General features: G+C 31.6%; 1 protein-coding gene across 1 annotated transcript; it reads right to left on the bottom strand.

The window, feature by feature from the left end:
- Window positions 1-19,723: 19,723 nt before the first annotated feature.
- On the bottom strand, window positions 19,724-49,815 carry LOC132934717 (cathepsin B-like cysteine proteinase 5). The gene is made up of 6 exons (XM_061001055.1): window positions 49,696-49,815; window positions 20,734-20,958; window positions 20,427-20,630; window positions 20,244-20,364; window positions 20,032-20,142; window positions 19,724-19,935 (listed from the first exon to the last, which is right to left on the bottom strand). Exons 1-6 carry the CDS (start codon window positions 49,813-49,815, stop codon window positions 19,724-19,726), a joined length of 993 nt encoding a protein of 330 aa, XP_060857038.1.
- Between the last annotated feature and the right edge of the window lie 11,133 nt (window positions 49,816-60,948).

Below are 60,948 nucleotides of genomic sequence, written 5' to 3'. Positions count from 1 at the left end.
CACGACACTTCACCCTGTGGCGTCAAACTTTGAACAGTGTCACGTAACTTAGTGTCACGGTGTTAATGACACTTAGTGTCACCGTGTGAACGAGGCTTAAATTGCACTATTTTAGTGTCAGCATTTTTATTTGCTACATGTGACACTTGGCACTAGGGCATCAAATTGTTAACAGTGTCGTGCAACTTAATGCCATGATATTAATGTCACCGTGTGAACGAGGCTTTAAGCTTGTAGTCAATTTGAACAGTAAAATGAAATGGTGTTTTATTATAACAATATATAATTGTACAATAGTTGTCACACATTTTCGCAATAAAAAATAAATATAATAATAAAATATGTGCTAATCTCGATAATGTGTACTACGGTTCCAAATGAATTCACTAAATTTCTTAAAACTAATATGTACTTAAAAGGGAAAATGACACAGACATAGAAAATAGTCTATTTGTAGTTCTAGAATTAAGTGATTGACTTTCTGCCTACAAATATGGCGGAAAGGAACTATTTTCATCATCAAAAGTCTCTAGCAATAAATTCATATCGAATATTTTATCAAAATCACAAAAAAATTGTAAATTATGTTGTAGTTTCTAAATATTATAAAATGGTCTATTTTTATAGCTATGGGTTGAATATTAACTAAACCAAGTTTTCTTATAATAGTAATTCATACCGTATCCAATAGTCTAAAAAAATATATAACAGTTTTTTAAAGACGTTTTAATTTCAAATTCAGACAAAATTAGATATTTAAACGATGAATAATAATTTTTTTTTGTAACTGCTTATGTCATCTTTATTTCAACGACCAAATGGTTTTAAAAATACAATACATTATGATGATTTATAGGTAATTCGTAAGTATAATGTATAAATATATAATAATAATTACTTAAATATAATAGGTAGGTAGTGTAAAATAATATGCCATTTATATGGCTTATATTGTAATTCTTAAAAAAGGCATAATATAATATCCAACCTTTGTACTTTACTTTTTTAAGGAAATATCTAGTGGCCAAACTTGGATATTGAATAAGTTGTAGGATATAAAAGACAATAAAATTGTATTATTCAATGTCGGTATATTTGCTATTAAATTAAATTAATTTTTCTGAAACATTTTTATAAATTTTAAAATGTTTTGTACTATAGGTATTTCAAATTTCAATATGTTCGTATACATATAATGATAAATAAATTCGTACAAAAATCATCAACCAACTACCTACAAATTAGTGTTTACATGTACAGTATTTTATAATATTATTCTTATTTATTAATAACTATTTTTGTAACGTATTATGTAATCACAAATATGTAATATTTATTGTCAAAAGGGTCCAGCCTGTACAATTAATTAAAATTAAATAAAAATTACATTATTACTCGTGAGTCGTGAGCCATGACGGGGTATAATTACAATTTATAAAAAATTATATGCCACGAAATGACGTTATTACATTTTGTAATGCTGTTATAACATTTCGTATTTACGGCACATGTCTTTAGAATTTTAGAAGCAGTGTCGTATACGAATAGTATTAGTAGGTACCTAATCAGTATTTATCACAGGTGTTAATATATTGTAGGTATGTCCAGTGATGTAGTCGTAATTTTTTTACTGAGTATACGTTTTAATGTGCTTGATATGTAAACGTGGGGGGCTTCTCCCCCCCCCCCCCCCACCAATCACTATATATACTACGCTATTACTAATGATATATTTATAATTACATACACTTTACTACTACCTTACCGCAATTGAGTCTCTATAGTTTACAATCATACTCCTAAAATATATGATTATACATTTAAATTGTTTATGATTACCTATGTTAATTTCTTAACCCCCCTATCCCCATTCCCCACTTCTTTTTAAGTCAAAAAACCTAAATATTTATTAATATTTATAGTCTTAAATGTATACTCGGTAGTATATAAATTAGGTATCACAACTTTGAATGATTAAAAATAAATGAAAACATCATTTTTTGTAGATCAATTGTTATATTTATGTAATTATTGTGTGACACAGTATAGGTACATAAAATAATATTTTTTGACAAAATTATTTTCAGTAATGCATGTGACCGTGAATCTCGGCGTCGGCTATCGTTATAGATAAGCTTATAATTTTAGACGTATGATATATACGTTATATCTATATTATAATAAATATAGATCCATGCAATGAAGTTAAAAATAGATGTGTAAAATGTAAAAATAATAATAGTTCCTAATGAACATGATCACAAGGAAATATGTTTGGTATTATTGGTTATTCGTTAATACTATTTATATTATTGATTTATAGCTATGCAGTATACCCGTATACCTGCGTATCACAAATTATATTATAAGTATACGCATCAACCAAAAACTGGAGAAGTCGTTATACGCCGTATACCCGCGTATACGCCCCACTACACCACTGGGTATGTCGTATAAACAAATAATTTAAAATATTACATAATGTTAACTTATCTAATGTATTAGTTTCTATGTTTGTTATATCGATCATGTTAGCGTGTGATAATTTTGCTTGTTCCGTTAAGTAAGAACTTAGAAGCATAATGGAAATCAAAAATAATATAATCTTAGCCGTGGTGTTAATTAATAAACGCAGAAACTATATTCAATAGAACAACAGTAGGTACCTATATAGCAATATAGCAGACTTGGGTAGTGTAGTGCACAGCGCTGTCACTGCTGTGAACAACGTTTCTTTTACGACGGTGCAGCTCCGTTGTTTACGACGTATGTTTGAAAGGAAAAGGTTGTTTTAAATAATATAACACAACATTTTGAATTACGTTAAAGAATGGTATAATGATATTGATTAGTAAAATAATAAAAGTTAAATTAGTTATTTGATTAAAAGCACGGACACGACGACAATAAACAATCCGTATGAGTCAGCGTGTCCGTAGTGAGTACTTACAGTAATAACTTAAGTCTAAATTACAGTGTATAAAACACCCATATTTATATGAACATTCAATGTCAAATATTAGTCTACGTGCTTTTGAATAAGGAAAAATAGTGCTACGCGATGCATGATTAAGGAAAAAGTCGTTACGAATGTAACGAAAGTCCGAACACTTAGAATATCAATGAATACGTGTCACCTTGAGGTTTACTACATTCCTCCCCTTTAAGAAGGGACATCCGTAGATTTTCCTAAAATTCCGTCCTCAGCTTTGGGTATAGTGCAAGATCGTTTTTGTTTGTTGTTTCTCCTATTGGTACGAGCTCTGACGGTTCTATTGTTGGAGCTGTTGCTTCAAGCTGAATAGATTCTTCGCCATTTTGTATCCTTTTTGTATTCCGTTTTGTTATGATCTCATTGATTTTCTTGATCCAAAAAATTGAAATTGTGATAAGTATTATAGTGGTAATTACGTATAATAAATACCCATTATTTTTTTGTACTTGTATATATTTCCTGTGGTTTTCATCCTTTTTTTTTTGTTTTGGAAATACCTTACAGGTTTTGCTACTTCGTTTAGGTTTTATATCTGGTTACTTTTGACGTATTTGTCCTGGAACATGGTTTTATCCATTTGTGTACTTTAATGCTCCTCAAAGTGTAATATTCTGGACGTAGGTATAAAATCTGTGTATTCTTCTAGGTGGTTAATTTCTCCAGGAATGAGTATGTCCCGTTCTGAAAAACCTTTACACGCTTCATTTAGTGAAATTACACCTACCCCGCTTAATTTGTAATTCATGGATTGTTTCTCTTTATTGCACGTATAAATATGTTTTCTCCCTTTGTAACGTATAGCCATTTATTTTTATACGTTAGTTTATGATAGATTGATGTGTCCAATTTAAATTGCATTAGTTCGCAATTAATAGGAACCTCTTGAGGATCTTGTATTAGCAAGATTTCGCAAATTGGTCTACTTAATTTAGGATGAAGTGGATTAATTTCTGGACATAATAGGAATTCATGAGCACGTTTACATTTTAGTGGTTCATGTTCATCATAAGTGGCGTAAAGCTCCTTTGATCTACTTACTGCTAGAAAATTATAGCTAGTTTTTATATATATACAATTATTTAAAATACATACAGGTTTAGGGATTAAATGATAGAGTGTTAGTACGTGTTGATACACTAATGGTATATTAATCTTAAATACTATTTTGTTATCTGAATAATATATGATTACATCCGATAGTCCGAGTAATTCGTATGGAATTCTTTTAACCCTGTGCTTTGCATTTCGTTTATTTTTTTGTTGGAATTTGTGAAACAATTAATGTCACAAATACCAAACAGTATTTGTCCTGCTTTGGCTAATGTTGACAAGATTTTTACTTGCCTCCTACTCCTATGTGGCAACCCTATTGATTCAAAAAGGAGTTTCTCCTTCAATTCTATTTTCCTTGCGAGACCCTTGAGAGTTACATAAAGTTCGTCACAATGGCTTTTTGTTATATTAATCCTATTAAAATTGTCGCAAAAGTGTTGTGCTAGTTCTACATATTTTTTTATATTTTCGTATTGAGTTTTAAAGTACGTGATATCCAAGAATGCGGTTAGCTCCCATCTTGTAGTTACAATTTTTATAGGTCCTTGATTTTCAAAGTAAATTCCCGATTCCTGTGGTAGCTGTTCATCGCTGAACTGTTGTATTTGTCCGGTTACACATACCAGTAGAATTATTGTGAGTAATCTATAATACAATTAATTTATCGTTATTCATTATTTGGTCGTCTCTTTTTTTTTTTTTTTTTTATTATTATTATTATTATTATTTTAAAATTGATCTGTTTCAAAATATCTCTTTACCATATTTTTGTGTATACGGTAATCCTTTCTCCCTTTTTTTATCGTTATATTTTCGTTGTCAGGGGTCATCGTAATCTCATATGGACCTAACCAGTTTTGTCCCAGAGTATTTTTCTTATTTTGATTTTTCATCAAGACTTTATCCCTTACATGTAAATCTTGTTCATTGCTTTTTTTATCGTAGTATTTTTTGTTGTCATTTTTCTTTTTGATTAAATTCTCGCGGGCTATTTTGTGTGCCTCCTGTATAACTCGCTTCAGATCATAAATATAATTCTCATAATTATACTGTGCTTCTGGGTTTTGATGAAAACTAGATGGAATCTGTGGCTTCCTACCGAAAACTAGTTCATATGGTGTGTAATCTGTAGATGTATGGATTGTCGTGTTGTAACAGAACATTGCATAGCATATTAATCGGTCCCAGTTGTTGTTTTTATCTACAAAGTTTCATAGATATTATGTTTTTAAAGTTTTGTGTGATCTTTCTAAAAAACCGTTAGTCTGTGGGTGCCATGGGGTAGTTTTTGATTTATTTATCCCCAAAAGTTTGCACATTTTCTTAAAAACATCTGACAAAAAATTCGTTCCGCAATCCGTTAATACCGATGTCGGGATGACATAATTGCATACAAAACATTCGACAAGCGCCTGAGCTACGGTCTCTGCATCGGTAGTTCTTAAGACTACCGCGATGGCATAACATGTTAATTCGTCCTGCATAGTAAGTATGTACAGGTTGTCTGATGAAGTTTTTGGCAGTGGCCCCACAATATCTAAACAGATACGTTCAAAAGGTTTTGTGACGGTAGTAGTGATTAGCATTGGTTGTCTTGTTCATTCATTGTCTTGTTCGTCTTATTTTTTTGACATAGTTCACAATTTTGTATGTAATTTTTTACATCTTTTTTTAAGTTTTTCCACTGATATTGTGAGTTCAATCTTTTGATTGTACGTGATACTCCCGAATGTCCTCCGATTGGTGTGTCGTGAAATTCATAAATAGTTTTCTTTTTTTCGGTTTCCGAAAATTGTTGTTCCTTAAAAATGTTTACAGTAATTCCTGAATTTTTGAATTTGTATCTAAACATAGCTCGAACCCGCTGGAAACCGCTTAATGTCGTCAGTCCTTCCAATCGAGTCGTTGAAAAATTTTTTATTCCGTCTTCCTCACAGTTTTTTTTTTATGTTGGAAATTGCAGATAATATGTTTTCAGGGGTTAGTTCCCTTAAATGCGTTGGCTTAATTTTGAAAAATATTATGTTTCTTCCATCTTTATTATATTTAATAAATTTATTATTTATGTCGTTTCTTACTGACAAATCTATTTGATTCCTATCAATAATGTCCCTAATGGCTGTTTGGGTAATAATTAAATTCTCTGGTATAGGTAATATTAAGTTATCAGTCGGATCTGCATTTTTAATACTACCCTCAATTTCAAGTATTTGTGAATAAAATATCGGCTTTTCTTTAGCTTTTATGAATAATTCGTAGTCATTGCTACCAGTGTCTGCATCTTTAACAGCGTGTATCTGAGACAGACAGTCTGCTTTGGTGTTTAATGCCCCGGCTCGATATTTTATTTCATAATCATATTCTTCTAACTGGAGTCGCCATCTCATTAATTGAGATGAGCAGTCTTTAAGGTTGAACAAGTAAGTTAAAGGTCAATGGTCCGTTATAATTGTGAACCTTCGCCCATAAAGATAAGGTCTGAAATGTTTAACGGACCATACGATTGCCAACAATTCTTTCTGGATGACACTACAATTATTTTCGGCCCTATTTAAAGTCCTACTTGCGTATGCAATAGGTTTATCTTCGTTCGGTTCTCCTTGGGAGAGTATGGCCCCTATTGCATACTGACTGGCATCTGTGGTTAAATTGAATTGTCCTTGTTCCCATTTCGGATAAATCAATAACGGAGGGCTTGTTAGTACTTTCTTTAGCTCCTCGAATGCATTCTCACATAGGTCATCCCATATAAATGGTGTATCCTTTTTCAATAAGTTTGTTAAAGGTTTGGCTATTTTTGCAAAATTTTTTACGGATCTCCTGTAGTAGTTTAACAATCCTAAAAAAGATTTTATGTTTTTCGCATTTTTCAATTTAGGATAATTTTGGATACATTCTATTTTGTTTGGGTCCGGTGATACTCCGTTTTCATTTATGATATGCCCCAAATATAGTACTTCTTTTCTTAGAAATGCACATTTACTTGGTTGCAACTGTAGTTTGTGCATCCGTAGTCGATCGAAAACTTTTCCTAATTTATTTTGATGGTCGCGTAAACTCGATCCATGTACCACGATGTCGTCCAGGTATGCGGTGCATAATTCTTCCAACCCTGTTAAAACGGATTTCATTGCTCTTGAAAAGGTCACGGGCGCTGAACTCAATCCAAACGGCATTCGTAGAAACTCGTAGTGTCCGGATTTGGTTGAGAACGCTGTCTTATGTGTGTCCCCACTGTTTATACTTATTTGATGATAACCGCTTGCTAAATCCAACGTGGAGAAATATTTAGATGATCCAAGGGATTCTAGTATTTCTACTAAGATAGGTAATCCGTATGCTTCATTTAAGTTACCTCGTTTAACTTACTGAAATCGACGCATACCCGTAATTTTTCTTGTCCGTCGGTACCTGGTTTTTTTTTTAACTACCACTAGTGGGAAATTAAAAGGTGAAATTGAATTTTTTATAATGTTGCTTTTTTTCATATCACTGATCTGTTTCTCGATTTCCTCTTGATACGCCCACGGTAGTCTGTATGGTCGAATGTTAATAGGTTTTACGCAGCGCGGCGTGTTTATATAATGCTTAACCAAGTCTGTTGTGTTTAGACAATCACCTTCTAAAAAAAACACATCCGAATACTTATTGCATAAATCTATAATACTGTCACGTTCCTCGATGTTTAGGTCATCAGTTTTGATAGCTTTATTTAGTAATTGAATACGATTCGTTGTGCCCTTGACATGTATTGTGTCCCGCGTTTGCTCGTCACGGTCGCTATTAATGAAATATACGTGATCGGAGTACGGCTCCCATTGTAAATTTTCGGTGGACAACTCATCGATCACGAACGGTTGTTCCGAGATATTGATTATATTACTTACGATTTTATTTCCGTGCACGGGACTGAGGCTATTGGCAATTATCACGTCTTCATTTATTTCTTGTTTTTGAATTGTAATTACGTCATGACCTACTGCTTCCTCTGCGTTTATTGTTACAATACAGTTGCTCCGTGGTGGTATTATAATACTTTGGTCATTTTTGATCGAGTAAGGAATCCTTAGTAACTTATTTTCAAAATCTATGTGCATTGATCCACGTTCCAAAAATTCATAACCTAGTAAACCGTCGTGGCTTATTGGAAAATCGTCTCATATTATATCGAATCGAATCAAAAATTCTCGTCCTTCGATGCTAATAATCATATCGACAGTTCCTATGGTTTCTACTGGAAGTGAATTTATGCCTTTTAGATCCCCTTTGTTTTGTTCATTTATTATTAACTGTCCTTGTAACTTTGATATCTTTATAAGATTTTTGTTGGCACCCGTATCTATTAGAAAAGTTTGTTGATTATCGGTAAAATGGGTGGAGGCACAGCTAATGGTTGGACCATTTAGTGGACATAACGTTCCCCCCCTCCAATTTCTCTAAGTTATGGTTGCGTCGGGGTGGAACTATTTCCGAATCCCCTGCGATTACGCGAATATTATTGTTACTTTTATATTCGTCTACGGACCGGTTCCCTTGCGCTTCATTAGAATTATTTCCTTGTTTCCTTTTTTGTTCATTGTAAATTCGTTTCCTACATTCGCTTATGTCGTGGTTTGGTTTTTTACAATATTTGCACACCTTAATGTTCCCGGTATTTTGTTGTTTGACCTCAGTTTTAAAATCCCGATCATAAGTTGGGTTACGATAATTTGGTACTTTATGTGCGCTTGTACGGCATTCATTTGCGTAGTGCCCCATTTTTTCACAACGATTGCATTTAATATTTTTTTTCCTCGTATCCCTATAGTTATTTGTTGACGGTGGTTGTTCGGAATAAAAAGATTTTTCCTCTTCGATGGCTATAAAAACCGCCTCCTCAAGGCGAGTTACCTGTCGAGCTTTTAGGATAATTCGGATGGAATATGATACTCCCGAGATAAATACGTTTAATGCGTGTACTTGTATCGTTTTAGCAATAATAGCTGCTTCCTCTGCAGTTTTATTCACAGTTGAGACATGCGTAAGCTCATTGTAAGCTTTTTCGATTCTCCCGGAAAAACTAGTAATAGATTCATTTATATTCTGTCTTATAGAATTTAATTGATTTTGCAGAAATGTGGCTGAATGTGATGCGCCAAAAATAGTTCGAAAATGGTTCTTAAGTTCCTCCCATGAAGTTATTTCCCTATATCTAACGGCGTTAAAAGCTCTCCCTTTTAATTCGGATAAAATTCCTTTTAATATTTTAGGTTTGTTAGCGTCTGTTACGTTTTCTAATAAAAATTCGTATTTTTGTTCGAATGATTTTAGCTCAGATTCACTACCCCCCTCGAAGCTTGGGATAGATTTTACGGCGCTACCTAGACTAATTGTATCTACGGTTGCCATTTTTATTCTTAAATTTTCTGGGTTGTAATCAATTATTTTCCAATCTACACTCGGACTTGACATGATGCAATCAATATAATATAATTCAAGTAACTTACAATTGTTGCGGGTACATTTGTGCTGGCGTGATGGAAGACCTCTGAAAATTCGCCACGATAGATTGATTGGAACAAACTGTTCGTGTGACCAAGTTCACCTGGAATTTGGGTTTGATGTCGGTCGAAAAACTCGGTAGCTGGTCCGTCGGTGGGCCTCAAGTCGTTGGAATTTGACCTGATGGTTGAAACTGTACCCCACACCTGACACCAAATTTGTAGTGCACAGCCCTGTCACTGCTATGAACAACGTTTCTTTTACGACGGTGCAGCTCCGTTGTTTACGACGTATGTTTGAAAGGAAAAGGTTGTTTTAAATAATATAACACAACATTTTGAATTACGTTAAAGAATGGTATAATGATATTGATTAGTAAAATAATAAAAGTTAAATTAGTTATTTGATTAAAAGCACGGACACGACGACAATAAACAATCCGTATGAGTCAGCGTGTCCGTAGTGAGTACTTACAGTAATAACTTAAGTCTAAATTACAGTGTATAAAACACCCATATTTATATGAACATTCAATGTCAAATATTAGTCTACGTGCTTTTGAATAAGGAAAAATAGTGCTACGCGATGCATGATTAAGGAAAAAGTCGTTAAAGAATTAACCAATACTGTTAATACGTGAGCATTTTCGTTAGTAGGTAACAAGGAAACAAAAGTCCGAACACTTAGAATATCAATGAATACGTGTCACCTTGAGGTTTACTACAGTAGTGTCGGATATCTGTAAAAATACTCGATAACGTTATTTGGCCGCCGGACTGTTATCGACAATAATTGTCGTCGGTCATTACGGTCGACTCCACGTCGAGAATATTCGATACCCCCGCCCCGCCTGTGCCACCACGGTCACTGCCTGCCGTCTCACCGCGAACCCGTCGACGTCTAATTAATTAGTGATCCTCTGTCTGTTCGTCGCAACTGTTGCAACGGCACCCCGGCACTTTTGTCACGTCGGCGTGTTGCGCGACAGACTATTTTCACGCGATCGATGGTTGTGAGTGTGCCGTGTCAGGTACTCATCGGCCGTGGCGTTTTGCGTGTTTTTAGTCAATCCGTCCATATTAAGTATCCGTCGATCACCTGTGGTACGTTGTACAAGGTGTACGCGCCGACCGCACGTTGAAGCGAGCCGTTATCTCGTGGTTTACGCGCGCATGTATTCGGTTGTTGGCCGTCGCTATTGTGTCGCGCGGAGTATCGGCGACGTGTAAGTGTTGATATCTTTCTCGACTCCGACACTACCCTTTTACGGTACCTTCCACGGATTACGGCAAAATTATTAGTGTGCGCTACTCGTCAGTGGCCATCGTAGGATTCCCACTATACCAGCATCGAATCGCCGTGTGGACCAATAAGCAGTCGGAAAGGAGAACGAGTGGCAACATTGCGGGTACCAGGGAGACCGGTGATTATACCACTACATTATTATCATCGTCGACATTATTTGTACCTATATTGTTAATTCTATCTATGTATATCAATTAGTGGGCGCCCATCCATTCCATATGAATGTAAGCTTTTTAGTTTTATATATTAATAGTAGGGCGGTGCTTCTGGCTCGCCAATTAAACATACTACTTGTATTTTTTTTTTCATTCCTTTCTATATTTACGTTAAGCATAAGGGGCTCACTCTCATCCGTGCCTTGCGTTGCGGTGCTTAGCGCTGTCAATTTGTGCAGTCAGAGTGTGGGGCAATAAAACTTGGTAAAATATTATTTAAGTGTAGCCGAGTCGGTCGACGCCTCTGGGTCAGGAGTAAGGACTTGTGCGACAGGTAGTATTCCGAATACAGTATTCGAAATACTATTTAGGTATTCCAAATACTATATTCGGAATACTTTAATAGTATAACAATATATTTTTTTTAGGATTTTAATTATACAATTTAAAACGAAAAATAGAAAACGTATAATTTGTGTTGGAAATTTGTAGGTAATTGATAACATCTCTCAATATTTAATATCATACATTCATACAATAATAAAATTATGACCGGTATTGGTTCATATCATGTTTACTGATTAGTGGTTACCGATCAGCGATACCGATTGCAATAACAAGAATGCTATAAATAAATTTGTATATTAAAGACTAATGGGTATTTCCGTATTGGCTTATGGTGCTTATCTTATACATTTTATCCACTGTAACTGAACGTCTGTGTCTCTGACGTCTGTCTCTGTAGTCTGCACATCGTTGTACCCATACTAACTATGGTCTATGTTCTATGACAAGCCAATAAGCCATTTAGAAATGCAGAATAAAGTGCAACAGTCGGACAGTGACACATCACACATTATACTGAGTACTGACATAATATATTATTATTATATACTATTTTACGTATTTTTGTTTACAGCGTGTTAAATCATTAATTTGCGAGTTCACAATTATGGCAGATAAAACTTTAAATAGTGTAAATAGTGACTACCGTCTTCCTTGGATTAAATATGAAAATCTTTAACAAAAAATATTTTAAAAGTATTTGGAATATTTTTATAGTATTCTAAATACTTTATTCAGAATACTATTTTTATGGTGTATTCGAATACACATTCGGAATACTATTTTTCATCAGTATTCGAGTATTTATTCCAAATACTTTTAAAAAGTATTTTACCCAAGACTGCTATATAGACTATAGAAAAAACTCCGTTCCATACCGGATAAATTGTATAGTAACTTGCGGGGGACTTTGTCACCTAACCTAACCTAACCTAACCTATGTGTAGATAATAGATACCTAACATATAAATTATAATTAACAATAAGTCTTACCCAGCAGCTAGCAATCGGCATCTAGGTATATTAAAATATTATTCTACTGTGTATAATAATATCACCAAATGCTGTGTACTTCGTACACGCTGATTGACGAATTCAAAATTTTGGGAAATAGGAGAATCAATTTATATTTCTTCTTTAATTATAATTATTACATAATTAGGTACACATTTCATTACTTATTTGTATGTAAATTGTAGATAAATATATGCATTATGTGTTATTATGATATTTTTTTTTTAAATTATGGTTTATGTGTTTTCTTCTTTTTATACATAACTGTGTTCATATCATTTTATATAATATTTATAGAAACTTGCACATTCGTATTATGTGCACAGTACACATACAACTTGATTATAATTATACATTTATACACATAAATAGTACATAGTTTTTAATAAAAATTGGAATGTGTGCTGATGCGAAAAAAATTAGGGGCATTGTTCAAGTATTGGGGTTCTAAGAACACGCCTATGATAACGGATGGTGTTAAACATTTGAATTCTATATTGATATAGAATAATTGTATACGAGAAACGGTACTGACTGGAGACGTGAATTTATATCTTTAATATTATATGTAAACTGTTATTATAACAATTTATGACGAATATTGTATACAATTGTAAAGTTTTTTGACACACCAACAACGATCGTATCGACATAGTATTGACATTTATAGAAAAACTATATATATATAGAAAAAACTAGAAAAAGTTTAAAATTATAAACAGCTCAAAACAAGTCCAAATATGTATATTTTAACAGGCAAGGTATTTCATTTTTGAATTAAAACAAAAAAGAAAATCGTTCGATAAGAATTCAAATTTGATACATTTTGTCAAAATTTGAACTTTAAATGCTTATAAAAAAAATTGTGCCCATGTATTTTCAATATTTTTCAACTGCTATTTGACGCGGTCCCGCGTAATAGCTGTTTGAATTCAAATAGCCTTTTACGCGGAAAGCCGCGCAACGCTTCTCAAACAAACCGCCAATCGACGACGGACGACGCCGCGCCGGCGCGCGACACCTGCGCCGTGAACCGTCGGCCGGCCGTTGGGTGAACCGGATTGTAATGTCACTAGTTTTGGACGACCGATACGACACGGTCGACTTGCACCCGGCAGTCGCATCACCCATTTTGACTGTTTTTTTTTTTTTAGTACAGTGTGCCTACAATTTGCTCTTTTTGTTGTTCTCAGTATTGTTTTTTTTGTTTTTTTGCGTTTATGCTACAAATAAACACGCAGTCAATCAATCGTCGTGTCGTTTTCTTTTTTTTTGTTCAGTTGGTCAGCAGACCCGTCACCACCCCATCCTCGCGGCTCCCCAAAGGACCGCATCATATTGTAACAATATATCAGGAGCCTTGCATAAAATGTTCACGCTTTTCTACCCAACAAATAAAATTTTATTGATATTTATAGAAAAAAAACTAAAAAAATGGAAACTGAAAATGTCAGTAAAGAGCTCAAAGTAAGTCAAAATATTTTAAAAAATGTTATGGTGTATAGAAAATGCTGATATATACATTCAGTGAAATTTTCAAGTATCTACAGTCATACGTTTTTTAATTACAACAAAATAAGAAAATCCAGTGATTATCAAGTGTTGTAAAAATATGAATTTCAAACGCTCATAAAAATTTAATTTGACTTTCTTGAAGACATTTTTTTATTGATAAAGGTAGACAAGCTTATAGATAATCTTGTATTACATTTTAAAATCTTAGATTGAAAAAGAAAAATTTTTATAAATTCTCAACTCAAAATAATTTGCTAATTTTCGTGATTTTTTCGTAGTTTGTCAATATTTGAACTTTAAATGCTCAAAAATAAAAACTGTGACTAAGGATTTTTAATATTTTTCAAATGTCATTGTAACAATATAGTAGGAGCCTTGTATTAAATTTTCAAGCTTTTTTACCCAACAAATAAAATTTTATTAATATTTGTAGAAAAATTACTAAAAACATGGAAACTGAAAATGTCCGTAAACAGCTCAAAATAAGTCAAAATATTTGGAAAATGTTATGGTGTATAGAAAATTCGTATATAAACATTCAGTCAAAATTGTCGTTTGTTTTAGAGTTGCACCAAAAACCAAAATCGATTTTCTCAAAAACAGATTTTGCGTAAAAATTCCCGTTTTTTTCTTAATTTTTCGTTTGTTTTTCATGTCGTTTTTGAAAACTACTTAATTTTAACTTTTGACCCCCTAAAGTACCAACTACATTCACTTTCCCATCAGAAAAGTTACTATTGAAGAAAATCCAAGCTTTTTGACAGTCCTAAAAGGTGATGACAGACAAAATAAAAATAAAAAAAAAACACACATCATTGTAAAATTAATACATTCATCGCTTCGCTCAGAATCTAAAAAAAGTCACAAATTACCAAACATTATGTTATACATAGATAAAGAAGTTAATAATGGTAACGATATTGTATATTTATTTAAAGAATACTTTTCTAACACATATATCACAAATGATAGAACTTGCCCACAAATCAATTTGAAAGAAAATAACATCGGAGCTATTAATAAAATTGAATCAAAGCAAATATATATATGTTCAATTAACTTTGGAATATTAGTTATACAACAGCAATTGAAGGGTTCAGTGCAACAACCAGATAAGTCACACTTTTTTGAAAATCGAGCTATCTATCAGAGATTATAGATCAGAAACTTCTCTATCTATTGGTGCAACAAACGTATATGTCCGATTATTATTCATTGATTTATAATGATAATGGACTTATCTTGTTAGGATAGTTTAGGATAAAAACCAGATAAGTCCGGACTTATCTGGTTTTTTCCCCAAATATGGTTACACTGTATTTTCACGATAATCACGTTTATTGGCGGTTATATTATTGTTATTCCCGATTTAGTTTAACTATATTATATACTATTATATATATATACTATATATACTATTTACATATTATAGTTATCTATGGTTATATATATATTATTAATAATGTCTAACTAGTCGTTTTTACTCGTTACTGATTTATTAAGTTCGTTTCTATGTGTTTTGATTATTTTGAATATTTATATAAACATTATATGAGAAACATTGTTATATTGTTATATTGTGTCTATATCATACAGACATCATGGATGAATTTGAAATCAATGCAGCATTGGACGATTCATTTACTTTTTCTGAAGTGGATGATGATATTTTAGATCCGGACTTTGAACTAATAAATCACAATAGTTATATGCAGGAACATGACTTAGTAGGTATAACACCTTTATCTAGCTGTGATTCTGAAGAAGATATACCAATAAATGATCTAGGTAACTCAGAAGCTATGAATAATGCATTTGAAAACGATTGGGTCAATGGTACAGAAGATATAGGCTACGAAAATGAAGAATCAACATCAAGGGGTAAAAAAAGAGCTAAGAACCCTCACTTTGGAAAAGAAATATTTTAAGAACACAAAGAGCGCAAGGTAATGAAACAATTAATTTGAGAAATAAAGTAATTAAAAAACGTGTAACTGGTCCTAATTGTAAATGTAGTTTTGAGTGTTTCGAAAAGTTTACTGATGATGAAAAAGGCAGTATAATAGACATTTTTAATGTTATTGGTGATAAAGAAAAACAGGATACATTTTTGGGAGGTCTTATTTCTGTAAAAGAGGTGTCTAGGCGTAGACCAAGAAATAATCAAAAAGGAAGTAGATCTTGTTCTTGTATCTATAAAATTCGAATTAATGGAATTAATGAAACTGCAGTATGTAAACAAGCTTTTTTCTCATTATTTGGAGTAGGAAAATCAGTCGTTGAGAGAATTGTTTCTAATATTAAATTGAATATTCCGAGCCCAACAGATAAGAGAGGAAAACAAACTTTGAATCGACCCAATAAAATATGTGATCAAGTTGTGTTTCAAATAAGATCTCATATAAACAGTTTTCCCAGATGTGTATCACATTATAGTCGAATGGACGATAGCGAAAAAAGATATTTATCACCTGAATTGAGTGTAAAAAAAATGTATCAAATGTATTTAGAGAAATATGAACATGATTTTTTAGAAAGACAAAGTAAAGGTGAAAAATGTATACCTAAAGTTAAATATGATTTTTATTGGCAATATTTCAATAAGAATTTTAACTTGTCATTTGCCTCCCCAAAGTCGGACACGTGTCAAACATGTGACAGACTACAAAATTTAATAAATGCTGAAAAAAATGATTTAATTAAAACAAATCTATTAGATGAAAAAAAGATACACATAGATAAGGCTGGGATTTTTTATTCTGATCTGAAGAAAATGTCTAAAGAGGCCAAGACAAATCCTACTCTTCAGGTTCTTTCATTCGACTATCAACAGAACATGCCTCTGCCTCACATACCATCCGTTGATGTTTTTTACAAAAGACAAGTATGGAGTTACAATATTTGCATCTATTCAGCAAAAACAGGTCAATCATATTTTTTTATGTATGATGAGTCAGTAGGGAAAAAAGGTCAGAATGAAGTGATTAGTTTCCTAAATTATTACTTGGAAAATCTACTACACCAAGGTATTAAAACTTTATATCTCTTTGCAGATAATTGTAGTTCTCAAAATAAAACACTGCTTTAATTCATTATTTATATGCTATCATTCAATCTGAAGCATTTGGCTTAAAACAAATTATCCAACGATATCCGGAGCTTGGCCATAGCTTCTTACCCTGTGACCGTTGTTTTGGTTTAATTGAACAACAAAAAAGAAAACTTGAAAGAGTATACATTCCAAGCACATACCAAGAAATGGTGAAAAACACCTGTGTGAGACGGTTTAATGTAATTAATGTAACTCAACGATTTATTTACAACTTTTCAGAGTATTTGAAACCTTATTATAAAAAATGCATCACAAACTCGAGTAAAGCTAAGTTTACTATTATGGCATATCGACAAAGAGAATACAAAAAAGAAGGATTATTCTGTACCACAATCCCACACTCTACAAGCACTGATCATTTTATACTTCAAAAATCTGTAGCCAATAACTTTAAACATCCAATGGAGAATCTTCCTACATTATATTCTAAGCCCCTACAAATTAAAAGGGCAAAACTGTTAGGTTCTACAATCAATTTGAAGAAAATAATTATGTTGAAAATAATGATGTTCCATGTCTGTCCGATTATGAAGATTAATAACTTATGGTACCTAATACCTAATAGTTATTAATTTTGTTTAAAATAAATGTTATTATTTTATTAGTCAAGTAAAGTAATGTATGATGTGATTAATTTATTATGTGTTTTTTTTTTAACTCTGTTTAGACTGTAATAATTTTATTTTATTGTTTGATTTATTTTATTACATAAGTAAAGTAACTTATAATGTGATTATTTTATTGTTTTGTTTCAAAACACTGAAATTATTTTATTTTATTGTTTTATTTCTTTTAATATATAAGTAAAGTAACTTATGATGAGATTAACTTATTATTTTGTTTAAAAAAGCTGTAATAGTATTATTTTATTGTTTTATTTCTTTTAATATAATATGTATAAGTAAAGTAACTTATGATGTAATTAATTAATTATTTTGTTTAAAAAAATATAAATATTTTATTGTTTGTTTTATTTTATTATATAAGTAAAGTAACTTATGAAGAGATTAACTTATTATTTTGTTTAAAAAAGCTGAAATAGTATTATTATATTGTTTTATTTCTTTTCATATATAAGTAAAGTAACTTATGATGTGATTAATTTATTATGTGTTTTTTTTAACTCTGTTTAGACTGAAATAATTTTATTTTATTACATAAGTAAAGTAACTTATGATGAGATTAATTTATTATTTTGCTTAAAAAGGCTGAAATAGTTTTATTTCTTCTATCATATAGGTACTTAAGTGAAGTTTTGTACTATTAGAATAACTATAGTACTAATAACATTGCATTTTATATTAATTAATAGTTTTTCAGGAAAGTTTTACTTATTTTTTTTTTTACCGTGTTCTATTTTCTGTGCATAAGTGGCATTTAGAGGAGCACAAAGGGTCAGTTGAAAAATATTGAGTAGGTAAACTGTTCAATTTGCTCCTTCCTAAGTTTAAAAGGGTTATTTTTGCTCCCCCCCTAAGAACGAGAGCCAATGGTACTATGAACGAAAAGTAAACAATTTACAGAAACAATAAAAAAAAATGTTTTTAAGGTTATATTATTCAGCATTGTTACCCAGTACCTAAGTTATGGTTGAAGTTCCATTGTGATACATATCTACAACTTTTAAAGTTATAGTGAGCTCTAAATCTTTTAAACTTTTCTGTTAATCACTTAAATTCTATGGGTATATAATATTTAAATTTGACTCCGTTGGGTGTAACAACCAGATTAGTCCATGCCCACTTCAACTTAAGAAAATATTTTAGAAATAACTACTTAAAGCTAAAACTTAAAAATAGTATATTGATATAGACCAACACTTAAACTTTAAAATGGTTTAGAAACTTTTTTAATATCTCTGTTTTAAATGTAACAAAACTCGTTATAAGCCTCTCCTGTAAAATTTTAAAAATGTGACTTGTCTGGTTGTTGCACTGAACCCTTCAATTGGTCCTGATGAAATCTCGCCATTATTTTTTAAAAGAGTGTGCATTCATTCTCACTCCAGCTATAACCTCTTTATTTAATAAACCATTGTTCTCAGGTATTTTTCCTGAGCAATGGAAATCCTTATATAAAACCCCTATTTTTTAAGAAGGCAACAAATGCTTAATTAATAATTATTGTCCCATATCTAAACTGTCAATAATACCTAAATTATTCTCAAAACTAGTAAACAATACTATTACACTTTTATGCAATAAATTATTATCAAATGACCAACACGGGTTCAGGCAAAATAGATCAACAATAACAAATTTGTGTATATTTAAACACGCAATCTTGGATTCATTTGAAAATCAATCACAAACTGTTGTAATTTTTACCGATATGGAAAAGGCCTTTGATAGGATTAATCATAAATTATTAATTCTGAATTAATTCACAAGCTTAAAATATACGGATTCACTGAACCACTACTTTCTTGGTTTTATTCTTTCATTTCTGGTTGTACTCAAATAGTAAAATACATAAATAAATATCTTGTTTTTAATTTATAAGTTCAAATATTATAATGTATGATATAAATATAAATACCTATTTCTTCTTCTATTATTATTATTATTATTATTATTATTCTTATTGTTATATGTAAATTAATAATTATTGATAATGTACGTACGTATATAGTATTATATTATATACAATATTATACGAAAAAAAAACTGTAATTGGAATTTATTTCCGTAATAAAGGAATTATTATTATCATTACTATTAAATATTATTATTTTATAAGAACATAATATTATTTTATTTCAGGTTCACCTGCATACACAAACTGTTCGATGGCGCATTCATTTGTGCCCCTTTTGATTTTGAAAAGTCCATTCTGTCCACATTCATTGCCCCAAGAGTTGACCAACAACCAATAGTCTACACCATTTTCAACTCCCCAGCCAATCAACTTGGCATATTGATATCGTAACCATTTCGATTTTTCAGTTTGTGCGTAAACGCCTGTAGCAGACAACAAATCAAAGCCGTACAATACATTGAATTCAGTAATATTTATAGCATGAAATATAATATGATTGCTCGTATTTATAAACTTACCACTTTTGTAAAGAAAAAAGTCGTCGTAGAGAGAGAACATTATTGTGACCGGACCGTAAGTTTGCACTTCCTTTCGAATATCTTTGTATATAATATTATAGTAGTTGCTAACTGAAATCATAAAATTAAATTGTAATAATTGGGAAATAATACATTATTAAAAAATTGCCAACTCGTCAGTATGTTATTATCATTGGCTATACCTGACTTACCTTTCACGTGATCATGGTTGTAATTGATCGTATCATTACCGTAACAGTAGTTAACGCATGTGTGATTGTTCATTTTTGTTGGTATGTTACAAATTGGTGGAATTTTGGAAGGCTGGCATCCCTATGCAATGCAATGAAAATAACGATTATTATATAAGATACCTAATCGATTATTCAAATTACATCGTTAGTGTTGTATTTGCCACCGGAGACCAAGCCGTGAGTTTTGAAATATTCCCAAACAACGGTATGATTACCGAGCCAACCGTTTTTATAAGGTGTTATACCACTACAGGAAATTAGCTCTTCGGCGGATAGGGGTTGATGGTAACTTCCATTAGTCGCTATGCACATTCTGTCTGCGAATGCCCCGGCGTGGGCATAAGCCTGTTGCGAGACAATTATCAGAAGGATTATTATTTATTATTTTGAAAATGCATTTGTTTCAATTTTAACACAGTGATTCCATCAAAAAAAATCATATGTTTACCCAAGACAAGAGGGCGTTTCCTTCATTGTAAACTTCATTAATTGTTTTGCATTGGGGCCAGCGTTTTCTTGCATCAAATTCCTTGTGATTCTGGTTGTCTATTACGTACCTGGGATTGCGGGTTTTGTATAGAATTTTTGATTTAGTGGCGGCTTCAACTCCTCCTGTTCCTAACAACATCAAATGTTCTTCTTCCACTGAATTGGGACCAATATTTTCTCCAGCCTGTAATCATATTATAGTTTGGTTAGGTAGGTAATACATTTCATCGCCGTTTTGGAGATGATAATCAAGGTAGGTCTAAGAAATAGTGGACATATAATTTTATATTAATGAATATTACATTTTCTAGTTTTAAATTCAGGTTATTTAATAATATATAAATTAAATACTTATCAACATATTTATATCGCCAAATATAAAAGCTATTTTCAATTTTCAAATAGCATGAAAGTGCATTCTAAAGAACACATCTCTGAATTTAAGAGAGGCATTTACATATCAAATTTAAATAGGTACCTATTTATCTTAAAGTAGGTACCTACATCATACATATACTAATAACATGTATATTTATAAACTTAATGTAAATATAGGTTCTTGTTATGTACCTACTTATTCAAGAAAACAATTAGGTACCTATTTAAAAACATGTCTTCTGTTTTTTGAATAATACATACATATTATAGCCTAATCTACTAATTTATTTATCTAAGCTATTTTTTTCATCCAATACTCACAATATACATAAAAATTAAGAATTTATTAAAGAAAGTGTAAACGCAAACGACGTCTTCTACGATTCTCCATATCAGATACAGTACGCTTGAATACGTGTAGTTCAATTTAAATATAATAATAATAAAAAGAAATTCAATTACCTAATTATAAAAAGATAGTTTCTTAAATCGGTTTTTACCGCTTTTTATTGCTAACCGTTTATGATGATTGTCGGAAAATTGGTACGGTTGTTTTGAACGTGGAATATTGGTACGGTCGTTAAAAACCAGGGTTTCTTAAACTATGAAAAAAACAATCTTAAATTAGATAAGTACTGCATGAAATTGTAGGGAAGTATTAATCTAATCTACAACGACAAATGACAATATCGATAACGATGAATAAAGATATTGTATAGGTTTCATGCGACCTAGTGCAACTGCAACGTTCAACTTATTGCCACGTGTCCACAATTTTCAATTTTTATTTTTGTTATAATGGAAAGTTTTAAAACTGAAAAGGGAAATGAATTAATGCCGTACAAGAATTATTCGTATGTAATTTTAAGAAAAAATAATAATACTATTAGGTGGAAATGTTCACAAAATACAACATTAAAATGTCCGGGAAAAATTACAACGAATTTAAATAAACCCGTAAGTCTTAAATTAGTAATAATTTATATTATTGTATCTATTGTATTGTAATGTATTATTATTAATTTTATTTTAGTATATAAACTATTCAAATATAGTGCCTCATAATCACACTTCAAATAATAAAATTGAGGAAATAATTGTTATTAAACATGATATAAAAAAAAGAGCCTTAGACATGACGCGGTACGCAGCGGCCACCAGTACAAAGTACAGGTACCGCAGCGACCAGTCTACACTTTTCGTCAACCGCCACTACGGGCTACAGCGCGACAACGCCAACTCCCCCACCACGCCACAAAGGCACAAGGTGGGACGGGAAGGCGAGTCGCGTAGAACGAGTACCGGCCGTCGTAGACCTACTACTAGCAAAATAACACACGTCGTGAACACACACCACGATTACAATCAGATCGATACCTGAACTATATAACCCGCCGTCCGTTGTTTTCTTTTTTTTTTCTTTTAATATTTTTTTCTTGTGTATACCTATACTATACATATGTGTACCCGGTACGGGGTGAAATAAATACGACCTCGTTTACCCGAACTTTGCGTTATTCATTTCAAACGTTCGAGTGCGAACACCACCCGTTCTACTCCATCAACGACCGGCTCTCCGCGGACCACCTACCACCACCGTCGTAGCCGCGTCAGACACACGAGAAACTCCAAGTCAGATGGTTTCATCCATCATGCACAATATTTCTGGTTAGATGATTATTTTTTTATTAAATAAATATTATTATTATTAATTTTTTTTTAATATTTTATGGCTGTAGAAGATACAGCGGTAACACTGGGAAATTTGTCTTCCATAAAACGTAACATACGAAATTACCGACATAGAAAATTTCCCGATGAACCGTTAAATGCAAATTTTTGTCTTCCTGAAGAGTGGAAAACTACGATGGGTGCTGAACCTAAGCCATTTTTGATTTTTGATAATAAACAAGCTGATTCGCGAATTTTGATTTTTGCCTCTAATTTCGCTTTAAATATTTTGTCTTGCGCGGAAACTTGGTTTATGGATGGAACTTTCAAATGCTCAACTACTATATTCCAACAACTTTATGTTATACGAGGAAAGTATAAAAATCAAATATCTACTTGTGTGTATGCATTTTTGCCTAATAAGTTAAAAAGTACGTATATCACTATTTTACAACAAGTTGTTATTAATTGTCTTCAAACTTCAAACAATCCAAAACCAAAATATATCATGATGGATTTCGAAATAGGAGCTATAAGTGCTACTAAACATGTATTTGGTGATAGTGTGCAGGTTAAAGGATGTTTTTTTCACTTATGCCAGTCAATGTGGCGAAAAATTTAACACCTAGGTCTAAGTTCTGTTTATAAAAATAACAAAAATATCAGAATAAATTGCAGTATGATTAATGCTTTAGTTTTTTTACCTCTCAATGAAGTATCCAGTGGAATGGCTTATTTGTACACAATAATTCCTATAGAACTATTGTTAGTGGCTAAATATTTTGATGACATCTATGTCAGTGGTACTAGCGGTACCCCAATGTTTTCTCCAATTTTGTGGAATGTATTCGATGTCACATTGAACGGTGGTGATTGAACAAATAACAATTGCGAAGGGTGGAATAATTATTTTAATAAGCTTGTAGGAACAAGCAACCCATCATTTTGGTTAGTTCTACAATGTATTCAACAAGATGAATCTACGATGCGAATTGAAAGTATACGGCATGAACTACCTAATAATTTAACATCTCGAAAAAAAAATAAAAAATATGCTTCCCTTCAATATAAACTTCATGAAACTATTACCAGTTACGTAAATAAAGAAATTACAATGGACATTTTTTTAAATATCATAGGGAAACTATTGTGAATTTATATTTAATTTTGAATTATTATGAATTATTTAATTTTGGACACATTTTTTGACTATCATATTACTATTATGAATATATATTTAATTCAATTTTCGGCATATTTTTTTACTATATTATTAATATTAATTGTGAACATATATTTATTTTAATTTAATTTTTTGAACCACTGAAAATAAAATATTTTATAGTACCAATATTCCGCCTATTTCATTTCTTTTGTTCAAAACACAATCACCGTACCAATTTTCCGTTTACCGTTTATGATAACTAGGGCCAACACTTTATGCATTTGCATATTTTTATTGGTTGGTCAAAAAAATAGCTATATAGTTTATACCAAACTTTGTTTTATAACTTAACGATGCTGTATACAAAATTTTATTTTGCATATTTTTGCATATTAAAAAGTTTTTCCTAAAAACGTAGACAAGTGTTTGCAATATTAAAATTGGAATATTAGAAGTCTAGAAGTATGTTAACTTTTCGCCAACTTGTAGGTAGTTCTAAATGCACAAAAAATCTAATCACTTAGAGCCACCTTAAAACAATTTGTATGGCTTTTATAAAACAAACTGTTGAAATCTCGTATGAAGGCTTTTGGTCTATTTGTAGTTCTAGAATTAAATTAATGACTTTCTGCCAACAAATACGGCGGAAAGGAACTATTTTCATCAACAAAAGTCTCTAGGATACAAGTAGTAAATTCAACTGCGCGAGGTTAAAATGCTAAGTTACCTGTTTAGGGAAATTTGACATTTTCAATTTATGATTTATTTTTGTATACAAATCGAAGATAAAATGGTCTATTTTTATAGCTATGGGTTGAATATTAAATGAAACAAGTTTTCTCATAAGTAGTTCATACCGTAGGTACCAATAATCTAAAAAATATATAAACAGTGTTTCCGTAGACGTCTTAATTTCTAATTCAGACGAAATTAGATATTATTTAAACGAAAAATTGTTTTTTGTAACTGCTCATATCATTTTTATTTAAGCGACCAAAGGGTTTTAAAAATACAATACATTGTGGGTGAATGCATTATGATAATTTTTAGGTAATTCGCAAGTATAATGTATAAATATATAATAATAATAATAATAATTACTTAATATATACTATTATATACTTGAATATGTTTGCGGTTGTACCTCTTTATAGCCCCCTTAACTCGTTTGCGCACAATCCAAATTGTTTACCTAGATATCGATGAATCTTTGCGCACAACGAATACCGTCGTGAACCTGAAAACGGACGATTCGTTTGAGCACAGCATAAACATTGCGTAACATATATTTTATATTTTTAAATTTGGCCTTACCTAAAGTAATTGATTATCGGTACAAATTACCACCATATCATCATTGAAAATAATCGACGTGTATTAAACATAATACTTTTAAGCAGTAATTCGCCAGAAAGCGGTACTATAACTACTGACTAGTGACTATATGGATATCGAAATTTGTGATGTTTTTGAAATACGTCGAGGTAAAAAGTGTATAAATATAGCTAGTTATAAATTTAGAGAATTTCGAACTTTAAAATCTGGTGATACACATTTTAGGTGTACCAGTGGCGGATTTACGGGGTGGGGATAGATCCTCCCCCCCCCCGGTGGGCTGTGGGTTAAAAAAATTTTTTGCAGCCAATGCAATGCAATTTTTGCAATCACAATTATTCAAATAAAAACTATTTTTTTATTATTTCGTTTTCATTATCTCGTAACCAAAAAGTATACACGTCGTATCTAACTTCACATCAGACTGTATCATAATATGGCCATATTATCTATGCCATTGTGGCGACCCCCACCACGCTTATCGTGGCGATCACCGCGTTAGTCGTGGCCCGCCTCATCAACGTTCGTTCGCCGACCACCACCAGTCGTTTCTCCCGCTTTTAAACCAAAACACGTGTAATTATTCTTTTTGTGTAATAAATATTTTTAGTAGCATTTATTTCTCGTCTCTAAGTTTTTTCAAGGTAACCTTTTTCCCTGTTGTGGCCTATCATCGTTAGTGATAGGGGGGAAATCTTGGTAACGCAGTAACCAAAGCCACAAATTGGTGACCTCGTGTTTTCTACCCGACTTTTTACATTTTTATAAACACACGATGTATTTCGGCAATCCTACACGTGACCTTCTCACGCTCGAGAGTGAGAATCAACCGCCGACTAACGAGAACGCGAACCCGCCGCCCGATAGCGTGTCCGTCGCGAGTTTCGCACAAGTGCGTCTACCTAATTTTTGGCGGCACTCCCCACGTGAATGGTTTTTCCACGCCGAAGCCGTTTTCGCGAACCACCGTTTACGTTCCGACACCTCGAAAGCGAATTTCGTTATCGCCGCGTTAGACGAGGAAGGCATCAAGACAGTTTGCGACCTCATCGGGCCCGGAGTTTGTTACGAGAGCCTAAAACAGCGCCTCATCTCCGCATTCGCGGTACCCCAAACTACGCGTTTTCGCAGCATCGTCCAGCCAGGCGGTTTAGGCGATAGACGGCCAACACAATTGTTGCGCGACATGCGCTACATACTTCCAGACAGTATCGGCGAGGACGCCCTCAAGCAATTTTGGCTACAGAAATTGCCATCAACAACCGCCGCGATCATCTCCGGACAAGATGGGTCTTTGGAGGAACTCGCAGCACGCGCTGATCGGGTCATGGAGGCGACGTCCACTTACGATGTTCACGCGGTGAACACGTCCGAACCGTCAACCGACCGATTCCGCTCAATCGAGAACGCGATAGCAGCACTCACGGCACAAGTCGCTAGTTTGGCCACACTGCAGGCCAACAAGTCTAATCACAGCCGCTCGAGATCGCGCTCCAAATCACGATCGAACAATAACAAAAACAACGGCATGTGTTTTTATCACGATCGTTTCGGTGCGTCCGCTCATAAATGCATAGCGCCTTGCACTTTTAAGTCTCCGGAAAACTAATAGGGGCGGCGGAGGCGAACCAGCCCACCGCCGCACTACGCAACCACCGTGTTTTCGTTTCCGATGTGCGTTCCGGTCGACGTTTTCTTATCGATTCGGGAGCCGACATCTCTGTCCTCCCGCCGTCCGCCGGTCAACACCCTACGTCCGACATCACGCTCACCGCTGCTAACGGCACCCGTATTCAAACCTACGGACAAAAAACGCTCAATCTCGATTTAGGGCTCACCCGGCCCTTTACGTGGACTTTTGAAATCGCAGATGTTACCCGAGGAATTATCGGGGCAGATTTCTTACATTATTACGGTTTGTTAGTCGACGTTCGCCGTAACAGGTTGGTCGATTCGAACTCGGGTTTGGCATCCAAAATCGCTACCGCGACTACAGTTCCGCCGACCATTTGCGTGGTCTCTCAGCCACGTTTATGGACCAACTTGATCGCAGATTTTCCTAAGGTCACGCGGGAATCCCCCGTACCAGCCGTTTTCGCACACAACGTCGAACACGTTCTTTCGACCACCGGACCGCCGTTGTTTTCGCGACCACGTCGTCTCGCACCTGACCGTCTCAGTGCAGCTCGGAAGGAGTTCGATTTTATGCTCCGCGCAGGTATTTGCCGTCCATCGGACAGCGCGTGGGCCAGCCCTTTGCTACTTGTCAGCAAGAAAGATGGATCGTTTCGCCCTTGTGGTGACTACCGAAGGCTGAATGCAATCACCAAGGCGGACCGGTACCCTTTACCACACATTCACGATTTCACCGGCAATCTTCACGGTAAAACTATTTTTTCGAAACTCGATCTGGTGCGTGCGTATCATCAGATCCCCGTCGCACGCGACGACATCGCTAAAACCGCTGTAACAACACCTTTCGGGCTGTATGAATTTCCGGTAATGTGTTTCGGGTTGAAGAACGCCGCCCAAACTTTTCAGCGTTTCGTTAATGACATTCTCCGCGGTTTAGATTTCGTGTTCGCATACATAGACGACGTTTTGATCGCGTCACAGTCCGAGTCCGAACATGAAACGCACTTACGATCTGTACTTGAGCGTTTTCAAAAGTTCGGCGTCGCAATTAACGTCAGCAAATGCGTACTAGGTGTACCACAACTAGTTTTTCTCGGACATGTCGTCAACGGCGATGGTTGTAGCCCGCCACCCGAGCGAATAGATCAGATACGATACTGGCCACTTCCGGTTTCTAAAAAAGCACTGCAACGTTTCCTTGGTTCTGTCAATTACTACCACAGGTTTATACCAAACGCGGCACAACTGCAGTCTCCGTTATTCGAGCTCGCTTCGTCGGTCAAGCAGAAGGACGGCAAATTGTGTTGGTCACCAGAAACGCGACTCGCTTTTGACAAGTCCCGCAACGCTCTCGCGGACACGTTATTTCTTTGTCACCTGAGTATAGACGCTGATCTCCGATTGTGTACAGACGCATCGAATACAGCCATAGGCGCAGTCCTCGAGCAGTTCATCGATGACACCTGGAAACCACTCGGCTTTTTCTCTAGGAAGCTCACGTCCGCTCAAGCTCGTTACAGCACCTTCGACCGAGAATTGCTTGCCGCCTATTTAGCTACACGTCATTTTCTTCACCTCATCGAGGGCCGACACGTTGTACTTCTGACCGACCACAAGCCACTAACGCACATGTTTTCCGTAAAAACAGACAAATACAGTGACAGACAATTACGACACATCAGCTTCATCGCACAATTCGTCCAACAAATTGAACATATCCACGGGGACAAGAACGTCGTCCCGGACGCTCTCTCCCGACTCGAAACCGTCACGCTGCACGCGCAGCTCCCGGATTGCAATACATTGTCAAAGGACCAAGCCGAAGATCCGCAGCTTCAACTAATTCTCGACGGCACGTTCGACACTTCGCTAAAACTCGTAGCGCACGACACAGCTTCGGGTCCCGTATTTCTCGACACGTCAATACAATACCCGGTAGGTCGCGCACTTACGTTCCTGCAACGCTTCGTCGACGCGTTTTTGACATTTTACACGGACAGGCGCATCCCGGCACCAGAGCCACGCTCGCTCTCGTCAAAGAAAGGCATTGTTGGCCTGATATGGATCGACAAATTCGGAAGTGCACAAGTCACTGCGTTGCTTGTCAGCGCGTCAAAGTAAACCGGCACGTAATTTCGCCATTGTCACCTTTCGCGTCACCCGACCGACGTTTCGGGCATATCCACGTTGACCTGGTCGGGCCGTTACCCATGTGCGAAGGTTGCAAATACCTTTTTACAGTCGTCGACAGATTTACGCGTTGGCCCGAGGCGTATCCACTCGCCAACATGACGTCACACACCGTCGCCGACAAATTAGTTGCTCAATGGATCGCGCGTTTCGGAGTTCCGGACATAGTCACGACGGACCAAGGCAGACAATTTGAGTCCGAACTATTTTCCGCACTCAGTCAAACATACAGTTTTCGACATATTCGTACCTCGCCTTATCACCCTCAAGCCAACGGGTTAGTCGAACGTCTCCATCGACCGCTTGAAGCGGCTCTGACCGCTCAAAACAACTCACAGTGGACCAGGACATTACCGACCGTGTTATTGGCACTCCGCAGCATTGTCAAGCCGGACCTGGGTTTTTCGCCGGCAGAAATGGTCTACGGTACGACCTTGCGCTTACCCGGTGAATTTTTCCATGCCGTCCAGCCCGAGCCTCGAGTCCCAGACCTGGTACGCACGCTCAAGGATTCAATGTCGTTACTCCGTCCTACTTCCGGCACGGATCACTCCAATCGTACGATTTTCGTGCCCGAAAATATGTCAACCACGTCGCACGTTTTCCTCCGCGTCGACGCCACGCGAAAGCCTCTACAGCCGCGTTACGACGGGCCTTTCGCCGTCATAGAGCGCAACGACAAAAACTTTAAGCTACAACTCCACAATCGCACAAGCTGGATCTCGATTGATCGTCTGAAGCCGGCACTCCTCCTTCGCGAAGATCCAGTCGCCGACCATTCGTACGTTTCGGCTCCAGTCGAGCAGATCGACACTTCCAACCCCGTCTCCAATCAACGTCAGTGACAGCAGAAACGAGTTCGTTTCTCTCTACCAAGGGGAAGGTAGTGTGGCGACCCCCACCACGCTTATCGTGGCGATCACCGCGTTAGTCGTGGCCCGCCTCATCAACGTTCGTTCGCCGACCACCACCAGTCGTTTCTCCCGCTTTTAAACCAAAACACGTGTAATTATTCTTTTTGTGTAATAAATATTTTTAGTAGCATTTATTTCTCGTCTCTAAGTTTTTTCAAGGTAACCTTTTTCCCTGTTGTGGCCTATCATCGTTAGTGATAGGGGGGAAATCTTGGTAACGCAGTAACCAATAGACGTATTATTGAATTATTCTGTGATAACTGATACAACCTACCAAGGTAACAACACCAGTAAATGAACACCTAAGGTTGAAAAATTTTCAAAAAAATGTTCCTTAAAAAATATCTAACTCATAAATAATTAAATTTTTTTTCCTAATCGTAGGTATTAATATTTCTATTATTATATTTTTAAATATTTGTAAACGATAATATTCAACACAAAATTATTTATTTAAGTTCTTTCTGCCAATTTCCCAATGGGTGAACATAATTTCTAGTAATTGAACATTCATTTCTAGTAAATGAACGTAATAATTAAAATTTAAAATAAACCAAATTTAGCAATTTCTAGTAATTGAACATTAATTTCTAGTAAATGAACGTAATAATTACAATTTAAAATAAACCAAATTTGTGTGCTTTTGCAGCCTCCATAAATATTTTAGATAAACTTACAGATTTCAAACATGAATTTTGAAATTTAATACGTCATGTCAAACAGTGTATACTGTATATCTTAATTATATGACCATCAAAATAATTAGATAGATAGAAATAACATTTATAATCTTAAACAATTTTTAAATTTTTATTAGTTTCTCCTTAATAACTTATTTCAATATAGGTATAAATTTAAAACAAACTTTCAAACTTAAAATAAAATATTAAAACAAACTTATAGTCACATATAAAAACAAATATTCAAACTTAATATGTTAAAAAAAAATAATAAACAAACTTAAACTTCCAATGTTTTAACACTAATAGGTACAGTACCTAAATATGAATAAGCAAACTTATTAACTAAAAATACCTTTACCTATCATAATATCTAGGTACCAATGTTTATAATAACTAATTAAACAACATAAAATTAAACTTTTATAAAATAGTTACCTAGTTAGGTATACTAGGTATAATACAAAACAATATAATTTTTTTAATAAATTAATTAATAATTACATTTTATAATTATTAATTTCAGGAACAGCATATACTTTTCTGGTATTGACTAATTTAGGAGGCATTATGTGTTGCATTATATATTCTTTTTTATACCAACATAAATCTGGTTTTTCTGGCCATTTCCAATTTAAGCCTGACATGCACATCACACGAACTTGATACTCGTTATTTTTTTCCCCTGGAAAATATTCTTCCTCATATTCAACAATCACAAAACATCCAACTGTGTAGCACTTGGTTTTAATTACTTTTGAGGTTGAGGTTTGATTTTGTGGTATGAGCTTTTTGAGGTCTTCGAGTTCTTCTACTTCATCTTTTTTTGTGTTCTTTTTTTTCCTTTTTTCCTCAAGTGTAACTTCTTTTTCAAGAGCCTTCCGCTTTCTTTCTTCTTTTCTAGTATCTATGGCTTCTTGTTTTCTTAATTTAACACATTCTTTTTCTCTTTGTATTTCTTGCCACTGCATTGATGTAATTGCATATGGTACTTTTCGTTCAAATGTTTTAGTTGACTTTTGTAATGTGCTATGAGTTTTAGGCCATGGAAAATGTTTTGACCATATATTATCAATTAAACATTCACTCAAATTATTAATTTTGATTCCTGTATTCAATTGTTCATCACAGTTTAAGATTAAAGTATTATTACTTTTTTCACTATTATATTGTTCATCAGTCTTTTCCTCATCATAGTTCATATTAGCACATTTATTATTTTCTTCACTATTAAATAGTTCATCAGTTTTTTTCTTATCATCATTTTTAAAAACACATTTATTATTTCCTTCAATATTCAGTTGTTCATCAGTATTATTCTTATCACAGTTTATTACTTTAGTTGTATTATTTTCTAAACTATTTAATTGTTCATCACCGTTTAAGGTTAAAGTTTTATTATTTTCTTCACTATTAAATAGTTCATCAGTCTTTTTCTCATCATAGTTTATTACTTCAGTTGTATTATTTTCTAAGCTATTTAATTGTTCATCACCGTTTAAGGTTAAAGTTTTATTATTTTCTTCACTATTAAATAGTTTATCAGTCTTTTTCTCATCATAGTTTATTACTTCAGTTGTATTATTTTCTAAGCTATTTAATTGTTCATCACCGTTTAAGGTTAAAGTTTTATTATTTTCTTCACTATTAAATAGTTCATCAGTCTTTTTCTCATCATAATTTTTAAAAACACAATTATTATTAATTTGGTCACTGTTTGGTACTTCAATATTTGTACAGTGTAAGTTATCATACACTATTTCATCAAACATATTCAAATTAAATGAATCATCAAGTATTTCCATTGGCATATTTTGTAAATCAAAATTCAAAAATCCGTCAACATTAGATTGAATTTGCTCACCACCAGGTGTTTCAGCTTTATTGCACTCTTCTATTACATGTCTAATTTCGTCATTGTCTGTTAATACTTTATCTTGTAGAACAAATTTGATGACATGCTTTGCTATTAAAAACTGATCAATTGTTGGTCTAGGTAATGCATAAGATTTTAATTCATTGTTTGAAATTGAGGAAACGTCTGATGTACTAAATGATCTGTTTGGAATGTATTTATCATAGTCAACCGCATTTTCATCAAAAGGAAAGAGACCACATGCTCTAAACCCATTTTGGATGACTTCAATAGTTATTTTGTCAAATGCTTCCTTAAATATTGCAGCAAAATTCAATTTATTTATTGTTATTGAATCAGACTGTTTGCATTTATGGACAACTTTTTTCCAGTGAGCTTTTAACGGCTTAAAAATGGAGACATCGCATGGCTGTAAAATATGTGTAGCGTTTGGAGGTAAACAATACAAATGTATTTGTTTATCAGCACAAAATTCAGATAAGTCCAAGCTTAAATGACTACTGTGACCATCCAAAAATAATAACACTGGGAATGGAACCTTTTTTTTGACCAAACTAGGATATAAAGAATTTGCAATATATTCAAAAAAAGTAGAAGAAATCATCCAACCACTATCAGATCGACCATACACCCAACTGTCGGGTAATTTATTAACAATTGCAGCAGGTATACGTTTGTATGGACAAACAACCATTGGAGGAAATGATGTACCATCAGCGGAAAAGGAACATAATACAGTTGTACATTCTTTTTCTGGACCATTTGCAATCTCATAGAAATTTGGCATTTGCTTTAGACACAATACTTTGCCTGTTTTAGGGCAAGTATTCATCCCAGTCTCATTACAATTTAAAATGCGTCTACTATCATCCAATATATCCAAACAGTCTTCATTTATTAAAAAAATTTTCACACCAGCAAACCAGTTTTTAATTTGTTCTTGTGTTACCAAAGCCCTTGCTTTTGATACAACTTCAGCGTTTCTTTTTCCAATTTCTTTGTGGCGATTTAAAAATAAATTGAACCATTTAATACCCGGCCTACAATTAATAAAAGGTGTATCACGTGTGAATAGTTTTAATACATTTTGTACAGAGTCTCTAATATCATCAGGCCTGACTGGAAAACCAACTGCTGCCTTGGCTAGAATCCAATTTTTAATTCTAATTTCTTCCTCAGTTGATAAATATGTTTTAGGCCCCATTTTTCTTTCCAGTGGAACTTTTTTACTTAATTTATTAAATAAAGTACCTTTAGGAATATTAAAACTAGAACTGGCTTTACACAAAGACATTTCTTTTTGTTGAACTGCTATCATGGCCTTTTTTAAGTCTTCTTCGCTGTATTTGAATCTTTCGTGTTTTTTTTGTCTGTTTATTTCTTCCATTTTCTATGTATTTTATGCTAAGTAAAAAATAGTTACACAATATTAATTTAAAGTATACTTTTTTGTTTGATAATGTTCATTCACTAGAATTTATATTGAAACACCAGTAAATGAACAAATAATAAAAACCTGTTCATTCATTGGTATAATTAATTTAAAACAACATTGTTATGTATAAATAATTGTTTTTAAAGCATTATGTATTCAATTTTGTAAATTTTAAGCAAAACAATTATTTTTACTTTTCCAGTGAATGAACACTGTGTTCATTTAATAGATTTGTAGTACTTTTCTAATCCAGTACATGAACACCAAGATATCAGGGTTAAATAAGCATTTTAGATAACTGAAAATGACATATTCGTGTTCCTTAGCATTTAAACATTAATATTAATATATATTTACCTTTGAAATCTAATGAATTGAACTTTAAAACCTTAATTTGTAAACCAGTACTTTTCAAAAAATAAGACATTTGAGATCATTCATGCCATTATCTACACAAGACTAATAAACAACACTATTATCAGTAAATCAAATTATTATCAAATATTCATATTTACAGTGTCACCATAACTATTATTTCTAGTATTTTATAATGATATTTATATAGACATCACTGTTGCCCAATTCTTAAAATAATTAAAAACGTAAAGTTTGTTCATTCACTAGGAGTGTTCATTTACTGGTGTCGTTACCCAACGTCTTGCCGGCTTCCAAACATTGATATTACAATTGATTATCTATGTTTCCAAACCGTTAATACGTTAAAATGTTAAATGTTGATCGATTGAGACTTGCGCTTGTGTACAGATGCTTGTAAATCATTTTCTCTTACGCATTCTTGTTTATGAGTTTTATTATTATAATTCCAATTTATTTTATTGTTGAGTTTTTTTGATTTTACTTCTCGAATACATTATACATCTATCATGGATACTTCTAATAAAAATGTATCAATATTACAATTTTTAAAAAGAAAAATTTAAAATTCACCACCACGGGCAGATAATTCACTAGGTTCTGATGTGACTAAATCAGGTAATCCTAAACCCATGAAAATTCATGTTACTGAAAAGCAACAGCCTAATGAAGAAAAAATAAGCAATGGAGATACAAATGTAAGTTATTTTTTATTTTATTTTTCAATTTAATATAGTTATTTTTCTAGCTTTCCTTTGCCTTGATTTTTCGATTGACACTTCTTAAAATTAATTTTATTATCTTGAGCGCTTACAGTTCAGTAGTATTGTAATATGTACTACACTTTGTATATAATATTATTTATTACTCACTTCTTTCTGCAAGACTAAAACAAATTGCTTGACCAACTCTGGTATAACAATAAGAAATAATGACATTGCTTTATTTATTGATCGCAATTTAAATGATGAAGAAAAAGTAGAGGTAAGTTAATTAATAGATATATTTGCTATAACAATTTACATTTAATTTAAACATTTATTTTACTAATGCTATTAATTGTGCACATGCCTATTGTAAATTATGGCTTGTATATAGGTACATGCAATTATGATTAATTAATATAATCTATACTATATATAAAATTGTAAGGGTTTTTCTTCGACCGCGCTAACCGAGAAAACTACTGGACCGATTTGGCTGAAATTTTTTTTGGCTGAAACCCGAAACTCTGCTGAAGGTTATAGTACCACTTTTGTCAGTAAAAAAGTTCATAAAAGTTCATAAAAAATTAAAAACAATTGTACCTATATTGTGCGTTACGTATTTTGACCGTTTTATTTTTGTATTTAGCATAATAATATGTAACTATGACAATATTTAAAACATAATAATTATTAATCATATTTTTTTACCGCAACTAGGATTTTTAATTATTATGTTTTAAATATTGTCATAGTTACATATTATTATGCTAAATACAAAAATAAAACGGTCAAAATACGTAACGCACAATATAGGTACAATTGTTTTTAATTTTTTATGAACTTTTATGAACTTTTTTACTGACAAAAGTGGTACTATAACCTTCAGCAGAGTTTCGGGTTTCAGCCAAAAAAAATTTCAGCCAAATCGGTCCAGTAGTTTTCTCGGTTAGCGCGGTCGAAGAAAAACCCTTACAATTTTATATATAGTATAGATTTTATTTTTGTATTTAGCATAATAATATGTAACTATGACAATATTTAAAACATAATAATTATTAATCATATTTTTTTACCGCAACTAGGATTTTTACATATTTTGATATTTAACCTGTTTTGATCCCGACCGCAACTCGGATTTTTTTTTTACTACCTGTTATAATCTCTGTTGTACCGTATTGTCCAGTGCTATACTATATACTATCTAGGTGCTTTAATGCGCATATTAACGTAGAATACTGTCATTCGGTTAAAGCGATAAAATACATATGTAAATATATTAATAAAGGATCAGATAGAGCTACTTTTTCTGTTAATCGTAAAAACGATGCGATTACAAATTATTTGAATGGTCGATATATATGTACTTCTGAAGCGTTTTGGAGAATTTTCAATTTTGAAATCCATGATAGAGATCCGATAGTTCAGCACTTGGCTGTTCATCTAGAAAATGGACAGCGTGTTTTCTTTAATGCTAATAATCTTCATCAAGTTATTGAAAATCCAAGAAAAACGACACTAATTGCATTTTTTGAACTGTGTTCACATGATAATTTTGCGAAAACACTGTTCTATCATGAAGTTCCTTCTTATTACACCTGGGATAATAGCAGAGGCTGGTTAAAGAGAAGACGGGGAAAAGATGTTCCCGGTTGGCCAGGAATAAAAATGGACACTGCCATTGGTAGAATTTACACGATTCACCCAAATCAAAGTGAGTGCTTCCATTTAAGATTGTTACTAAATTATGTACAAGGTCCTACTTCATTTGAAAGCTTGAAGGCCTTTGATGGAGTCATTCACGCGACTTTTAAAGCTACCTGTTTTGCTCTTGGGCCTGTTAGAAAATGACGAGCAATGGAAAAATACTCTAGCGGAGGCAACTCTTTCAGAAAGTCCTTCAAAATTAAGAGAATTATTCGCAATAATCATAGTTTTCTGCCAACCGTCTGAACCTCAATCTTTGTGGGAACAGTTCAGAAATGATTTTTGTGAAGATATTCTTCATACAGAGCGCACTCGATTAAATGACTTGCAATTTACTTTTTCTGATGAAATATTTAATAGAGGTTTGATTGAAATAGAAGATAAAGTTGTTTGTCTGTCTGAAAAATATTTAACTGAATTTGGAATGAACTCACCTGTTCGAAATGATAATGCATCTGATCCTTTTGAATTCTCAATTTTGCGTTCTTACGATAATAACCGATTACAAGAATTTGTAGAAATCAATTTACCAAAATTAGTAAATGATCAAAAATATGCTGTTAATGTTATTACAGAAAGCGTAATGAATCATCAAGGAAGAGTTTTTTTTTTAGATGCTCCGGGTGGTACAGGAAAAACATTCCTAATTAATTTGTTGTTGGCTCAAATTAGATCCTCAGGTAAAGTTGCATTAGCAGTAGCTTCATCTGGTATAGCAGCAACTCTCCTTAGTGGCGGCAGAACTGCTCACTCGACTTTCAAGTTACCGTTAAATGTATTATTTGATACTGAATACGTTTGTCCGATTCGTAAAAATGGCCCTCTTGGAAAAATTCTTCAAGAAACCTCATTCGTTGAGTGGGATGAGTGTACAATGAGTCACAGATCACATATCGAAGCAATTGATCGAACATTAAAAGATCTTAGGTGTAATAATAAGTTTATGGGTGGCATAACATTTGTTTTCGCTGGTGATTTCCGTCAAACCTTACCAGTAATCCCTAAAGGTACTCGAGCTGATGTCATTAATGCTTGCTTAAAATCTTCCCCTATATGGAACTATGTTGAAAAACTTTATTTGCGAACAAACATGAGAGTTTATTTATGCGGAGGGGACGATATTTTTCCAGCACAGTTGTTGAAAATTGGAAATGGAACCTTAGAAAATGAAAATGGTTACATTTCTGTCGATCACACGATTGGACGGGTGGTCAATAACGTGGAAGAGTTGATTTCTACAGTTTATCCTGACATTTTTAATCTGTCCAATAAATCTTATCAGTGGTTATGTGAAAGAGCTATTATCTCTCCAAGAAATGTAACAGCAGAAGAAATTAATGATATCATCCTTCTAAAATTCGATGGACACTCACGTGAATGTCTATCTATTGATACAGTTACATCAACAGATGATGCTATTCATTATCCACAAGAATTTCTTAATTCTCTTTCTTCTTCGGGATTTCCTCCTCATAAACTAAAATTAAAAATTGGTGCTCCAATTACATTATTACGTAATCTTCAACCACCGAACTTATGTAACGATACAAAATTACAAATAAAATCGTTGCGAAATAATATTATAGAAGCCGTAATTCTTACAGGGCCAGCGAAAGGAGAAATTGCATTTATTCCAAGAATTCCCATGATTCCCTCTGACTTGCCGTTTTCTTTCAAACGGCTTCAATTCCCAGTTAAAGTTTCTTTTGCGATTACCATAAACAAAGCACAAGGTCAAACATTCAAGTACGTTGGCGTAGATCTTCGTACAGAGTGCTTTTCACATGGGCAATTATACGTGGCATTTTCTCGAACTGGAGACCCGAATCATCTTATGACTTTAATTTCAACAGGAAATATAACAAAAAACATCATATACTCAGAAGTCTTATAAAATTCTTATTTTAATTGTTTTTTTTTCTTCATCAACTTCAATCAAATTCTTTATCAACCATAAATTATTTCTTTTTTATCTGTATTTATTTTTATCATTTATAACGCTAGAAAAATTTCAATCCGTTTTCATTAACCGTTTTTTATATTTACTTGCCGATCACATTAAACAATAATATTTGAATAAAAAATTCTACATATCATGGTCCGAAGGCAAAATAAACAACCAATCACGGGCGAAGCTGTGACGGGTCGGCTAGTATATAATATATAATATTATAATGTATAGGTGCTTTAAAATGTTTGGGTACCACCAAAGATGTACAAGTATCCCATATTAGAGCATAATAAAAAAAGAGGTTTAAGGTTCCAAGCAAAATGGTTTGATGAATTTCCTTGGCTCGTGTACTCAGAAATTAAGTGGTGCATTTTGTCAAAAATGTGTTATATTTTCAAAAACTGGTGGTGCTTTAAAACAACCCCTTGGCAAGCTTGTATTGCAAGAATTTAATAATTGGAAAAAAGCTAAAGAGGTTATTAAAATAAAAATATTGTATATTTTGGAAATATTTATTTAAACCATTATTTGCACTGAAAATTTTAGGTGTTTCAAGATCATAGTAAATTACCTTATCATATAAATGCTACATTAGATGCAGAACATTTTCTAAACATATTAGAGAAAAGAGAGAAAAGCATAATTGAACGAATAGACAATGATAGGTTTGTATAATATTCTTATTAGTATATGTATTAATTCAAAATTAATTAAATATTTTTTTTTTTAGGAGACTTCAAATAAAAGAAAACAGAAAACATTTAATTCCTATAGTTGAATGTATCATAATGTGTGGTAGACAAGAATTAGCTTTACGTGGTCACAGGGGAGAAACAAATAAAACATTGAGTGTGAATGATGGTTAGTGTATATTATTACATACACTGTGGTTTTATTACAATTTTATAATATGCATTTCAAATTGTTTAGATGACAGCAATAATATTGGAAATTTCCTTTCTATTTTGAAGTATAGAGCTAAAGGAGATGAATTTTTAAGAAGTATATTAGAGAATGAAAAACAACACATCAAATATTTAAGCCATGGCATTCAAAATCAGATTATAGAAATATGCAATAATAAAATATTAAAACAAATAGTATCTAAAGTTAATGAAAGTAAGTGCTTTTCAATTTTAGCCGACGAGACTACAGATATTTCTACATCAGAACAGTTGACCTTATGTGTGCGATATATTGATGAAGATGGTAATTTAAATGAAGATTTTCTTAAGTTTATTGAATTAGAAAACTTAACTGGTAGTCATTTATCTTCTGCAATACTAAATGGTAATAAATAATAAATACAAATTTGTATAAGAATAGTTAAAGTATAGTTATAAACACCTATACATTTTAAACTATTTCATCAGGTTTAATTGAGTGTGGCTTGGATTGTCAGTACTTAATAGGATAGGGTTATGATGGAGCCAGTAATATGAGTGGAAAATGTCGAGGTGTACAATCATATGTTCAAACTCAATATCCTAAAGCTGTATATGTACGTTTTGCTGCTCATTCACTAAATCTCGCAGTTTCAACAGCCAGTGATTTACAACAAATAAGAAATTGTTTAGGAGTTATTGAAAAAATGTATACTTTTTTTAATACGCCCAGACGAAGTGCTGTCATATATAATGTTATTGAACAAGAAAATGCAGATTTAAAAATTAAAAAATTAAAAAGACGGTGCAACTAGGTGGATTCAAAGATATGATTCAGTGAATGATTTCTCTGAATTACTACCATATGTTATGCTTTCTTTGCCATTGCCCGTTTCCACGGCTACCCCTGAAAGAACGTTCTCGACATTAAAAAGACTTAAAACTTACTTAAGAAATTCTATGGGTCAGGTAGGTATATAGTATATATTAATGATAAATACATTTTAACATATTTTTATTTTAAAGAGGATATTTCCGAAGAGGATTTTAAACCAAATACACTTATACGCCGGGAACTGCAAAACACTGAAAACTCCGAACATCTTCAATATAGCGATATGAAATTCATTCGAAGATCCATATATGAAAAACGAAAAAAATCCTTTCCAATCATACCAAAATCTTTAGACGATGTTAAAAACAATTAATTGATGTTCAGCATAATCTTACTTACAAAGGTAATACATTTTGTTTTGTTAGTGATGATGAAAATATATTTATATTTATATGTAAAAAAAAATTGGGACATTTTCATTCGCTCCAAAATATTTTGTTCAACTTTATACTTAAACGTATATACAAACAATTTTTATGTTCCTGTGGCGTTTTGTTTTTTAAGTAACAAACATACTGATACTTACATCAATATGTGGAATACGTTATAAAATATATGTATTCAAATTACTGGTAATATAATACATTTAAGCAATTTTCATGTAGACTTTGAAAAAGCTGCGCATAATGCGCATAAAACTGTAAGAAGACAATTATTGAGATAGTACACCAGTACACCAAAAAAAGTAAAATTACTACCATTAACATCAACTAATATTATATGTATGAATAATTGTCAAGAACAAAATAGTGAAGAGTATCTGATTAATTCAAATGTCGAAAATAAGAACGATAAAGGTATACAGTGTGATATGGATAATGAAACAAATACTGATGCTACCGAATCATTCGATTTTCCATCTGATATTAGCTCTACAGATGACGAATCAGAAACAACTTATGGAAAAGATGAAGAGCAGCTCGATTATGTTAGCGCTATAACACATTCACTAGAAAAGGTAGATAGTAATGCAAGTTTTATAGTTTTTTGGGATTGTTTATCTGAACTTTTTATTCATTTTCGTCAATGTAGCAGTAAAATAATATCAAAAACATAGTTTACACAAGGTGCTTTACTGTTTATTACGACAGTCTGTAATAAAGGTCATAAATTACAATGGTCATCGCAAAAAAGAAAATAGGACGTCGTCCTCAAGGTAATATTTTAATTGGTTCAGCACTTATGTTATCGGGTGTACTTTTTACCCAAATGACGGCATTTTGTCAGTCGCTTAACTTGTCGTTTTTTTCTCGGCCAGTTTATGACAATATAATAAAATATTATACGGGCCGGGTTATTTGCGAAGTTTGGGATGACCATAGAAAAAAAAAAACTTAGAATTACTAAAAAATTCCGATATTTGGTTATCGGGTGATGGACAGTTTGATTCGCCTGGATTTTACGCAAAATATTGCACATATTCAATTATGGATCTACACACAAGTAAAATAATTGATTTTAAGCTCGTACAAAAAGGTATGTTTCAAGGTGATCTCGAAAGAAAAGCGTGTGAATTATTATTAGAAAATTTAACTAGAGAAGAAAATATGAAGATTAAATTATTTTTATCCGATAGGCATAATGGTATATGGTATTATTTACGAACACAGCACCCTGAGATTGAACATGAGTTTGATATATGGCACTTAACAAAAAGTTTAATGAAGAGATTAAAAACATTAGAAAAGAAACATCCAGATGTTTTTTTTATGGAAATCTAGTATTAACAACCATTTATGGTGGTCGGCGCAAACTTGCCAAGGAATAGTAAAATATTGGTTGAACATTTTTTATCAGTTTTACATCATATTAGTAATGAACACGAATGGGAAACGAGTGGAGAAATAAAACGGCGTGAACATGAGTCAATATCAGAAAAAGAATCAAATGAAAAATTATGGATTAACCCTCTGAGTGAATCATTCTTTGCGTTAAAAAAAATTTTTACAGCGAAAGATTTTATGAAAGATTTGGAACAGGCAAAACATTTTGTTCATACGGGTCGGTTAGAATCTTACCACAATGTACGACTAAAATATATGCCGAAGCGCATACATTTAAAATATAATGGTATGTATTTACGTTCCATTTTAGTAATACTAGATCATAATTATAACACAGGCAAAATCATAATTGGTAATAAAATGTTTTTTTCGAAATCTCTTCGAAAATACACATTAAAAAATACTTACGAACGATCAAAGAAACAAATTATGAATAAGATTGAAGAATTGTCAAAAGAAAATATCTTAGAACCTATGAATATCTCTGAAAATGTATCCACAAAATATCGTTCTTTTACCGAAACCAGATTTAGTCGAAATGCGTGAAAAAAAAAATATTTAAGATTTTCTAATAAATAAAATAAGTATTTTTATCAAACTTTATTGTACTTTATTGTAATCAGGCTAGTTATCTTTTAGTTGTATACAATATTATTTGAGTATCAAGGTGTATACTTTTTCATAAATAAAATATAATTAATTACAGATTATTCGTAATTTTAATTTATTTTTAATATGGTATTTTTGAGTTTTTAAAACCAGTGTATTGTCCATCTTCTTCGGCATACTTTGTACGAATTACATTTATTACACATGCTGGGATTACAACTCGATTTCCTAAATCAAGTAAATAATCTAATAAATACTTTTATTAAATTTGAAAAAAAGTTATTTAATTTACCTTTTCCTATATGTGTCCATTCATTTGCCCAGAAAACAAATTGTTTGTAGCACAGATATGTTCTCGTTTTATTTTCCAGGATAGTATTGCACAATAACTTCTTTTTTCCCTTATTTTTTGTTTTGGAAATGATTTGTTTTCGAGTGATGTCAATAACTTCTTCATCCATTATTAATTTCGAAAACGATGGGTTTTCTATCACACATTTATATTTACCACGTAATTTATTTTAAATGTCTATTTCCGAACAGCAAATACACTTGCGATCCGATGGTAATATTGTGCATTTTTGACAATCACACCAATTATTTATTTGAAGCAATGATCTACCAAAGCATTGGCTAAATTCATTATGGTTAGTATTAAAAGAATCATAGTCATCACAGAAATCTGATTTCGTTGGTTCAAATTGATATGGTGAGGTCATATTGATAAGTCAACCACAATCGTAATTTATTTTCAAGTACACTCAAAGAAACACAGAACAATACTAAAATAATAAATACTAATCCAGTCCTAGAAAAAAACGACAAAAACCCGTTTTATCAGTAAGAACTAAAAATAAAATAAATATTATGTAGCACGTAATTATTTTTGTACACAAAAATATCAAACCCAAAATAATAATATTATGTAATAATATTATGCGAAATAATAATATGTACGACGCGCGACGTACGTACGAGCCATACTGCAGCCGCAGCGAGATTAGATTCTATGACGTCACGTGCTAACTTTAAATGACTATAACTCGCTACCCAAAAGCCGTAGACAAGTTTAGTTTGGACTTCTATTTTTCTTTAGTTAAGAATTTTTTTTTAAGAACTAGTTGTTTTTTTTCCTGTCATGGTCTTTTAATAGTTTAATTTTACAATTAATAGACTACTATTACTTCTTATTAATAGTATAATTATATATTTATTCAGAACAAACACACACGTCATGCACACTTTTACTCACGCCTGTAAAAAACAGATAGTCCTAAGCCTATAATAAAGTGAGAAGGGAAATGTGCTGTTCTGCTCAGAGGTAAATGTGCGCAAACGAGTTGTACCTTTATCATTTAAACCTAAAATATGTGTGTGAAAACGAGTCACACCCCCTTTAAGGAAGAATAACAATTTTATTGTAGTTAGTAGTTACCTATATTGTTGTAATTTAATAATGTCGTTCGTTGTTACTTAAAAACTTTTAATCTATATTATTTTCGAATTCAATGTTTGTTGTAAGAATTAATTAAACTTACAGACTGTATTCATATCGTAAAAATAAATTACTTTAATAACAATGATATCATAAGATATAACACTTAACTACCTAAGTAATATTATCAAACCTGTTTTTCGTTTATAATATAATAATTGTATATAATTTAGCACATTCATTACGATTACAATGGCAAATTGACAATGACAGCTACAATTTACTGTACTTACAGCGTACCGGAAGCGTTGGGAATTCGATATATTATGAAAATATAATTTGATTTAACACAAGTTCTTTAAGGACCTAGGTACCTATTCTATTTGTTTTATTATTTTAAGTATATTAAGTATTAATTATTATTATATATATTTGATCTCACGTATTTTATAAGATTTTATATCACCATTAAGTATTATTCTTTTGTTGATTATTACATAGATATGGCAAGTTAAATCATACAGAACACGGGTTCTTTTTAATATTATTAACATCTATTATAGGCAGACCCGGATTAACACTATCGTAGGCCCTAGGCACAGTTCTTTATTACCCATCATGTGCTAATATACGGTTCTGTAGTGTTCAGTATTTAAATGATTAAGAAACCTAATTTTTGGGAGAGGTAGTGTTTTTCGCAGTGTTTTAAGTCTTTAAAATCAAAAATATTTACAACCTGAAAATCAATTATTAACTTTATAATCATAACTTTATCTAATGACAATTTTAACACATCTAAAAATACATTTTACATTACTCAAAATATATTATTTAAAATTAAACTGCAGGAACCATACAAAACAACTTATTTTATACCATTTTTCATTTTGTTCTTTGTATTTAAATATAAAACAAGATAATTTATTGTAACAATTTAAAAATAACAGTATTATGTAGAATATGTCTTAATATAAATTTATTGTTACAAATGTTTTTTACGATATTTTTTGTTTGCAAATGATTCTATAACTTTTTCGGTATCGATGTCTTGGAGTAATTCGTGTTCAATTGCAAGTACCGATAATGATGATAATTTATCTTGTCCAATAGTTGACCGCTGCCAGTTCTTAACCCTCTTTAAAATTGAAAATGATCTTTCACCTTCGCACGAAGTCCCAAAAATTGATAAATATATCCTAAAAGCAATGTTTACATTTGGAAAACTTGTTACCATTTTGGTATTTATTTGTTTAATTAGCATTTCATTAACAGACATCCCAGTTTCTCGAAAGCTCTTAAAAATCAAAAACTCATTAACAAATGAAGATTCTAAATCGGTTTTATAGGCTTCAACTAAATTATTTGCCTTTATTTTTATTTCTTCATCTTTTAAACTCTCGTTAGTTAAAAAATTAAATCTTTCGTCTAATTTTAAATAAGCTTTTTTTCGTTTTTCCATTTCAACAATCAATTTATCAATTATTACATAAAATGTTTGAGTTTTGAATTTATCTCTAGCACTCATTTGATCAACAGCATCAATTGCATTGCCATCATTTATCGAGACTTTATGTTTACGTTTTCTAGATTCCATTTCAGAATAATCAGACAAACCAGAAACTCTTTTTTTTGCTTTTTCTTCAAATAAATCAAATTCTTCGGCGCTTCTCATTTTTTTAAAACATAATATAAGACTGTTATAGAGGTTAACGACAGTACATATCTCAATACCGGGTGTTTGTAACGATTTGTTTACAATATTAATTTGTTGTAAAATGTCATTCCAAATATTAGACATTAGAACAGTTTCAAGACGATTGAGTTTTTTAACAAGTGACTTAGCTTCATTAACAGCATTAGGAGGTTGTCTTTCTGATAATGAAATATCAATCAAAGCCTGACGGATTTCTTCATAATTAAGTGATAATGCCTTCGTTGCATCACTACGCGCGGACCATCTTGTTTCAGACAGACTTTTAACTACAAAAACAGACTCCTTCATATTTTTTAACATTATAGACCATCTTTGAGGTGATGCTGCCAAAAACGTATAAATTGACTGAACCACACTAAAAAATTTAATGGCTTCAGTACAACATTCAACAGTAACAGATCCTACCAAGTTTAAACTATGTGCAGCACAGGGAACCCACTCGGCCAATTTATTTACTTCACGAAAAAGAGCTTGAACTCCTGAGTATATTCCACTCATATTACTCGCATTGTCGTAAGACTGAGAACGGCAATTTGATATGTCAATATTGTTATCGTTAAGCAATTTAGTCAATACATTAAAAAGATATTTACCATCATGCTGTTCAATAGGAACAAAGCCAAGAAATCTCTCTACGACTTTTCCTTGACCAATGGTGGTGTAACGAATAATGATCGTTAACTGATCGATGTGCGCTATGTCGGGCGTCGAATCAATACTAATACCGAAATATATTGATTCTTTTATTTCAGAAACAATTTTTAAATTTAGAGTAGTAGCAAGAATGTCTATAAATTCGTTGCAAATCGTAGATGACATATATGATATATTTCCTTTGCCAGGATTTCCGAACTTTTTTATATGCTCTTCAAGAAAAGGATCAAAATTAGAAAGAAGTTCAAGGCAACCTAAATAGTTACCATTTTTTGGACAGCCAAATACTTCCGAATCTCCTCTAAAAGCTAATCCTCTAGACGATAAGAACTTAATTACTGCTATAACTCGTCTTAAAACTTGAATCCAATACATTTTTTCTTTATTATACTGATTTATTAATTCCACATCTATTTTTTTACATTTTTGAAGGTCTACCATTTTTTTTATCGAGTTAAAATGGTCATTAGATTGTTCGTGAGTTTCCATTCTAACATTAATATTTTTCCAATCATCAAAACCACTTTCGAATTGATGCACAAGTGTTAATTTATCACTACTTTGCAAATGACGAAAAATTTTACACACATAGCAATACACTGATCCAGTGGATGGCGAATATATCAGCCAGTCTCGATTTACACACTCACCATTTCCTAATGCTCGTGAAAAATATTCCTTTCTGAAATATCTCATTTTTTTACCAAATTGTCTAGCAGATACAGTTAAATCTGCATCCACATTTTGAATAGGAATATTTTCAGAAAAATAAGAAATCAGATCAGCGTTAATTTCCCAATGTGCAGGATCGTTACTAAATTTTAAATTACTAAGGTCGGTCAGATTGGATTTAACTTTATCTGGTATAGATTCAGTTATAACACTTGTAGTTTCGTTTAAGGGAGTTGTCAAATTTGGTTCAGTTTTCTTAGGAGATGAACCTAATAAATTACCTTCAATTTTAGATTCATCTGTCATAATATTTATTAGTTGATTTTTATTTGAAATCTCAATTTGGTTTGTACTTGTACCTGCATTAGAACGATTTTGTGTTATTATGAATTTGCTCATGGACCCCATTTGTTGACTGATGTATAAATCTCGTTTTTCTTTCTTTTTTCTTTTAGTAGAACCACTTTCGTGCATCCTTTTGTACCCATCACCAGACATTTCAATATTACTTCTACTAGTTCTACTCTAATAATGTATACATAAACATTTATAAGAGTATATCAGTATATGATATAATTTTAAATACGATGTTATTTTAATATATTATCTAACGTAAGATATAGATTAAAATTTTAAAGTACCTGTTCAGAGATTGTTCCGTTTAAAGTTCACTATACTGGATTTACAATTGACAATAAACGATATTAATGAATAATGATATTATAATTTATAGTACGGAACTGCGGACTGCTACGAACAAATAACAATATTGACAAGGATTACTTAAGAATAATTAAATGTTGTCTTATCGTTTCGATACGGCGAATGGCGATACCGACCGAACAAGTCCCGCATATAATGTCCACGCGTGTGTGTGTGTGTGTGGGTGAGTCCGCGGTCGATAAATATTATTTATATTACGTAAATGATATTATTTTTGTATTATTTCCAAAAATATTCTAAACAGAAATCGTCGTTTCATTCATCATACACAGTCGTTTTCCCGTATACCGTATGCATTTTATCGGTTTATGGTTTATCCAATCTGATTTCATTAAGTGATTATTACGAATTACGATAACGAACATTAAATATAAATATACGAGAAATATTATAAAAAATATTTTATTTGTTGTGCTAACATCTACAAATAGTTAATTAACTTTAAAAAAAAATATTACAGAAAAATCGTAACCAAAAATTTCATTTTCGTAGGCCCTAAAATGTTCGTAGGCCCTAGGCACAGTGCCTATAGTGCCTATTGGGTAATACGGCCCTGATTATAGGTAGGTAGTGTAATATAATATGCCATATATATGGCTTATATTGTAATTCTTAAAAAGAGGTATAACATAATACTTTTTTATTTTTATGTCCAACCTTTGAATTATTTTTAAAGAAATACCGAGTGCCCAAACGCAGATACCTATTAAATATCAAACAGGACGTAAGAAGCCCAATCTTCCTCCCTATTCAAGGAACATTATAGTGTACCTGTATAACAGTTGTATATAAAAGAAAATTGTATTATTCAATGTCGGTATATTTGCTATTCATTATATTAATTTTTCTGGAACATTTATATTTATTTTATACCTAATATCTATACCTATTTGTAAAAAACAAAATGTTTTGTACTATATTTCAATACGTTCGTATCGGAACATGTAATAATAAATAGATTCGAACAAAAAGCATCGACCAACTACCTACAAATTAGTGATATGTACTCTGTATCCTGTGACTTTTTATTATAATAATCAAAATATTACGCTGATAATATTATATACACTTACTTAACCGCACAAGAATTAAAATATAATATTACAATATTATAATAATATTTTGATATTAAGTCTAATTTGTTTCTAGTTTTATCGGGTGTCCCTCAAGGGAGTCACAAATATGTAATGTTTATTGTCAAAGGGTCCAGCCCATATAATTAATTAAAATAAAAATTACATTATTACTCGTGAGTCTTGAGCCATGACGGGGTACATTTACAATTTATAAAAAATTATATACAACAAAGTGATGCTACATTTAGCAATACATGATATTACCTTTTGCAGTGCTGCATAACATTCCGTATCTACGGCACATGTCTCTAGAATTTTAAGTCTAATTCGTCTAAACCCAGCAGTGTCGTATACCAATAGTATTAGTAGGTACCTAATCAGTATTTATCACAGGTGTTAATGTATTGTAGGTATATCGTATAAGCAAAAAATTTAAAATATTACATAATATTTACTTACATTCAATGTATTAGTTTCTATGTCAGATGTATCAATCATGTTATCGTGTGATAATTTTGCTTGTTCCGTTAAGTAAGAACTTAGAAACATTATGGAAATCAAAAATATAATCTTAGCCATGTTGCTTATTAATAAACGCACAAAATAAATTCAATAGAACAACAGAAGGAACCTATATATACTATAGAGATAACTGCACAACAGTAAGTTGTTACTAAACTAAATGAGACCGGTATTTATACCTAGGTACGTATGCATCCATCGTAATTTAGAGCTACTCGATTATATTTTAAATTAGAAATTGTATTATATGAAAACTTATAATAGTCAATAAAAAAAATAATGGATGACAGTTATCGGCTCATTTTATGTTAGTACCTAGTTTGAACACAAATAAGTACACCTGTTAGTTGTAAATGACAAAATACAATTAATGAGATGTTAAATTCGATAACGTAGGTATTCGCAATAATAGCAATAATAGGTCAATCTTAATGTAGAGCTATTCGATTATTTCAATTAGGTATTTTATTATATGAAAACTTACTATGGTTAATAAAAATTTATAATATACCTACGAGGATTATACAAGTTTTATTTTAGTAGTTTTTGCATAAATAACTAACAAGTACCTACACCTGTTAGTCGTAAATGACAAAATACAATTAATGAGATATCAAATTTGATAAAGTATTCGCAATAGTAGCTAAGGTCACAGTTTTAAAGATGTTGATTAGATGGTTATTTATTGGAAAAAACAATAATACTATTTATTTGTTAATTATTTTTTTGATACCACTATTAAAATTACTGTCGATAAAATATTTAATGCTAATTATAGCTATATATTATGTGTATCATTTAGTTATTATTAAATATAAAAACTGACAATAATTACAATTTGAAAATGTAATTTTGGTTAATTTTCATATCAATTACATATATTATGTTAACCAGGGCTCGAAAGTTTATGTATATCAATCTGGCTCTGTTTTTATGCGTTGATTAGGGGTGTTTTGGGAGGAGGCTTAGCCACCAAAATTATTGAACCCATTATTATTTACGTACCTACCTATTTCATAAATTACTTTTTATTTGTAATAACATGATGCCTATTACAGTATTACGTTAGGTTAGGATTTACCTATGTCCTGTGTAGATTATAAAATCAAATGTTAAGAACATTCTTACATAATAATATAATATTACCTATTTTGTATTTTTGTAATTTTGTGTTTATCAATGATATCCATGTATCATTCATTCATCATTTTAATTTGAAGTTAAAGTTTTGTTAAGTGTTGTTTAACATTTATGTTTCCTAAACATGATTTAATAGTAATTCATACAATTTAAATTTAAAGGGAAAAATAAATTACAACTTATGCTAGGCTTATTTAAATTTTAGTTAATAAAATGTGTAATAACCACAGGTATACTGATAACCGTTGTTATACATATAAGATATAATTAATATACTTGGGGCCAAACTCCCAAACTACGGTTCCTTCCTTTATTATTGGTGTAAGTTGCTTATATTATATAGAGTTCCTCCTTTTATTATAAGCTTACCTCGTTCATATTATATTAGAGAATATCAGAGCAGGTAGCAAATGTATTTTTTTTATTTAGAATTTAATTAGAATGTAAAACTTCCCAAAAAGTATTTTATCATGATTTTACCAATACCAACAGTTATTTAATTTATTGACTTTTATAAGATAATTATAGAACATAATTAAACCAAGTTTTGTATCTATGTGATATGTGTAATTGTCATACAAATAATATATATATTATATATATTTATACAATTATACATAGTTAAGTACTAAAAACTTACTTTTGCTAGCTGACGCCTCTCAATTACACACCGTCTGTCTTCCTGGGGTCCCTGAAGTTTAAAATTTAGTATTTTGTACCTTAGAACGTAGGAATAAGGCTTACCAACGAATCTGGGACCAGGAACAAAAATATTGATCTTGATAGTGAAAAAAATCTATTTCAGAGTTGGGCTGAGGAAATATTTGAAAAGAACAATGAATACATTCAAGAAGGTAATGTCATTAATGTTATGTATTATGTATTTCCCCACATCAGTGCCATTAATAATCAAATGTATGCATTTTTAGATTCTGAGCGAAGCGATGAATGTATTGATTTTACAATGATGTGTGTTTTTTTTTTTATTTATTTATTTTTTTTTATTTTTTTTTTTTATTTTTGGGTCTGTCATCACCTTTTAGGACAGTAAAAGTGCTTGGATTTTCTTCAATAGTAACTTTTCTGATAGGAAAGTGAGTCTAGTTGGTACTTTAGGGGGTCAAAAGTAAACATTTCCCAGTAGTTTTCAAAAGCGACGTGAAAAACAAAAGAAAAATTAAGGGAAGACGGGAATTTTTACGCAAAACTCTTTTCGAGAAAATCGATTTTGGTTTTTGGTGTAACTCTAAAACCAATGACCGTAGATACTTAAAAATTTCACTAAATGTTTATATTAGCATTTTCTATACACCATAAAATTTTGAAAATATTTTGACTCTTTTTGAGCTGTTTACGGACATTGTCAGTTTTCAATTTTTTTAGTTTTTTTTTTTATAAATATCAATACATTTTTATTTGTTGGGTAAAAAAGCGTGAAAATTTAATATAAGGATCCTGATATATCGTTCTAATAGCAGTTGAAAAATATTAAAAATACATAGGCACAATTTTTTTTATATGCATTAAAAGTTCAAATGTTGACAACATTTATCAAATTTAAAATGTAATAACTATTTTGTAGTTAAAAATTTATAAAATGTTCAACTTTTATGGCTAAGGATTGAAAATTTAAAACAAGGCTCCACGTAATTAGGTTATATATAAATTACTTTATTCACAATAATATCATCAAATATACTTGGTAATATCATAGGCTGACTGACTGTTTTCGCTCAGAATCGTTTTTCTTATACAATGATATTATATCATTGAATTCAAATTTGACACCATCCATTACAGTGACCCACTTGTAACCTACTGTACAGCAGAGCGTCATCCACTTATCCACCTTTTTACCTTTGTGGTCAGGTTTGATTGTACCTATTTTTAAACATGGAAAATTAACTGCGAGTTCCGCAGGGGTAGAATCAAGCTTTAAGAAACTATTAAGTAGTAACTTTTAGAGACATAGACTTTCCTACAAATATTGATTTTTTTTAGAAAGACACATAATATCTCTTCGTGGAAATTCTCTTTCGCGTTCTTCACATACCATTATTCAAAGTGACAACTTTCAAGAAGTTATACCGGTTGATCAAGCTAATGAATTGCATGAAGATGACTTATTTATTGCAATTGACGAAAACAATATTAATAATATTATAATGGACATTGAAAATGAAATTGTTGTGGATAAGTACTAGGTATATTTTTCTTCGAGTTCATCTACATTTTCAATTTAGCTTCTTTTGTGGCTATTTTGGGTAATTTTTTGACACTGTAAGCTGCACTTTTAAAAAATAAATCAATATCATCATCTTTATTTTTATTATTTTTTGCATCTAAACAAGCTGGTTCTGTTCTTCAATTTTTTTAATATCTATTATTTCTTTCTTCATTTCTTTTTGCCAACAAAATTGGGAGTTTGTTTGTTTTAAAGCGTGCTTCCTTCTTCTTTAAAGAACTTTCATCATCTTGCAGCGGTGGTTCTACTGGTTTCTTTATAAATGAAGACCCGAATAACTCTTCCTCCTGACAAGGCGAATCGACCGAAGCTATATCAATATTTACATCTTCTTCACTTTGTGGTCCCATGTTGCTCGCAGAACTATAAAAAAATGTATTTTTAAATATTTATTTTTCCAAACAGTATTTTTATTTACCTTCGTGCATTTTCCCCAGAGTTTAAAAATGATTCAAGTTCAACTAAAGGCCATTGTTTTTTCATTGAGTTTGCCGACCCAGTACCTAGTTTTCTTTTACAACGGTTGTGCGTGTCCCGCATATGTTTCCATTTTTTTTACATTCATCGACTGAAAAATTATAAATGTATACAATAGAAATTTAATGTACCCTGTATTATTATATGATTCTGAACTTTTGTATCATCCTGTGTATAGTTTTCAACGACTGATTATTTTAATATTATTCCCAAAAAATATTACGTGTGTACACTTGTAACAGCTATACCAATTCTTATATACCCGTTATGTGTATGAACTATAAATATATATTACTAGCTGTCCCTCCCGGTAGATTTATCTTAACTTTTCTGTTGCTCGGAATAAAAATTCTTCTTCGCAGCAGTATATTATCAGGTAGGCAATCTACCTGCGGTAGATCGCGGACCCCGTGTTGTTTGTACGTAAGTGTATGATTTAACTCCAAAGTATCAAAGTTATCCTAATCTAACCTAACCGTACTAAAATTCAATGAATAAAAAAAACCAAATTTAACCCTTTTTAAATTAGCCTATATTTTTTAATTAATAACTCCACAGTTACTTTTCTTACAATAATAGTTATTACATTTTAAATTTGATAAATGTTGTCAACATTTGAACTTTTAATGCATATAAATAAATTGTGCCTATGTATTTTTAATATTTTTCAACTGCTATTAGAACGATATATCAGGAGCCTTATATTAAATTTTCACGCTTTTTTACCCAACAAATAAAAATGTATTGATATTTATAAAAAAAAAAACTAAAAAAATTGAAAACTGACAATGTCCGTAAACAGCTCAAAAAGAGTCAAAATATTTTCAAAATTTTATGGTGTATAGAAAATGCTAATATAAACATTAAGTGAAATTTTTAAGTATCTACAGTCATTTGTTTTTTAATGACAATAAAATAAGAAAATTGTTACATGAGAAATCGAGTGAATATCAAATGTAATAAAAATATAAATTTCAGACGCTCATAAAAATTTAATTTAAGTTTCTTGTAGACATTTTTTTTTTTTGATAAAGGTAGACAAACTTATGAGTATTCTTATATTAAATTTTCAAATTTTTGGTTTTAAAAAGAAAAATTTTTATGTATTCTCAACTTAAAATAATTTGCTAATTTTCGTGATTTTTCCGTATTTTGTCAAAATTTGAACTTTAAATGCTTATAAATAAAAACTGTGACTAAGGATTTTTAATTTTTTTCATCTGCCCCTTTGAAACAATAACCTAGGAGCCTTCTATTAAATTTTCAAGCTTTTTTACTCAACAGATAAAATTTTATTGATATTTATAGAAAAAAAAAACTAAAAAAATTGAAAACTGACAATGTCCGTAAACAGCTCAAAAAGAGTCAAAATATTTTCAAAATTTTATGGTGTATAGAAAATGCTAATATAAACATTTAGTGAAATTTTTAAGTATCTACGGTCGTTGGTTTTAGAGTTACACCAAAAACCAAAATCGATTTTCTCGAAAAGAGTTTTGCGTAAAAATTCCCGTCTTTCCTTAATTTTTCTTTTGTTTTTCACGTCGCTTTTGAAAACTACTGGGAAATGTTTACTTTTGACCCCCTAAAGTACCAACTAGACTCATTTTCCTATCAGAAAAGTTACTGTTGAAGAAAATCCAAGCACTTTTACTGTCCTAAAAGGTGATGACAGACACAAAAATAAAAATAATTAAAAAAATTAAAAAAAAAACACACATCATTGTAAAATCAATACATTCATCGCTTCGCTAAGAATTTAAAATCTGTAATTAACTTAGATTAAAAGAATGTCTAAGTTAGGTTACAAACTAACCTAATCAATATAGGGAACTTATGGTTCCAATTTCAAGTTATAAAAGTTAGTTATAAGAAAAATGTATTTAGCTTTTGTAATTTAAACCTATAGGTACCAATTATTTAAATTAAAAGTATTAATGTAGATTTTACTAAACTTTAGAGAGCCATAGTTTAATAAACTAGTGAACCAAAACTGATGATTTAACTATCAAAATTTTCAGAAAAAAAAGCTTTAGCATAATCCATTGAAAAATATAGTAGTTGCTGTTTGAAAAAATAAACTTGATTTCACTATTGGTTACACCTGCGTGTTTAAAAATTTTGAAATTGTTATGAAAAAATTGTTTGTTAAAAATAAAGAAACACGTCTTTTTTCGTTTTAACGAAATTCCATGTCATCGATCCATAATCATTAAAAAACCACGCGTACAATGACTCAAGATACCTGTATATCAGTCCTTTCATTCGCAATGTTTCGAATTCTAGTTGCATTACGGCTTTGACGTGAAGTATTTGATCTTGGTCGTGGTATGGTATCGTTAATGAGAATATCGGCACAATAAAACAAAGTCGTACGTAGAAAATGTGTGATTGTGTAATTATAATACATTTATTTTATTTTGTTTATTTAAATGGTTGCTATTAATTACAAAAATTATTATAATCGCCTACAATTTGCGACAACATATAAAGTAGGCAATCCACCTGATATAAGTGCAACTTAGCCACCTTGGTAGACAATGTGCGAAAATTCGATTGGATGCATTCTTGTCCGAATAACTTATGACCACCAACAATAAATAAATACTAATTAGTAATTTATACTAATTATTTCTCCTATAACCAATAAAAACCATTTATAAACAACAATTTTCATCGTAAATCTCAAAATAAAGATATTTAAAATTGTCGTGCCACAGTGTTTGTTATTGAACTCCTCCGAAACGCCTTGACTGAAACTAAATAATGTTCTAATTATTAATAGGTGTATAAATTTCTATTGAAATGGATCAAGTATGATAGAGAAAATCGGAATAAACATTTACCAGATTTAATGGAATACTTTCAGTTAACAATTGTTTCCCATGAATTTTTTGAGTGTACTGTTGATAAAGAACCACTTTTGAAGTTTTATTTTTATATTTTCTTTTCTTATTTTTTCAAAATAATATATTACATTGGTAGGTAGAAAATATTTAGATGAAGATTATGCTGTTCATATAGTCCTTGGTACTGAGTTAGAAGCACCAAATTTCACTTGTTGCAGTATGTTTTAATTATGAGCAAAAGAGCCAAACACCATCTTCCTATTTTGTTTAACATAATCACAAATCAGTGGAAAACTGTACCAAAAATTATACCAATCTATAGTTATGGTGAAACTTATTTACTCGATGATGGTTTAAGTAAAAAATATGACCGCATTTAAGAAAATATTAAGAATTACTCTTAATACCACCAAGATCAAATATGTGACCATCATCGATTAAATAAGTTTCACCATAAAGGTAGCTACACACTGCGTTTTTAGTAACTTCTTGGAAAACACATTCATTAATCTTAGATCCATTTTCTGTGTTTTTAGTAACTTTTTGGAAACACATTCATTAATATAATAAGTAATAATTACATCCAAGCAATTATAAAATATATAATTAAATTAATTAATATAATTTTTGAGTATAATTTAGTCATTCTCACCTTGGTATTATCATCAATTACAATTTTATCACATGAATTGTTTTTTTTTTGACAAAATAAGAAGCAAAAGTGTTTTTACTTTTTTGTTTCATTGTATAACTTAACGTTTGAATAATTAAATAGAATAATAATAAGAATATTTTATATGAATAATGTGTATAACAAGTATTCCCATTTACTGTTTACCATTTACCACCTAGTGCCTAGTAAACATGATCATATAATTTCTAATTTAGAAATTTAATGACGCGTTTGTATAAATAAAATGAAGATTCGAGATCAGTCATCTCAAGATAATCCAGATCAGATTGTTTCCGAAGCGTCAACATTGTGTTCGTAAGCAGTTCACGGAGCTCTCCCTCCAGTAAGTTATATTAAACGCACTTTATGTCGAATACGACAAATTAATAGTTCTGCTCCATCCAACCCATTAACTTAAACAGATATTACAATACCGTATAATTTTTCCCAAACTATTGATGGTCGTCAATTTTTTATAAATGACATTGAACCAGTTGAAAATCAGATTTTAGTTTTTGCTTCAGAAAAAAATTTAGATTTACTGTTATACGTCTACTATAGCTGGTTTACCTAGAACAAATAATTATGTTGAAGGGTGGCATAGAGGCTTCAATAATTTATTAATTTCATGTCATCCAACAAGTTAGCGACTACAAAAATAGGGACAAACTTGAATACCTAAGAGGTATTGCCTATAATTTGTCATATCAATTTTGATTTTTATAGAGATAATGCTTTTTTTATATATTATTACTGTATTTTATAGTATTGTGACGATAATGTTTTTATATTTATTTTATAATACTGCAGCAGTGATGATAATTTATTAAAACGTATATAGTTTAGAAAAAAATATATAAAATAGAATTTTTACTATTATTGTTTTCGCTGTTAAAACTTTTCGCGATTTTTATTTTTGCTGTTTATTTTTCGCTATTTTGTCATTCGCGATTTTAACTGGCACCCAGGTATAAGTAGAGCCAATTTAATATATTTTTCTAAACAATAACTTGCAAAGGATAATATATCTTATATATCTTAATATCTTATATAATATAAGGACTTATATTATTTATAATTTGAAAAACTAACCTTTTACACGCTAATGGTTTTGGTTCACATAGTTCTAACCAGTCATGAACGTTATTGTTTAGTTGATTTTTTTCATGATTTACTCCAATACTATCTTCCTTTAAAGATTTGAATTATTAAAAAAAAAAAAATAATTAATATGCATGAAATTCAAAAAAAACTTGTTATTGATTTCAAAATCAAACTTACCGATCAACGGACACCATTTTGAATGGAAAATACTCTTTGTCTTTGTCCGAAGAACTTGTTGAAGAAACTGATTTAACTGAGGATAATAATTGTTTCCTTTTAGTTAACTCTAATAACTTATTAAACCGACGTCTTCTTAATACGTTTTCCATTTAAACGTGTTAAATGTTGTCAAACCTCAGAACATTATTATAATAAGCCAATAATTCATTAGTCTTACTCTTTAAACAAATTAGGTACTAGGACTTATGAGTAATATACAGAAATTACAAATAATCAAATTCGCATACTGGCATGGTACATCGCCGCGTGGTTTAGTGATAACACTGATAACATGTTTATTATATTGGCCGTCAACGCAAACGGTCGTCGGTCGCTCCGTGTTGTATCCGTGATACGTCAAGTAAAAACACGGACCAAGATATACCAGACCTTAGTATAACTATACCTTAGTAAGATTAGTCCGTGGGTAAAACAGACTATAATTTTATCAGTATTATTGCGTACCACAATAACATCGTACAATAACAATAATAATATTATTGTACTATCGGTAGTGCTTAATTGAATTAGAACCTTTTCATACTAACGTATCGTTAATAATTTGGTTCTATTAACCGAGTTATTTCAATTTGATTAAACTGTGTTTATAATTAAATTTTTGATGATTTAGAACCTTTTACTTTAAAAATAAATCATCAATAATGATCGTATAATCCTGAATGTTAGCTTAAAATATGCGCCTTTGCATTCTAAAACCATTTATGTTAAAAAGTGACTTCATTCTAGACCCACGAGTTGGTAAAAAATTATCAACCGATTTAGCATGTAACTGGAGGCGAAACAACGTGTCTGATATGCAATTTGGGAAAATTTCCCCCTCTAATTTGTTCACCAATGATATTTTACGGAAAACTAAACAACAATTCAATGATAAAAGTTTGGGTACCACTGAAAAAAGCCTAATTAATTCATTAGTTGAATTTAAGAATAATTCACAATTGTCTGGTTCTATTCATCTAATAGCCATCGATCCTGTCCTGGTTCATTATCTAAGTAGAGATCAACTGATAATTTATAAAGATTTAACTAAGACTTATGGTAGGATATTAATCGATGCAACTGGTAAATTAATAAAAAGGTAAAAACGTTCATCTTTAAACTTAACTTCTAGTCATATATTTCTATAAGAAGCAGTTTTAAATACAGGTTATGGTCAGAGTTATGTTAGCTAAATGATTTCCGAGAGACAGGATACACTTTCCATATACAATTGGCTGGCCCAATGGTTGAAATCAGGTATCAAAATTCCCGACGAAACAGTTAGGACCGGTTTCACCATGTAGGAGTTAAAGTGTAGATTAGTTAACTCCGAGTTTACCAGTAATCCTGAGTTATCATTAATTCAGTTTCACCACCAGATTATTGGTGGAAGTTAGTAAATCTGAAGTTAGCTAGTTCTTTCACGGTATAAACCATAATTTCCCCTCATATTCCGCTGATAGTGTTGATAACACCGCTGATAGAATTGATAACACTGAATACTGATAACTGTTGGTGTGATCAGTTTTTTTAAATGTTGCCAGTTAGCACTTCGTCTTCAGTTTTTTTTTAAAATATTAAATTGTATTTGTGTCTCGTGAGTTGAGTTGTGTTTTACTTTGTTTCTATACATACTTCTTGTATTTAATATGGAACCAAGCAAAGAACTAAAAAGAAAAAGAAACGTCAATTTTAACAAAAGAGAGGAGGAATTTCTTGTGGAGTTGGTTCGAAAATACCAACATGTCATCGAGAACAAAAAAACGGATTCCATAATGTGGAAAGATAAAGAGGCATGTTGGGTAAAACTCACTGCTGAGTTCAACAGCTTAGGATTACTAGTTCCAAGGACTGTTGCCCAGTTGCAGCTTAAGTACAAAAACTTAAAAAAAGTTGTACGGAAAAAAAGTGCTACAATAAGGTAAGGACAATTGAGATTTATTTCATGACAATTCACATTTCTTTTCATTTTTATAAATTGTCCTCTCTCATATTCAAGATTGGAAGGTATAATGACAGGAGGTGGAAAAAACCAGGCTGAACTTCTCGACGATGTTGAGCAAAAAGTAAAAGACATTATACGACTGTCTGTTGATGGCCTCCCTTCGGTTTTTGATAGTGATGCAGATTTTGGTGACAACAATGACATGATAGGTAATATTAAATTATGTTGTAAGGGTGAGCGTATGTCCGTATTTCAAAAAAAAGGATACAATATTAAATTAATTATAATTATATAGTTTTGATGATTTTGTCTGATTTTTTCAGACGCTGAAACTTTTGAAAACAATGAGGATGATTTTGAAGATAACTGCTACGTGACTGGTAAGTTTAAATTTCATAATATAACAGTTACAATTTAGAACTGTTTTCTAAAATATAATATGGGTAATATTATTTTTTAGTTATGCCTGGTGACATTGAAGAACCCATTGCTGTCATCCCTGATCAAGGTATGTTTCTAGTTTGAATATTATACACAA

Source organism: Metopolophium dirhodum, chromosome 1 (genome assembly GCF_019925205.1).
Source record: "Metopolophium dirhodum isolate CAU chromosome 1, ASM1992520v1, whole genome shotgun sequence".
In the NCBI taxonomy this organism is placed as follows: domain Eukaryota; kingdom Metazoa; phylum Arthropoda; class Insecta; order Hemiptera; family Aphididae; genus Metopolophium; species Metopolophium dirhodum.
The sequence above is the reverse complement of the archived record's forward strand: the minus strand, read 5'-3'. Positions and strand labels throughout refer to the sequence as shown.

What these genes read in the sequence shown, in the direction of transcription:
- LOC132934717 (XM_061001055.1), bottom strand. Translation starts at nt 49,815, where the DNA reads ATGGCTAAGATTATATTTTTGATTTCCATAATGTTTCTAAGTTCTTAC. An exon ending in GAAACGCCCTCTTGTCTTGG is followed by an intron (nt 20,631 to 20,733) that starts GTAAACATATGA and finishes GTCTCGCAACAG; the next exon opens with GCTTATGCCCACGCCGGGGC. An exon ending in CTTTTTTCTTTACAAAAGTG is followed by an intron (nt 19,936 to 20,031) that starts GTAAGTTTATAA and finishes TGTCTGCTACAG; the next exon opens with GCGTTTACGCACAAACTGAA.